This window comes from Terrapene carolina, unplaced genomic scaffold, assembly GCF_002925995.2.
Source record: "Terrapene carolina triunguis isolate 2854851 unplaced genomic scaffold, T_m_triunguis-2.0 Scaffold21, whole genome shotgun sequence".
Lineage (NCBI taxonomy): Eukaryota > Metazoa > Chordata > Testudines > Emydidae > Terrapene > Terrapene triunguis.
Genome location: NW_020664372.1, coordinates 40,411,683 through 40,483,771, shown reverse-complemented (window position 1 = coordinate 40,483,771; position 72,089 = coordinate 40,411,683). Strand labels below are relative to the sequence as shown.

The window sequence follows — 72,089 nt, the reverse complement described above, 5'->3', positions numbered from 1 at the left end:
ACTTAACTGCATTAGAAACAGCAGTAGCTGGAACACTGCAGGTCACACCCCTGGCTCATAATGGACTAGGAATCATCCAGAAGGGGGCAGTGGTACATGACTGCAATAGCACATGGCTACAAGAGAACAGAGTATTTTTAAGTGCTCATTAAGCTAGATATATTTTCACCAAAGGGACAAGGCCTTTTTCCTTTTGTAAAATGTCACAAAACCCTGCTAATTCTGCTAAAATGAGATTCTAAAAGTGGTGAATACTATGCAGTCCCCTTGGCAATATTTTCCATAAGCCAGGTTTGTTTTCCTTGTATTCTTTGTCAATGAACTTCAGTTAACACTGAAATTTTTTCAAGTGATCCTTTCAAATCTCTCTATAGAGAGATATTATACTAGTGGAGCAAGTACTCTGACTTTTCCTGTTGCTTTCTAAGTGTTCTAGCATCAAAGCAGAACAAAGGGCATGGTGTCTCTCTTCATCTCAGAACTTAAAAGGAAAAAGAAGGGGAGGGTTCTATTTCAGGAACTTAAATGTCTGCAAAATGTGCTATGCTACTTCAGTAGCTCAGCCAGCAATACTAGAACAGCAGCATGTCTTTCCCAAACAGTTCCCCCAAGTTGCGGTTTCCTCCATCTTGCTCTTATGAAGTGCCATGTCATAGAAAACCATTCTCATGGGTGTAATTCTCACAGGACAAAATGTGGCCTATATAGCCAAAGTGAGCTATATAGCCAAATCTTCTCAGTCTTGGATAAAATGGGACCCAAAGTCAAGTCACTGTTGCCTTTGGTTTTGGAAACAAAGTCTTTCCATGTTCGCAGAGCCATTTTCTGTTAATCTCCTCTAGCACTGCCTATTTTCACCTTCTCCTTTCTCTGACATTTGTCTCTTTGTAACCAACATCTCTCACCTATTTGAAGTAAATGTTCTTTGCTAACATTAGATGGCAGCATCTCCCTCTCTCCCTTCTAATTAAACTGGAGTGTGCCATCACAAACTTCTCACCAAGGATTATGTATTTGCTTACTGGTCTCCCTCTCACTTTTCCTATGTTATCTGCAGTTATATGGATGGCTTCTGGCAGAACAGATCCAGATCTCTCTTAGGAAGCTTTAGAGACCATACTTTTCAGGATACCCGGGAACTGTTACACCTCTGGGATTTGCTCAACAGTCAGGGCAACTTGAGAAATGGGGAACTGAGCTAAACCCTGCAATATTACTCAACCTGGAGCAGTATATAGGAACTTGACATTATTATATGTTTCTATAGATGAAGAGCAACCATGTACTTTTGGTCTGGATGCTGGTTGGTTCATGTTAAAGAAAAGAAACTAACAATACAGTTTCAATGTGAGAGCACAGTGTATGTGACTCAATTTCTAACAGCAGCCATCCTGAACTAACTCTCAGTGAGTGCTCTTGTGACAGGCTTGGGGAAGCAATTAAGGCTACTACATAGATAATAGCCTTACAATTGCATAGCACACAGTCAGTATCACTTATTTAGTGTGAGCCAGGAGATTCTACATCATAAAACCTTGAAGTTGGCAGTGGACTTCTGGCTCACTTATTCAAAATAGAATAGGTAGAAAACTGATCAGGGTCATGTATATATTAACCAATGTCGTGATCTGCAGAGATGCTAAATGTGACACACTGCATCTTCACGCAGTGACTTAGGGGGAAACATATTAATTTTATGAATCATTGTGGGCCAGAGATTGTATACAACTATGCGGGGTAGGGGGAGTTACCACAGTTCCTCGAGGCATTTAACAGTGCGGGATGATTAAGAATAATTGCTGAGAAGTACCAGAGAAGTACCACCCCCGGCAGTGGGTTACATATACTGGTTCAGAGACCAGAACACACTGAAGGGTGTTCAGTTTAAAAAAGCTGAGTTTAACTGACGCAGGCCCTTCTTTTGATTCAGCAAACAGGCAGGACCTTCTGTCAAGCAGGCCTCAACTCTTGAGGAAGGGTTGGAAAGACTTTGGCTTCCTAGGGCTCCATCAGACTAATGGGTGATTGCTGGTAAGCTTTTAGCATGCATTTAGGAACCTGTTTTTTTTTATGTTTTATCTGTAATGCTTTTACCTGAGACTAAATGTATTTTGCTTTGTGAAGTCTGGTTGGCAACTGGCATACACTGTCATAGCCCCTAGAGAAAGTTTAACCACAGGTGCTGGATGCTGATCAGACTTGCTAGGGAAATCACAGTGAGGTACAGAGAGATTGCAAGCAGGGCCGGATTAACTTTTTGTGGCCCCGGCGCCAAACATATTTGTGGGCCCCCATTGGGGAAATAGGGCATGTGATGAGGGGCAGTCTGCAGAACGAGGGGGCAGTTGGGGGCAATGAGGCGCAGTGCAGTGGAAGTGGTCCCACTCAGCCCAGCACAAGGGCACTGTTTACAAACCCACAACTGCTAGACACACACTGGTCCACCCAGCCCTGTGCTGCCAGCGTGCCCCTACCACACTGCCCCCCTGCCCAGTGCCCTGTCCTTATGCCAGTGCACCCTCACCCAGAGACTTCCCCCACAGATCCCTATGCCCAGCACCCCCTGCCTAGAGACCCCTCCCGTTGACATCCCACCACAACCTGCACACCATACCCCCTGCCCTGCCCAGCTCCCCCACCGACAGATCTCCTACTATCCAGCACCCCCTTCACAGTCCCACCATCACAGCTGTACAGCGCCCCATATTCCTAAGGGAATTCTGCATCAAATTCTATGCATAATATTTTAAAATTCTGCAATTTTTTTTTATAATAAATAAATGTGGAAGCTCCAGCATGGCAGGGGGAGCACAGGCCACTGGCTGCATGGAGGTGGGAGATCACCCTGCAGCCTCCCCTACCCCCCTGGGACAGGGACTTGGCAGTGAGGCTGAACCTGACCCTGACCCAGCACAAGGGCCATGCCTGCCACAGAAACACCCTGGGGCCCTGCCCCTTTTGCGCCAGGCGCACCAGATGTGGGCAGGGAGGCTCAGCCTGGCAGCAGGATCCAAGTGCAGAGGGACTTAGTGTGGGGGGATCCAGATGAGGGTAAGAGGGTTCTGTGGGGGGGAGGGTAAGAGGGTTCTGTGAGGGGCAGTCGGTGCAGGCAGCTCAGTGGGGGATCTGGATGCACAGGGAGGTGCAGGGGCAATGGGAGTCTGCAGGGGGGACCAAGTGAAAGTGGTTGGAGCTCGCGGGAGGGAGGGGAGTCTGGGTGCAGGGGAGGTGGGGTTGTTGTACTTAAAGTACTGCACAGGATCTTTTCAGGGGGAATAAGGCAAACACCACATTCATTGGTAATCCATGCATCAATCAACACTGTATCATATGCATATGATCTATAGTACACTCATGCACTCACTCACACACACACAAACACACTGTCTTGTTGTTACCAACTAGTTGCTCCCCTTAATGTCACTGGACAGGTGAGTTAGACAGGGGAGGGGTGGAGCCGGGCTTCTGCCGATCCGGATCAATGCTCTGATGTTGACAAGACGAGACCTGTGGTCCTCTGCAAGACACCTCACATTTATAGCAGCTTCCCTCTCATGCAAATCTGTACCAGATTCAAAATCGGTGTCTGTGGCCATTGGTCCTTTGTGCTGCTTCCTACTGGTTGTTGTCCCAATGCTGTTCAAAGAGGGTGTTTCCAAAAGAAGGTGCTTGCTTCTAACCACCCCCACCCCCCGAGGCCGTCAATATGTCTGCTCTTCTTTAGTGAGCCCACCTGACAAGTTTGATTGTTCTTGGGTCTGGCTTCCATCCTCTCTCCAACTAGCTGTCTGGAGGTGCTTGCCTTCCACGCCTTGCTCATTCACACCTCATTCATTCAACACGGCAATTGATTAAGGGGGGGGGGGAGAGATCTTATTCTACTCCTAGCAAAAAGACATATTTCTTCTACTTTAACTATCCTTAGGGGCTATAACATTATACCAAGGCTTAACACAAAGTTTTCTATAAGTTTTTCTACATAGGGATCTGATACAAAGTTCCTATATCAAAGGACTCGATACAAAGTTGTATGAAAATAGCTTAATACAGGGTTATATGAAGAGGCATAATACAAAGTCATATGAAAGTTATGTGAAGATGCTTAATACAGAGATTTATCTACAGGGTTCATTTGGGTGGGGGTCTAGGTGTAGGTGGTTGGGGCTCAGTGGGGGCTCATCGGGGTGGTACAGATGCAGGGGAGGGGGGCTTGTCAGGGTGAGGGTTTGATGGGCCTGCTTAACAGGGGAGCCCCAGCTGCTGCCAAGGGGATCTGCATGCTGGGCCCCCGTTTCTCCTATGCCAGGGATCGGCAACCTTCGGCACGCGGCCCACCAGGGTAAGCCCCCTGGCGGGCCGGGCCGGTTTGTTTACTTGCCGTATCAGCAGGTTCAGCCGATTGCGGCTCCCACTGGCCATGGTTTGCCGCTCCAGGCCAATGGGGGTTGCGAGAAGCTGCGGCCAGCACATCCCTCATCGGCCTGGAGCAGCGAACTGCGGCCAGTGGGAGCCGCGATCGGCCGAGCCTGCAGACGCGGCAGGTAAACAAACCGGCCCGGCCTGCCAGGGGGCTTACCCTGGCGTGCCGCGTGCCGAAGGTTGCCGATCTTTGCCCTATCCCCTTCTTTTCCCCATCCCATGCCCCTTCCCCACCACTCCATCTCCTCCCCATCCCACCCCCTTCCTTCCCCACTGCCTCTGTCCCCCTGCCCTGCCTGCCCCACCACGGGCATTCACTGTTGTACAAGATGAAGGCTGGCTCCCAGCACACAGAAGGGAGCTCAACCAGCACTAGGACCCAGAAGGTGGTGTCCAGCTGCAAAGTCCTCAGAGCTGAGCAGCACCTTCTTTTTTCAGCCTGGCTGTGCAGCTCTGCAGTCAGAGTAGGTATGCTCATTCCACCCCCTTCCCCAAGGTCCCACCCCCGCCTCTTCTCTGCCTCCTCTCCCCAGGTGAGCATTCTGCGGCCCGCCCTCCTGCCCGCAAACAACTGATCGGCGGCAGGGAGGGGGAGGGTGGGATGGAGCAAGCTGTGAGAGGAGGCAGGGGAGGGGGAGTTTGGCTGCCCTACTGCAGCAGGAGCCTCAGTGCCAGGAGCACCAAGCTTCTGCCCCCCGCAGGAGAGAGTGGGGGATGGAGAAGAGTGGCCCTGGCCGGGGCTCCCCTGGAGTGTGGGCCCGGTGCCATGGCGCCAGTGGCTTCATGGCAAATCCACTACTGATTGCAAGTCTAAACCTTCAGTCAGGAGGAAGAGAGAGAGGGTCTCAGCTCAAGAGACGTGGTAACTAGGAAGCCTGAAACTTTTAAATTGGTGCTTTGGAGGAAGAACGGGGGTGGGAGGTGCAGTTAGCCCTGAAACTGTGACACTGAGCACCTTCAATTCCCTTTGAAGCCACCTGATTTGTTTTCTGAGAAGGCTCTGTCCCAGTATCCTCCACAATCTGAAATTATTTGGACTGGCAAGAATGCAGAGCCACTTGGGGAATCAGTTTGCCAAAATCTGGCTTCAGTTTTAAAAAGACATTTGCCTCCCTGGTCTCTGTTTGTATCCCTGTTTGTTTAGTCAGAGGTCATGAAATTAAAATAACCCTGCACGGTGGTGTTATAATATGCAGTCCCCACCAGCGTGCCTTGTCATGTCAGGATGCGACATTGCAGGAACTCTTCTTCTCTAGTGCCTCCCATGTCCTGATTCTGCAATGGTCTGCTGTCTTTGAGGCCCACCCCCTGGCCAGGTTAACTCTCAGGCCAGTCCCCTTCCAGAGGAAACAAAGTACATCTCAACTCAAAATATCTCATAATGCCCTAATTGGGCATTAAAGACCATAATATAAACACTGTTCCTTCACAGAGACCCAAGGCCAATGTTGTCAATGTTGACAATTTCCTAATAAAAAAAAAAATGTTGCAACCAACACGGGGGAATTCTTGATTAGACCTTGTCTTAACAGATAAAGAGGAACTGCACACAGAGCTAAAAATTAGTGGTCGCTTAGGTACAAGTGATCATGTATTGATCAGAATTATAACATAGAAACGGAATAGAGTACAGACCAGTACTCTCTCTCTATATTCTGTTGGTGTTTTGATAGAGCTAATTTCACAAAGCAGAAAACAATTATGAGCCAAATCATTTGGGAGGAAGAATTTAATCAGAAAAGCATGAATGATAATTGGGAATCATTTAAGAACACCTTACTAGAGGCCCCAAAAGCCACAATTGAGGAAGAAGGCCATGCTGATTAAGAAACTGACCTAATTTAGAAGGGAAGTAAAGGCAGCTATAAAAAAATAAAATAAAATATATAAGAAATGGAAGAAAGGGAAAGGTGATGATAATAAATCAGAAGTTAGGTATTATAGAAAATTGATAAGGAAAGCAAGGAGACACAAGGAGAACTCTATGGCCAGCAGAGTTGTTAATTTTGTTCCCAATATTTAAAAGAAAAAAACAATCCTGACAATAGTATTGATCCATTGCTAGATGGGAATAGTAGAATTATCAATAATAATGCAGAAAAGGCAGAAGTATTCAATAAATATTGCAATTCTGTATTTGGGGAAAACCAAAACTATAGGCTCAGCATATGGTGATGATAATATTCTATTTCACTAGTATTTCAGGAGCACATTAAACAGAAGCTACTAAAGTTAGACATTTTTAAATCAGCAGGTCCAGGTATTTTGCATCCAAGAGTTTTTAAAAAGTTGCCTGAGGAGCTTGTTGGACCATTTATGCTGATTTTCACTGAGTCTCGGAGCACTGGGGAAGTTCCAGAAGTCTGGAATAAAGCTAGTGTTGTACCAATTTTTAAAAAGGGTAAATGGGATGACCTGGGTAATTATAGGCCTGTCAGCCTGACACTGATCCCAGGCAAGATAAAGGAGTGGCTGAAATGGGACTATTAATAAAGAATTAAAGAAGGGTAATGTAATTAATACGAATCAACATGGGTTTAGGGAAATAGTTCCTGTCAAAATAACTTCTCTTTTTATGATGAGATTACAAATTTGGTTGATAATAGTAATAGTGGTGACAAAATATACTTAGATTTCAGTAAGGCATTTGATTTGGTACTGCATGACATTTTGGTTCAAAAACTAGAATAATATAAAATTAACATGACACACATTAAATGGATTAAAAATTGGCTAACTGACAGGTCCCAAAATGTAACTGTAATTAAGGAATTATCATTAGGTAGGTGTGTTTCCTGTGGGGTCCAGCAGGATTTGCTTTTTGGTCCTACACTATTTAATATTTTTATCAATAACCAGGAAAAAACCAAAATCACTGAAAGTTTGTAGATGACACAAAATTGGGGGAGTCATAAGAAATGAAGAGGCTAGGTCATTGATTCACAGTGATCTGGATGGCTTGGTAAACTGGGGTGCAAGCAAGCCACATTAAAATACATGTTAAGTGTAAATGTATATATCTAGGAACAAAGAATGTCAGCCATATTTACACAATGGGAGACTCTATTCTGGGAAGTTGTGACTTTGTAAAAGATGTGGGTGTGGATAATCAGCTGAACATGAGCTCCCAGTGTGACACATAGCCAGAAGAGCTAGTGCAATCCTGGGATGCATAAATGGGAATCTGGTGTAGGAGTACAGAGATTTTTTACATCTATATTTGACACTGGTTCAACCACTACTGGAATGCTGCGTCCAGTTCTGGTGCCCAAAGTTCAAGAAATATGTTGATAAATTGGTGATGATTCAGAGAAGAGCCATGGGAATGATTGCAGGATTAAAAAAACATGCCTTATAATGATATACTCAAAGAGCTCCAACTATTTAGCTTAACAAAGAGAAGTTTAAGGGATGAGTGGATTACAATCTATAAGTATCTATATGGGGAACAAATATTTAATAATGGGCTCTTCATTTGAGCAGGGAAAAAAGGTGTAGCATGAAGCTAGACAATTTCATACTGGAAATATGGTGTACATTTTTACTAGGGAGAGTCATTTAACCCTGGGAACAATTTACCAAGGGTCATGGTAGATTTTCCATAACTGACATTTTTTAAATCAAGAGTGGATGTTTTTTCTTATTTTTTCTTGGAATTATTTTGGAGAAGTTCTGTGGCCCAAGTTATGCAGGAGGACAGATTGGATGGTCACAATGATCCCTTCTGGCCTTGGAACATATGAAGGTTAGGCCCCTGACTGGGCCAGGTTACTTGATTAGGGCAGGAAGAGCCTTCCTTCCCTACCCTAGCTGTACCCAGAATTGGCCCCCAGTAAAAGCAGCCAGCCCCTTTTATCTGGCTTGCTGGTCTCTGATTGGCCTCTGCCTGGTCCTGGCTCTTCTAGTTGCCAGAGGACCAACTCTTGCTGGTTCTGCTTACCAACAGATCATGGGAGGCCTCTCTAGGCAAACCCTAGTGGTCTGAACTTGCTGCTCTTTCCTTCCATGAGGACACCTTCTTAGGGTGGACTGTGCCAATATGATGGGGCGTCTGGTAGGGAGCATCGAATACCTGGTGTGCACCATCATAGCTGTCTTAACAACACTAGCTGTCCTTATTAAAACAAATTGCTTCCCTATGCTACGATAATGATTCCCAAATCCTCTTCACTTTAATGAGTTTATTTTTATTCATTTTTAAAAAATATGCTCATCAAAATAGCTCAGAGTGCACAAACACACTGAAATTAACACAGCAGAAAATCAAAGAATAAACAAACGTAGCCTTCATTGCAAGCAAACACGGGATCTTGCACATTTGTCATTATTATTGCAGCATTTTGGATCCTTATTTTAGAATGTGATGGCATTTCTTTCCTAGGGTGTAATGGAAGATATTAGAATTTATCCTTTTCATTCACAGCTGATTCAGTTTCGTCTGCTTTCTATTTTCTTATGTGCAAAAGCGAATCTTTTTCCCTCTAGAAATGATCCATATGTGATACTGCTCCTTCTCTGACTCACCTCACGTCACTCTGATGTTGCCTGCCCTGGTTGCCTCCCCCACGTTTGACTTAAGTCCATTATTCTAAATCCCGCCTGTGGTGCTCAGGGAAGTGAAAGTTCTCATGGAAACTGTAGACTCAGCCCTAATAGGTTCTGTATTTGGCTAAAACTTTTGTCAGCTGGAATGGAACAGACTTTTGAGGAAAACCAAAAGATTGAGGAATCTACCACATGTGACTACTGGGACCCCGGCATGTAAAACACCAGGCAATAACAAATAAATAAAACTGTAAGCATCTAGCCTGGGCTCTAGTCCTTCCACTGCTCCCACTTTAAGGCCTTGGTCCTTAACTTCAAAGCAATCAATGGATCAAGTCCAATAGACGTTAGATACTTCATTTCAATCTATGAACCACCACGACGGTTGTGCTGCTCTGGGCCAATGCAGATCAGAAAGTTCAGACAGAGTGATATTAAAGACAGAGACAAAGCTCTGTCAGGGGAAGGACTCCTGCTGTGGAACAAATTTCCAGAGAGATTAGACAAATCTGGAGTCTGATCATGGTTAGGAAGTGTTTCCTCTTTGATAAAGCTTTTCCACCAAAACCGGAATGACATTTATAACACCAACCAGGTCTCATTCTCCTTTCCTCACAAAATAAAAAAACAAAGATTTGCAAGCAGAGTTTCTATAACTGGAAAAGGGGCACAGGCAGAGAGACTCAATGCTGTCAATTAGGAACTGCACTATAGCCTACTTTGCGTGGAAAGGTTTCAAATACTCTGGTGATGGGCAGCAGTGCAAAACCCTTAGATAGACCAAGTGTGCATCTAGTCTGGTCTCTGGTTTCTAGCAATGACCTATATACAAAATACAGAAATGTCTTATAATACACCTGGCTAATTGTGGCATATTTTATCATGGACTTGGGGAGATTTCTCCTTGACTCCAGCTGCTGTTCCATGGGCATAGCAATATGTTTAATAATGGTAGCATACAAGGGAGTAATGATTTCATCATTTTGTTTGACTATATAAAAAGTAAATATTACTAGAGCTGTAAATCCTGCAAATTAGTAGGGCTATAATTCCAATAAGAAAATATGTTCCTATAGTGATGCTTACTTTCATAGAAATCTGTCATAGATTCATAGAGTTTAAGGCCAGAAGGGACTATTAGACCATCTAGTCTCACCTGTATAACATAGGTCACATAATTTCACCCAGTTATCCCTATACTGATTGTGTTGGACTAAAGCATATCTTCCAGAAAGGCATCAAATTTGATTTGAAGACATCAAGAGATGGAGAATCTATCACTTCCCTTGGTAGTTTGTTCCAATTGATAATCACTGCCATGGTTAAAAATTTGTACCTGATTTCAAATTTGAAGTTGTTTGGCTTCAGTTACTAATCCTTGATTCTTATTCTGCTTTTCTTCACCAGATAAAGAGCCCTTTGGTACCCAGTATATTCTCCCTATAAAGGATATACTGTAATCAAGTTACCGCTCAATCTTCTTTTCTCTCACTGTAAGGTATTTTCTCCAGCTCTCAAATAATTTTTCTGGCTCTTTTCTGCACCCGCTCTAGTTTTTCAACATCCTTTTTAAAATGTGGGCTCTAGAACTGGACTCGGTATTCTAATACCAGTCTCACCAATGCCATTTACAGAAGTAAAATCACCACCCTACTTCTGTTTACTGCACCCATTTATACATCCAAGGATTTCTTTAGTCCTTTTTGCCACAGTGTCACACTGGTACTTCATGTTCAGTTGCTTGTCTGCTATAATCCCTACATCCTTTTGAGAGGCACTGCTTTCCAGCATTCAGTCCCCCATTCTGTAGGCACAGCCTGCGTTCCCTTTTTCTAGATGTAGAACTTGCATTTAGCTGCATTTAAAAAAGCATTTTGTATGAATGGGATCATCTTAGCAAACAATCCAGATTGCTCTGTGTGACTGCCCTGTCCTCATTATTAGTTACTATTTCATGTCTTTGTGTCATCCGCAAATTCTCAGCAGTGATTTTATATTTCCTTACAGATCACTGATGAAAATGTAGAATAGCCTCAGGTCCTCGTACCAATCCTTGCAGAACCCACTAGACACCCCCCCAGTTCAGTGATGATTCCCCATTAAGGAGTACTCTTAAATGTCAGTTAGCCAGTCCTTAATCCATTTAATATGGGCATTTTTGATATTGTATAGTGCTAATTTGTAATCAAAATATTGTGCGTTACTAATTCAAACACCTTGCAGAATATTACATTTATCAACCAGACTTGGAATCGGGGATGCTGGAACAATTTGTGTAGTGGGGGAGCCATTGAACCAAACTGTAAACCCTGTATATGACGGAAACAACTTCAAGCCAGGGGGTGTGGCAGCACCCCAGTACCCGTAGTTCTAGCACCTATGTTTGGAATCTCCTCAAAGAATGAAAGCAGGTTTGTTTGACAAAACCTATTTTCCATAAAACCATGTTGACGGCCATTTAATTATATTCCTATCCTTTAGTTCTTTATTGACTGAATCCCTTATCAGCTTTTCCATTATTTTGCCTGGGATCGATGTCAGGTTAATTGGCCTATAATTTCCCAGGTCATCCTGCTTGCCCTTTCTGAATATTAGCATAACATTAGGACTCTTCAAGTCTTCTGGAATTTCCCTGGTATTTTAGGATTTATTAAAAAAGGAACATCAGCAGGCCAGCAATATCCTCAGCCAGCTCTTTAAGAACATTCAGGTACAAATTATCCAGGCTGTTGATTTAAAAATCTTTATCACTACTAAAAGTTGTTTAACATTGCCTTTGGTTACTAATGGACTGGAAAATATTTCATCATCCTCATGTGACATGAGTACTAATAGACTTTAAGGCTGGAAGGGACAATCTTGGTAGTCTAGTCTGACCTTCTGCATATTGCAGGCCACAGAACCTCACCCACTCACTCCAGCATTAGGCACATAACCTCTGGCTGAGTTACTGAAGTCTTCAAATCTTGATGTAAAAAAATTCAAGTTACAGAGACTCCACCATTTACACTAGTTCAAACCCCAAGTGGCCCAATGCCTCATGCTGCAGAGGAGGGTGAAAAACATTCATGGTCTCTGCCAATTTGACCTGGGGGGAAATTCCTTCCTGACCCCAAATACGGCTATCAGTAAGACCCTGAGCATGTGGGTGAGACCCACCAGCCAGACACCCGGGAAAGAATTCTCTGTGATAACTCAGAGACCTCCGCATCTAGTGTTTCATCTCTGTCTGTTGGAGAAATTTGCTATAGCAGACACACACATGGGCTATATGCCATTGTAGGCAACCTTATTGTACCATCCTTTCCATAAACTTATCATGCTCAGCAGGGCCGGCTCTAGGATTTTTGCCGCCCAACGCAAAAACAATTTTGCCCCCCCCCCAGTTTTTAATTACCCCCACCCCCGGCCCCGCCTCAACTCCGCCCCTTCCCCAAATCCCCAGCCCTGCCTCCTCCCCCCAGGCTCTCAAGCCTGGGAGGGAGGGGGAGCAGCGGCGCGCGAAACGGCTGTTTCGCGCGCCGCGGCCGCTCGGGATCTCCCCCTCCCTCCCAGACAGCAGCAGCGGAGGTGAGCTAGGGCGGCTGGGGCACATTTTTAGGGGCAGCATTCTGGCGCCGGCCATGCCGCCCCTAAAAATGTGCCGCCCCAAGCACCAGCTTGTTTTGCTGGTGCCTAGAGCCGGCCCTGATGCTCAGTCTTGAAACAAGTTAGGGTTTTTTTGCCTCCACTGCTCCCCTTGGAAGGCTATTCCAGAACTTCACTCTTCTGATGGTTAGAAACCTTTGCCTAATTTCAAGCCTAAACTTATTAAGGGCCAGTTTATATCCATTTCTTCTTGTGCCAAAATTGGCCCTTGCCTTAAATAACTCCGCTTCCTCCCTGGTATTTATCCCACTGATGTATTTATAGACAGCAATCATGTCTCCCCTCAGTCTTCATTTGGTTAGGCTAAATAAGCCATGCTCCTCGAGTCTCTTCTTGTAAGGCACATTCTCCATTCTTCTGATCATCCTTTTACCCCTTCTCTGCACCTATTCAGGTTTAAATTAATATTTCTTAAACATGGGAGACCAGAACTTCACACAGTATTCCATGCCTTGTACAATGGTACTAACACTTCTGTCTCTACTGGAAATACCTTGCCTGATGCCTCTTAGGACTGCATCAGCCTTTTTTTACAGCTGCATCATATTAGTGGTGGCTCATAGTCATCCTGTGATGGACCAATACAGCCAAGTCTTTCTCCTCCTTTGTCACATCTGTCGTTTCCTTAAGTGCATGACCTTGCACTTTGCATTATTTAATTTCATCCCATTTTTATTACTCCAGTTTTTAAGGTTGTCCAAATCTTGTGGGATATTCTGGTTGTCCTTTGTATTGGCAGAACCTCCCAACTTTGTGTCATCCACAAATTTTATTAGCCCACTCCCACTTTTTGTCCCCTTCATTATTTAAAATGTTAAATAAGATTGGCCCCAAGATGGATCCTTGAGGAACTCCACTAGTAACCTCCCTCCAGCCTGACAGTTCATCTTTCAGTATGACCTGTTGTAGTCTCCCCTTTAATCAGTTCCTTACCCACCTTTAAATTCTCATATCATTCCCTGTCTTGTCCAATTTAACTAATTATTTCCCATGAGGAAGTGTATCAAATATTTCATTGAAATCCAGATAGATTAGGTCAACTGCATTTCCTTTGTCTAGAAAAATCAGTTAGCTTCATAAAGAAAGATCAGGTTGGTCTGACACGAGCTACCTTTTGTAAATGCATGTTGTATTTTATCCCAATTACCGTTTACCTTTATGTCTTTAATTACTCTCTCTTTCTCTCTCTCTCTCTCTCTCAAAATTTGTTTTAAGATCTTGCATACAACTGAGGGCAAACTAACAGGACTGTAGTTTCCTGGATTACTTTTTTCCTTTCTTAAAAATAGATACTGTATTAGTAATTCTCTAGTCATAGGGTACAAACCCTGAGTTATTGGATTCATTAAAAGTCCTGGCTATTTTCAATTTCATGTGCCGGTTCCTTTAATATTCTTGGATGGAGATTGTCTGGGCCCCTGACGTGATTCTCATTAAGATGTTAAATTTGGCTTCCAGCTTGAATGTGGTAATTTCTATTTCCATATCCTTGTTCTCATTAGCCACTGTGCCACCGCCCTCAAGTTCCTCATTACCCTTATTAAAAACGGAGGCAAAATATTTGTTTAGGTGTTGGGACATACCTAGATTATCTTTAAGCTCCACCCCATCCTCAGTGTTTAGTGGTCCCACTTTTTCTTTTCTTGTTTTCTTCTTCTTCTTCTTTTTTTTTTAATATGGCTAACGACCCATTTACTATTGGTTTTAATTTCTTCCGCAAGGTCCATCTCTGGATGGTTTCTGGTAGGTCTCACTTTATCCCTGCACTTTCTGACCTCCAAGAGGTAGCTTTCCTGGATGAGCCATCCCTTCTTCCATTCCTTGTAGGCTTTCTGCTTTCTCTTAATAACCTATTTAAGATGCTTGTTCATCCAGTTTGGTCTGCAACTCATCCCTATGATTTTTTTCCCCTTCCTTGGGATGCAGGCTCCATATAGTTTCTGCAACTTTGACAAAGTAATTCCAAGCCTCCTCCACATTCAAATAATTGAGTTCTTCAGTACAGTCAGTGTCCCTAACTAATTCCCTTAATGTTATCAAAAGTTTGTCCTGTTGAAATCAAGGACCCTAGTTGCAGACCTATTTTTGTTTATCCTTTCTTTTAGTTTAAACTGAATTAAACTTATCATTAAGTTTAAACTTATGATTAAACTTATCATTATTAGTAGCATTTGTCCTCCAATCTATAGCTGGGAAATTAAAGTCTCCTACAATCACAGAATTCTCAGTAGCATTTATTTCATTAAAAATATTAGCGAACTCTATCCATATGTAAATCAGGTCCGGTGGGGGGGGGGGGGTCTGTAGCAGGCCCCAAGCATTATTCTCGTGCAGTCTCTGTTAGCTTTCTTCCCCAAAGTGATTTTGACCAAACAGATTCTGTTTTATCCATTCCATCACTTCTTACTTCTTTACTGTCTACCTCATCATTAATATGCAATGCTACTCCACCATGTTTCCCTTTATTTCTGTCTTTCCTGAACAGCACATACCCTTCAACCTATATGCCAGTCATGACTAATATTCCTCCATATTTCCATTATCCCTATAATATCTGGTTTCACTTCCTGCACCAGTAGTTCCACTTCCTCCATTTTGTTACCCAGGCTCCTTGCATGGTGTACAGACTTCTTAGTTGTTTTCACTTGGCCTCACCCAGATTCCGTGCCAGACAAGGTACAGTCATTTTACTGCCGTATTGCCTACCTGGCTATTACTGGTATTTTTTCCTACCCTCTGTTGTTCCTTTCCCCAGTATCGTCTTTTACTTGTTTATCTCCTGCTCAGTATTAGAATCAGGCATGGAGATTGCATGAGCATCTCCCAGCTGTCTTCCCTGAATTCCTAGGTAAAAGCTGCATCATTATTAACAGTTTACCATCTCCCTCTAGTAATGGGACTATACGATTGCTTTCTAGTAATGGGACTATACCATTGCTAGGATTTCACTTGTTGCTAATATAATAAAAAAAACCCCTCCTCCATCAATGTCTATTAGCCAGGATGGTCAGGGATACAACCCTATGCTGTAAGTATCCGTAGCCTCTGTTTGCAAGAAGCTGGGAATGGGCAACAGGGGATGGATCACTTGATGATTACTTGTTCTGTTCATTCCCTCTGGAGCACCTGGTATTGGCCACTGTCAGAAGACAGGATATTGGGCTAGATGGACCATTGGTCTGGGCCACTATCGCCACTCTTATGATCTCCTTATTGTAATTAGCTATGCCGGCCCAGGATTTTTCCTTGTCTTTAGCTTCCCTTATCAAATTTCTATACTTCATAACTTCTAATTTCTACAGATTGATATTTCCCCTTTTCCCATTCATTATATATCATTTTTTATTTCTAATTGCTGCCTTCACTTTGCCACTGAACCAGGATGGGCTTTTAGCCAAATTTGTTCTCTTTCTTGATCATGGAATCATGGCTTTTTGGCCATCTAATAAACTCTTCTTAAAGAACTCCCAATTTTTATTCACATTTTTCCACCTAAATTTTTCCCCTCAATGAGTTTCACTCATAATTTTCCTCAGCTTTGGGAAATAAGCCCTTTTGAAGCACCAGATATGTACATTACTGGTTTAACTGTCCTCTGTTTGCCGATATTGAATGTAATCAAAGCATGATCACTGCTCCCTAGGTAACCACTAACGTCTAGTCCTGTGATTAATTCATCTTTATCCATCATAACGAGTTTCAAAATAGTGTTACTTCATGTTGGGTGCAATACCTTTGCTGGTAGAAATTTTTTAGAAATTCTAATGATGTTTTGCTACTGGCTGCATAAGGGCTTTAGCATAAGTACCCCAAATTAACATTCCCTATAACACAATTGTTCTTTCCACACATTCCAGACAGGTGCTTAAGGAGTCAGTCCTGTGATTGTTGTATTTATCTGACTTTTCCTTTACACAGTGGAGGGAAAAACCACAGCCCTGATAGAGGGGGAAACAAAACAAAACAACCCACACATTTTAGTAAATGAGAACATAAGAATGGCCATACTGGATCAGAGCAATGGCCCATCTATCCCAGCATCCTGTCTTCTGACAGTAGCCAATGCCAGATTCTTCAGAGGGAGTGAACAGAACATGGCAATTGTTGAGTGATCCATCTCCTGTCTTCCAGTGCCAGCTTCTGGAAGTCAGAGGTTTAGGGACACCCAGAGCATGGGGTTGTATCCCTGACCATCTTGGCTAATAGCTTTTGATGGACCTATCCTCCAGAACTTAATTAGTTCTTTTTTCAAGCCACTTATACTTTTGGCCTTCACGTCATCCCCTGGCAACAAGTTCTACAGGTTAACTGTATTGTGTAAAGAAGTACTTCCTCGTATTTGTTTTAAATTTGCTGCCTATTAATTTCCTCTGGTTCTTGTGTTATGAGAAGGGGAAAACAACACTTCCTTATTTACTTTTTCCACACAATTCATGATTATATAGACCTGTAATATATCCCCCTTTTGTCATCTTTTTTTTTTCAAACTGAACAGCCCAAGTCTTTTTAACCTCTCCTCACATGGAAGCTGTTCCATATCCTAATAATTTTTGTTGCCCTTCTCTGTACTTTTTCCAATTCCGAAGTATCTTTTTTTGAGATAGGATGACCAGAACTGCACACAGTATTCAAGGTGTGGGCGTACCATGGATTTATATAGTGGCATTATGATAAGACAGAAATTATCTATCCCTTTCCTACTAGTTCCTAGTTTTTGTTAGTTTTTTTTTTACTGCTGTTGCACACTGAGCAGATGCTTTCTCAGACTCCGTCTCTTTCTTGAATGGTAAAAACTAATTTTTACCATTATTTTGTATGTACAGTTGGGATTAAGTCTTCCAGTGTGCATTATTTTGCATTTATCAACACTGAATTTCAGCTTTCATTTTGTTGCCCAGTCACCTGTTTTGTAACTCTTCAGTCAGCTTTGGACTTAACAGCCTTGAATAATGTAGTATTATCTACAAATTTTTCCACCTCAGCTTTCACCACCTTTTCCAGATTATTTATGAATTTATTGAATAGCACTCATCCTGATGTAGATCCTTAGGGGATCCCACTATTTACCACTTTCCATTGTGAAAACTGACCATTTATTCCCATACTTTGTTTCCTATCTTTTAACCAGTTACCGATCTATGAGAGAACCTACCCTCTTATCCCATGGCTGCTTACTTTCCTTAATAGCCTTCGGTGAGGCACCCTTTCTGAAAGTCCAAGTACACTATATCCACTGACTCACCCTTGTCCACATGCTTGCTGACACCCTCAAAGAATTCCAATAGATTGGCAAGGCATGATTTCCCTTTACAAAAGTTGTGTTGTCTCTCCCCCAACATGTGGTGTTAATCTATGTCCGATAATTCTGTTCTTTACTATAGTTTCAACCAATTTGCCTGGTACTCAAGTTAGATTTACCAGGCTATAATTGCTAGGACTGCCTCTGGAGCCATTTAAAAGAAAACAGTGTTACATTAGCTATCCTCCAGTCATCTGGTACAGAGTACGAAAAGTATACCACAGTTAGTAGTTCTGCATTTTCACATTCACTTGGGTGAATAGCATCTGGTCCTGGTAACTTATTGCTGTTTAATTTAGCAGTTTGTTCCAAAACCTCCTCTACTGACACCTCAATCCGGGACAGTTCCTCAGATTGTCACCTAAAGAGAATAGCTCAGGTGTGGGAATCTCTCTCACATCCTTTGCAGTGAAGACTGATGCAAGGATTGTAAGAATGGAGGAAATATTAGCAGATTTAGAGGTGGGTTGTTGTTTTTTTTTAGTTTTTTACCAGGATGAACCCATTAAATAATTAGGAATCAATTTAATTGATTCCCACAGTTCTTGTAAATGGGTAGTTGATTGTTTACATTGTAGCGTGTCCTTTCTTCTTGGTCTTCTCTCTCTCATGATTGTTTTGCATATAATCGGTTACATCTATTCCACCATTTTGAATTTGTTTAGCAACTTGCATTTGAGAATCTTAAGGTACTTTCCAAACATTAATGAATGAACCCGCACAACACTCTGTTTAGTCTAACTTATGGGAATTGTGGGTGATCGATATATCTGAAAAATTAAGCCATAAATGACTCACCCAACGTCACACAGAGAAGGTCTTTGCTGCAGGATTAACTCAGATGATCAACACCAGGGTTAGCCTAGATTGGGTCTGATCCTCCACACTGCAAAGCCCCACCCAAGTTACTGGATCCTTATTGCTGCTGCACCCACCAATGTGAGTCATTAGGACTTATGGGCACACATCCCATTGGTCTTTTGTTCTGCACTAAGCTGAGCTGTTCTGATTCTTTCCCAGTGAATTGTGGGAAAACTCGTCAATCCTTCACTCAGGTTTTAGCAGCCATCCCAGACAAGCCATCTAGCCCAGAATAGAAGCACCACTAACCTCAGCTAAGAGAATTGCGCGTATTGGCAAGAGCAGTAGTTAGCGGCAACACCCACAGAAGAGCTGGAGTTAACTGTAAAGTGAAGACAAAACCGCAGTGCTGTAAACAGAGCCCTAGACTCCTGATCCCCTTTGCTTTAATAACTAGATAACATTCCTTCTTGATAACATTTAGCTTGTTAGAAAAATGGGTCCTTTCCTAGATATGGAGCCTTTGTTTTTTCTCCACTGAGCTGTGCGTCTGTGTGGTACTAGAATGCCTCAGCATTCTTAGAAGATGCTGACACTCCCTTAGAGTCTTCAAAGATGACAAACATTGTACAGAGCAGCTTTGAGTTGCCTTTTGCCTCACATAACTGGCACACTGCACAGCAACAAAGCAGTTGATTTTTGATGCAATATGTTCTTTGTTCATCCACTGCAAAATTTCCCTTACAAAAAAACCCCTAGGCTTTCACCAGGGTACAGGACGTGTTAACCAACGTGTTCTCCTGCTCATTGTACAATTTCCTGATGGGTTGCTCTCTCTAACACATTTTCTCTTGTGCTTGTTCCTTTCCTTTTGCACTCTTCTCAAAGCGATAGAAGAGATTCACTAGAAAATCTGGGGGGGGGGGGGCAAATCTGATGAAGGGGCTGTATTCATTTGATTGACATCTGGGCAGGTGAGACAAGTAAAGCCTCTGCTAAAAATGCCGCCAATCGCTGTGTGCGTTTCCTGCAGTGGTATGAGAATGCCTTTGTTCCCAGCCTATCACGATGACTGGATTGTATAATACAAGAGCTACACAGTTACTTGGACTGTTACTTGGATTAGGTAGCTTTTTTTCCTAGTGTTTTGGTAATATTTTGGGCAGTGGCATAGTTGACTGTGAATGTGTCCAGGAATCAAATCTCAATTAGCTATTTGGACCCTTCACAGGTGTCATGGATCCACAGGATCTGTGCTACACCCCATTTTTTAAACAATCTCTTGGAGGAGCCCCTTTAGTGTGCCACATCCCCCTACACCCCCAGGCGTCTCAGTCTTCCTTCAGGGTCGGCTATGCAGCCTCACTGTCTCCTAGACTGAACTACTAGGCTCCAGCACTCCTGCTTCACACCGAGCGCTCTGCTTGGGGAGTCCAACTGAGAGAGACTCCTAGGAAAGACTTGACCACTCTTTAGAGACTAATGCACCCCAGGCAGTATTTGCAGTGATACCCCAAACACCGTTTTCAGAAGAGTAGGATTTATTAGACAAGTGGAACACCGCATTGGAAGTCTTTAGATTAGCACTGAGAAATAAAGGTTAAAGCACAGTCCTTTCTGGTCAAGCCACATTTCACCAGCCAAGCTGTAGTGAACTCCATTTTCGGGCTCTGTCTCTCTCTCTGACTTCATTCCTTAGGCCTGGGCTACACTACAGAGTTAGGTTGATGCAAGGCAGCTTACGTCGACCTAACTGTGTAAGCATCTACACTAAAATGTTGCTCCCACTGATGTAACTCGCCCACTACGCCGACTTAATAACTCCACCTCTGCGAGAGGCGTAGTTAGGTCGACGGAGTGTCAGTGTGAACACTGTGTTACTTACGTTAACTGTAGTAGCCTCCAGGCGGCATCCCACCATGCCTCATTTTGAACCATTTTGAACTCCACTGCCTGGCGGCCAGGTACACAGGTTTACGCCCCTCTCCTTTTAAAGCCCCGTGAATTTTTGAAATTCCATTTCCTGTTTGCTCAGTGTGGAGAGCTCACCTAGCAACTGCCCATCTGACCATGCCAGCTACACGCTTCAGATGTGCCCCTGCCTGGAGTAGGCAAGAGATGTTGGATTTCCTGGATCTGCGTGGAGAAGAGGCTTAATTTTGTAGTGTAGCTGATCCAGCATAGAAATGTCAATATCTGCAAGCAGATCACTTGGGGCATGGAGGAGAAGGACTACAAGAGGGACCTGCAGCAGTGCTACATGAAAGCCAAGGAGCTGCGACAGGCATACCAGAAGGCCAGGGAACCTAACAGTCGTTCTGGTGGGAGCTGCAGACATGCTGATTTTACAAAGAGTTGCATGCCATCCTCAGCATAGACCCCAGCACCATCCCAAGAGCCCTGGGGATACTTTGGGGGAGTAGGCGGTCACAGGCCCCAGCTGTGAACAGTGACAAGAAGGAGGACTATGGGGGACAGGTGACAAGGGTATCCAGTGGTGCAGCAAGCCAGGTCCTGTGTTTGTTTGCAGTGAAGGTTGCGTATGTTTATTCTTTGTTTTCCTGCTGTATTAATTTCAATGTGTTTGTGCACTCGGAGCTATTTTGATGAGCACATTTTTAAAAAAACTGAATAAAAATAAGCTAATGAAAGTGAAAAGGATTTGGGAATCATTATCGTAGCATAGGGAAGTAATTTGTTTTAATAAGGACAGCTAGTGTTGTTAAGACACCTGTGATGGTGTGTACCAGGTATTCGATGCTCCCTGCCAGAAGTCCCATCATATTGCCCATTATATTGGCACAGTCCACCCTAAGAAGGTGTCCTCATAGTCCAGGGTGGCCTGGGGAGTTAGCAGAGGGCCTGGTGCCGGCAGTAGCGAGTGACCCGTCCCCATTCCCGTCCTCCCAAGCTTCCACCCCGTTTCTCTTATCATATTCTATATAGCGTACACTGGCTGCTACTGCTTATGAAAATAACTAGTATTGTCAACAATTATATTTACCTTTAATTAAAAAACCAGTAATCAAAAGCTGGGCTTTTTTTCCAGCAGTTCTTTCTTTTGAAATACTTTTTTTTGTTTAAGCCATCTGCTAAACTTGTTTATTTAAAAAAAATCAAATTTTGTTATCATTGTTCCAATCCACGTAATTACATGCTCTCTACATAATTTACTGTCTCCCTGTAGTTTCAACTGGATATTGTAGTCTTCCTTTCATGTATTGTGTTTGCTGTATGCTATAAGTACTGTTGTGTTTTAACACAAAGATGCTTGCATTTCAGTGATGGCTAAATAGGATGACCATATTTCCCAAAGGGAAAATGGGACACGGCGTGGGGCTAGCCCAAGCCGTTTGCCCAAGCCCCTCCCTCCCCTCTTACGGGGCTGGCCAGAACCCATCCTCCCCTCCCCGCCTGGGGCTGGCATCGCTACTCGTCCAAGCCCGGCCTGCCCCCCAAACGGGGCTGGTATTGCTGCTCGCTTGAGCCCTGCCTGCCCCCCCCCCCCCCCGAGCCCTGCCTCCCCCCATGTTCCTCTGCACCCCACTTTTGCCAAAAAAAAGTCAGGACGGCTGGGACAAGTCTTAAAATTGTTGACAATATCAGTTATTTTCATAGGCAGTAAAAGTCAGTGTACAATTTATGGAATATAAATGGATACCACACAATTGAGGCAATATAAGTTATGAGTTACTGTAAATATAAATGCTATTATAAAGATAATACCAACTATTTATTTTTATCACATGGATCTCAGTGCAGTCATTCCTGAATCATTCAACTTCTCTTGAAAAAGCTGACTCAACTTAATACAGGCTGTGCGTCTTATGGTTTTACCCACAGGGAAGGGAGGGAGGCAAATGCGAGAAATTGTTCGGTTTCCTTTCAATATTTGGGCAGCACTCAAATACTGTGATGATGAGAGCCATACTAGTAGCTAAAAGTTAGATAAATAGTAGGGTGACCAGATGTCCCGATTTTCTAGGGACAGTCCTGATATTTGGGGCTTTGTCTTATATAGGCTCCTATTACCCCCCACCTCCTGTCCCGATTTTTCACACTTGCTGTCTGGTCACCCTAGATAAATAGTCTCTTTGGTTTAGTGTACAAGAACTGAGTTAACACTTTGTCATCTTTACTACTAGACAATCTGGGCTTTATATTGCATAAAGAAGAGCACAAAATGCCTAGCCCTAAATCACACTGGTCCACATTGCCACCCTATTTCTCAAATTCAGTGCTTTGGATTATCTTCTCCTTTAAAAACCAAAAACAACCATCACCAACCCCCTTTTTTATTCATTATTTCTTCATTGTATTAATCCAAGGCTGGATTGGAAAGGCCATGGTCAGCTGCTAGCTGCATGGATGTAACACTAGAGGACAGAACACAGAACTGTCTACGTCAAAACCACAAGCTTCCATCAGTGGAATTCATATAGGCAAACTAAGACTTGGTCTATACTAGGAAAATGACCCACAGCTGACAATGCGCTCACTTGCCCCAAGTCCCTCAACTCATATTGAAAACAGAGTAAGGGTTAGTGTAGATGGGACAAACCTATTTGTTACAGAAAGTGTGATAGACACTTGTCACTAAGGCCTTTCTATTTTAGCTCATTTTAGTAAAACTTCCCACTAATTAGCTACATTGTTGGTCACTCTATGGCAGACAAGGTTCCTGTTAACAAAATTAAACCTGTTTCTCTTTACATCTACTGTGGTGGTTCTGTCTTAATAGTTGCAGGCCTGGGATTCTTGAACTGTTGCCTTTGCATCACTTAATCTGGTGACTTTTGGGACTGGGATATTTTTCTTTTCCAGCTACTGTCAACTTAATCAACCTGGAGGACTGAGCAATTGTTTTCACAGACCTATTCCTGAAACATGGATTCTTATACAGAGGTGCTGATATGTACTGTGCCTATTCTGAAAAACTGTGGAAGATGGCGACAAGGGTTTATCAAAACCCAACAAAATTGGTATCTACTGCAGCATATAGAAAAGGGAAAGTGGGATAATATCATTCTTCTTTCCCCATAGCCACTCTAGAAAGAAAGAAGGGATAGAAGTGGAGAACGTAAAATATTATTATGAAAGATGAAGGAAAGTCTCCATGCTATGGGTTGTGAAACAGTTTTGTTGGCTAAGATGTGACCATGTATAGCCAATTTCCAGCCAGGCAGCAGCTTTTTGACTCCCAGATGAACAAAAGGCTAGTAGAACTTCGCTGATATGCACTTCTCTATTCTTCACTGTGATGGGGTGTCCACTGCACACAAGAGTGAAAGGGGTTAAGGTGGCCAGACAGGCTAATTAACTCCACAGGGTGCACCTGGAAGAGGAGCCAGGGAGCAGGGAGTGAAAGCCGGCTCAGCTGGGCAGGAAAAGGTGGGGCCTGTATAATGCCAGGTAGCTGGCAACAGAAGGGGGGCAGCTGGAAAAGACTGTAGACAGACTGCAGTCACTACCTGAGTGGATGGAGTTTGTAGGCTAGCAAACCCAGAGGGGGGAAGCTAGATACATGGGAAGTGGTCCAGGGAATAGCAGCAATGGAGTTAAAGGAAGCAGAATGGCACTGCTATTTGTAGGTCCCTGGATTAGGATCTGGAGTAGTGGGTGGGCCTGGGTCCTCCTCACAGGCAGAGTGGCCAAAGCCCTGGGAACTGAGCCCAGAAACAGGGCTGCAGATAGGCCCTGTTGGACCTTTTACCCCAGAAGAGGAAACACTGAGTGACCTAGCTGGAGGACTGAGTCACGAAGGAGCCACTGCGGGTCTTGGAATGAGAAGAGCTGCAGACCAGAGACAGAATGACAGTGTGCAAGCTGCAGACAGGGGTGTTGGCTTTGAGCTAATCCCCAGAGTGACCAGGAGGAGGTGCCATGCTATGGGTTGTGAACCAGCGGTGAGTGGTACACCCCATTACATGTACACTTTATAATTAACCCCAAAAAGGCAAAGATTTAAAGCAGTGATGTAGTGGTGCCACCCATTACTGAGCCATCACTACTTTAACAAAATATGCTACATATCTTAACCAAGAGCGTCTCATCATTCATCTCCCTCTATTCGTGATCACATGGAGCAATGCTTCTCCCCAGTCAAGACCACACACTATCTGTGGCAATTACAGCAACTGCTGAGGTTGCAAAGCAATACCAGGCAAGTATTTATGTATTTATAGCCTTCTTTAGTTCAATACAGCTAATCACACTATCTACTTCTGCTCTTTATTTCATCTCTCCTTCCCATCTGTTCAGTTTCTGTTAGAGCTGATTAGCCTCTTTTCCCCCAGCCCTCTGTGGACCACTAGTGATGTAGTACTCCTCACTAATACACTGTAAATAATTAAAACTAAACGAGGGTTGCCAAAATCAATAAACAAAGAACATTTTGTGATGCCTTGATTTACTTTGTGTGTATTTACTCAATATCTTGCCAAATTCATTAATTCACAATGGCTTTCCCAGTCAAGGAAATTCTGTTCTGTATTTGATCACATGAGGCTGTCTCAGCAAAATGGATTGCATTTGAAAGTTGAATGGCATAATAAATAGAAATGTCCATCTAAATGGAGTTCCTTGTTGATTCATTCAGCACTAATCTCCAAGCCAGTGAGGAAGCCATGGAACTGAGAGGCAGGAGAAATGGATTCAGTCTCTGACTGCCTCTTAGTCAATAGTTGCTCAACCTCCCTGGTGCCTGCGCTTCAATTTCTCCATCTGTAAACGGGATAATGATACTTTTCCTACTCTGTAAGCACTTGAAGTCCCTCAAACGTAAAGAACTGCACAAATGCTACATAGTACTCGATGCTTATGTTGTTTCTTGGTTGATTGTGATGTTTTAGTGAAGGGAAAAAATCGTTCTTAATGTAACTGTCAGTGTGGTTGAAAGAGGCATAACACTGCACACTGCCAAGAGGGGGAAAAACAGAAATCTTTGCGGAGAAGTGGGGGGAGAGAGAGAGACATGGGGAATAAGTAAACCTTTATTCTTATATCAGAACCAGGAATTGTACAGCTGTGTTCTGGCATATTGGTTTCTGTGAAATAAATTTAATGTATAACCAAACCACAAAACTACACAGGCTTCCTTAAATATGGTCTATGAGTGTGAATCAGGATTGCATCAATTTCTGTTTTTAGAGGGTGGTATCAGTAACAGCTCATCAGAAAATGGCATCGTTTTCAGAGCACCAGGCTGCCAAAAACACTTGGTTTATCTTTCATTTCCTCCTGAGCTATATTAAACAGGACTTTTAGCCTTTGTAGACATCATATTTGAATGTAGTGCCTCATCATAAGAGCATGAGTTTAGTCAGTCATTCTCCACTGACATTTAGGGAAAAAAAGAACTATGAAAGGAGGCAAAGAGTATTAGATCATAGTCCACCCTTTGCCATTGCACCACATAGGTTCTCTAGCTAGATGCTGTAAAAATGATATAACAATTTTAGAGTAGCTCCAAGTTTGGGTTTATATTATATGACCATCTTCCCTCGCAAATAACAATGGTAGGAGTCTCTTCTTGGAATATTATAGGAGGATTTCACCCAGTTCAGAATGGGGCTGATTGAACCTGATGTTTTTCTTGAAAATGTATGAAAGTAGCATATAGTTTTTGGGGTGCCCCCATTCCTCGGGCGGGGGGGGAGGGTGTTCACTAAATGGAATATATGTGTCTGCGCGATTCGGCAGGCTCACACCCTTATGTTCAAATCAACTATCTTTTCCTATTGAGCTTGTTCTTTCAACACTTGGTGAAAACTGGGTAAAATCCTCTTATCGGATTTCAAGAAGAAACTCCAACCTGTATTGTTTGTGAGGGAAAATGGTCATATAATAGGTTTCAGATTGGTAGCCGTGTTAGTCTGTATCAGCAGAAAGAACGAGGAGTACTTGTGGCACCTTAGAGACTAACAAATTTATTTGGGCATAAGCTTTCGTGGGCTAAAGCCCACTTCATCAGATGCATGCAGTGGAAAATACAGTAGGAAGATATACATACATAGAGAACATGAAAAAATTGGTGTTGCCATACCAACTCTAACGAGACTAATCAATTAAGGTGGGATATTATCAGCAGGAGGAAAAAAACTTTTGTAGTTATAATCAGGATGGCCCATTTCAAACAGTTGACAAGAAGGTGTGAGTAACAGTAGGGGGAAAATTAGCATGGGGAAATAGTTTTTACTCTGTGTAATGAACCATCCACTCCCAGTCTTTATTCAAGCCTAATTTAATGGTGTCCAGTTTGCAAATTTATTCCAATTCTGCAGTTTCTCGTTGGAGTCTGTTTTTGAAGTTTTTTTGTTGAAAAATTGCAACTTTGAGGTCTGTAATTGAATGACCAGGGAGGCTGAAGTTTCTCCAACTGGTTTTTGAATGTTATAATTCTTGACGTCTGATTTATTTATTGGCCATTTATTCTTTTGCATAGAGACTGTCCGGTTTGGCCAATGTACATGGCAGAGGGGCATTGCTGGCACATGCTGGCATATATCACATTGGTAGATGTGCAGGTGAATGAGCCTCTGATGGTGTGGCTGAGACTCCAACAAGAAACTGCAGAACTGGAATTAATTTGCATACTGGACACCATTAAATTAGGCTTGAATAAAGACTGGAAGTGGATGAGTCATTACACAGAGTAAAAACTATTTCCCCATGCTAATTTTCCCCTTACTGTTACTCACACCTTCTTGTCAACTGTTTGAAATGGGCCATCCTGATATATATATTATATATTATATAATATATATCTACTGTATTTTCCACAGCATGCATCTGATTAAGTGGGCTTTAGCCCATGAAAGCTTATGCCCAGATAAATTTGTTAGTCTCTAAGGTGCCACAAGAACTCCTCATTCTTTTTGGTCATATAATATAAACCCAAACTTTGACCTACATTAAAATTATATAATTTTTAATAGCACTTAGATAGAGGACCTATGTGCTGCAATGGCAAAGGATGGACTATGATCTAATGCTCTCTTCATAATTCTGTGATTTATGGGGTCAGATTCTCTGCTTTAAACAGTGGTGGAAAGGGGCCATAAAACTAATGGATATGTCCCCTGAATGGATCAGGAAGCCTTAACTGACTCCTTTGCCATGTTCATGCTTAATAAATAATAGATCTAGACAATAACCTACATTTTGTAGAGTGCCCTTTATAATTGTGTGGAGTGTTCTTGGTCATTTGTTTCTATTGTAAGTTAAATTAATGCTGGTGAGAGGTGTCTAGTTGTGGGGCCGGCAGACTTAAGTCCTCTCTCTATCCACAGAAGCAGTTTCCCCCAGTGATTAAAGCCAGCCAGTGTAGGAAAGATTTCACCAAGGATGTTTTTCCTACTCTGTTTACCAAGTAGCAGGGTGACCATAATATCAGTCAAATGCCTAGTTCTCTTGCATGTGAAAATATACAATGCACTGAGAACTGATAAACAAAATGGTCACAGTTTATATTTAGGTTCAATTTATAACTGATTTATAAAGGGTTAATAAATGATTGTTGTCTTAAATAGTTAATTGTGATATGATTTTTATTTATTATTTGTCTTGTGGCATCCTAGGCACCCCAGTTTTGGAACAGAATCTTATTGACCTGATCTGACCTGACCTGACCTGCTTGGAGGGCCTAGAACAATATCAACATAGCTTATTAACCCTCTAAACATCTTCTGCTGATATGCTTATTACACATCTGGAACATGTTTATGAAATCCATTCATCATTTGTTAACCCTTTATATACCATTTATAACTAGAACTTTGGCATAAAGTGTGACAAACAAAATCCACTGTCAATGTTGTGGACTAAATAGGCAAAGAAAAAAATGACCCATTTTTGATTCACAAATTTCAAGCCGCACAAATAGCAGAAAAACTCAGAGCTTGGAATAATGTCCATTAGGGTTCCATAACAAAACTTACTGAAGACAAAGAAGCAAAGATTATCAACTCTTTGGTTGTTAAATACGTTGTGTATTTTTGTGGTGAATTAGGAAGTAAAACTGTCAGCTGAACTCACCATCAACAGGACATAAGTAAATTATTGTTCGTTACAAAAAGGGAAACGTAGTAACATATTTAGCAGCAGTCATTTCCCCTGTTGGGAAATCTCCCCTCTTTTTCCCTGCCCTCTTTTCTCTCTCATTCTCACTCTTTGGAATGAGAAAGGTGTGTCTAAAAACGTTTTTGGTTCTGACACATAGCTCATTGCACAATGTGAAAGCATTTCCGTTGTGTATTGAGTTGCATATAAAGCCATCTATTAGGACCCTTCCAATGCTACATGAAAGCCTTGCCTACAGCTCCACAGGAGAAGCCACTGGGCAAAAGAATGCAGAATCAGAGGTAAGTAAATGGGAGGGAAATGTCATCTGGAAAAAACAAGTTGTCTACTGGTTTGTGGAGACTGCTGGACAGCAAAATAGAGGGACCTTAAATAGGTGAACAAAGCAGCAAAATCTTTTCATCATGCAAATAATCAAAAGGCGAGAGAGAGAACTTTGCTGTAGGATGTCATGTGTATCTTAGGAACTGTTAATTCAACAACTCCCTGGTCCCTTCCAAAAAACCGGGGGAGATGTTAAGAGATGTTTGCAATAATACAGTATTTCTTCATGGAATTTTGTTTTTGTCAACCCTGTGAAGAAGGCAAATAACCCTACCTTCAAAATGCATGATTATAGTCAAACCAGCAGTCATTAGCTAAACTGAGCTAGTAGAAAGGAGAAAGTCTGAATAAACAGATTGGCAACATAAATAGAAGAAGCCTATTTATATCTGTGTCTGAATATGATGTGTGTACCAGGAAAAGTATGTCTTTTTTTTCTTTTGGAGAGAATGCAAGGTGATTCTCCTTGGTATCCAGGGCAGTAACACTGTTAAGTGTATGTGTGTGTAAGTGTATCTGTGTATATAGCATATGTGTGTGTGTGTAGCACATTTCTATTTAAACACAGAATGGATGTGAATTGTATACTATATGTATATTATGTGTCTATCCTATTGTGTGTGCACAGTGTTAATCAAGAAGAACCCTACTGAAATAATGGAGTTACACCAGTTTAAAACTGGTGTGAGAGAAGAAACAGTCCTGTAGCATTAGCATATATGCACAGAGAGACTACACCTTTCCCTTGCTAAGTCAGCATGTATGGTGGCTAATGAATGATTGGCAGTGGAGCATATCCATTCTATTTTAAATTCCTTCTTCTGTCTCTGGCTCAGATTTTTAAAATAGTTTCTATTTGTGGGAGTGGAACTTTGTATGTGGGTTTTGCTCACGATTACTTGTATGCATCAATGATGATTTTCATGCTGAAAACCCATTGGCACACAAATTGAACACCCAACAACTTGGATGTGCATGTGATTTGGCGGCCAAGTTTTATGTCCCAAATAAAGACTAGGATAAAGCCCCCTAAAATGTTGACTCATCATTTTCATGTTTGCTGTTATGAGAGGTTGTTCCATCAAAGCTGTAGGGGCTGCAGAATTCTGTGGCAGGTTGTATGGGTCTTATGAAATTAAAAGAATGACAAAGCTGATGTATCTATGTGATATTTCAGCCAGACTCTATCATGGCACAAGTCAGAGGAGGGAAGTAGTGAGGGCAAAAAAACTAACTTGTTTTAAGATTGAGCTTGATAAATTTATGGAAGGGATGGTATGATGAGATTGCCTGCAATGGCATATGGCCCATCTGTGACGTCTATTAGCAAATCTCTCCAACAGCCAGAGATGGGACACTAGATATGGAGGACTCTGAGTTACTACTGAAAATTTGTTCCCAGGTGTCTGTCTAATGGGTCTTGCCCACATGCCTAGAGTGTAACTGATTATCATATTTGGGGTCAGGAAGGAGTCTTCCCCCAGGTCACATTGGCAGAGACCCTGAGGGTTTTTCACCTTCCTCTGCAGTGTGGGGCATGGGTCACTTGCTGATTTGAACTAGAGTAAATGGTGGATTCTCTGTGTCTTGAAGTCTTTAAACCATGATTTGAGGACTTCAGTAACTCAGCCAGAGGTTAGGGGTCTATTACAGGAGTTGGTGGGTGAGGTTCTATGGTCTGCCATGTGCAGGAAGTCAGACAAGATGATCATGATGATCCCTTCTGACCTTAAAGTCTGAGAGTCTAAGACCTGCTTTAAGGTCATTGGATTATCGCTTGGGTGGACTCTCTGAAACCCTGGCAGGGGTGGACTAAAGTGTGTCCTGGTTGGAGGGGCAAGTTGCAGGAAGAGAGACCACTGCAGTGATGGAGCCACCGTTGGCCACAAGGAGCTGCAGCTGCGGTGAGTGAACCCCTTTCTAGGTCCTGACACAGATAATAGTAGGTTGTATGGGAGCAATAATAAGTCAAGCAAGTCTGTATTTGCATGAATGTGTGGCACAGACTGCAGAACTTTGTTAGCATTGTAATAAAGCTCATTCACCATATGGGATTTCTCTGGTGACAAATGGGTCTAAGTGCGTGCACAATTTTGATATCAAGTGTGCTGGCCAACCAATTGGATTTGAAGCTTTACATTCTGAATGTTTGTCTCCCAGACTTCCATTTGGCTGAGTTGTATTTATCTACTGTAGTGACTGCTAGGGAGATACAATTGTTTTCCACATTCTTACAATATATGCAGCATTTGACTTTTCCTGTTTCATAGTGAAGGGACAATTCAATTTTTTTTTTTTTTTTTTTTTTTTTTTTTTTTTGATTGGATAATTTTATTTTTTTTTTTTTTTTTTAGTTGAACCAGTGCAGGTTAGAGGTTTCTGTTTACTAAGGGTGGACTGGATTAAAGCTAGCCAGGTCCCAGATGTACCTAAAGTTTAAGCATGCAGACCTTTGCCCAAATAAATTTGTTAGTCTCTAAGGTGCCACAAGGACTACACATTCTTTTTGCTGATACAGACTAACACGGCTACCACTCTGAAACCTGTCAAGAAAGTCTGTTATTCATACTTCACTTTCCCCTAAGAGACTTTTCCTCTTTGCCTGTTTGGCTAACCCTAAACTTTTTCTAAATGTATTTTTGACCACTACTCACTCCTGCCCTCTGTCTGGTGCCAGTGATATCCTTGCTAATTCATGTGTTGTGTGCACTCGTGCAAGTTAGGTGTGTAAATCATACAGAGTTGCATGCCTTGCAGCGGCCGTGCTGCAGAACTTCTATTGCAGTGTAGACTTACCCTAACACTCCCTCTTGAGATGCTATTTTTCTCTCTACAGTGTGTTGAGACCTGCTAGCACTTTTCTATGCAGAGAGGATCCTCCCAAACAGTTAGACTTAACAGGAGATGTTTTCCCATTCAAAAGATTTTGAATGTCTCTCTCCACTGGCATCCCAATAATCTCCATTTATGCAAAGCGGTTTGGTTTTTAGTATTTACCCTCTCCTCTCTGCAGCAGTATTACTTTTAATCAGGATTTTTGTTTTGTTTTTCTCTCTATTAACGGTCTCTTATGAGAGTTTACAGTGATGGGAGTTATACAAGGTAAACACAGCCATCCTCCTCCTGCACAACATGGTACATGGTCCTGTCAACTCTCCCATTGGTGTTAATTATAGAATCATAGAATATCAGGGTTGGAAGAAACCTCAGGACGTCATCTAGTCCAATCCCCTGCTCAAAGCAGGACCAACCCTGACCAAATCATCCCAGTCAGGGTTTTGTCAAGCTGGGCCTTAAACACCTCTAAGGATGGAGATTCCACCACCTCCCAAGGTAACCCATTCCAGTGCTTCACCCCCCCCCCCAGTGAAACAGTTTTTCCTAATATCCAACCTAGACCTCCCCCACTGAAACCTGAGACCATTGCTTCTTGTTCTGTCATCTGCCACCACTGAGAACAGCCGAGCTCCAGCCTCTTTGGAACCCCCCTGCAGGTAGTTGAAGGCTGCTATCAAATCCCCCCCCCCACTCTTCTCTTCTGCAGACTAAATAACCCCAGTTCCTTCAGCCTCTCCTCATAAGTCATGTGCACCAGCCCTCTAATAATTTTCCTTGCCCTCCGCTGGACTCTCTCCAACTTCTCCACATCCTTTCTGTAGTGGGGGGCCCAAAACTGGACACAATACTCAAGATGTGGCCTCACCAGTGCCGAATAGAGGGGAATAATCACTTCCCTCGATCTACTGGCAATGCTCCTACTAATGCAGCCCCATATGCCGTTAGCCTTCTTGGCAACAAGCAGGGCCAGCTCCAGGCACCAGCTGAGCAAGCAGGTGCTTGGGGCGGCCAAGGGGAAGGGGCGGCACGTTGGGCTCTTCGGTGGCAATTTGGCGGAGGGTCCCTGTCCCTCTTGGAGGGAAGGACCTGCCGCTGAATTGCCGCCGAAGAAGAAAGAGGCTCGGTGGAGCTGCCGCCGATCGCGGGTTTTTTTTTCCCCCCGCCGCTTGGGGCGGCAAAAACCCTGGAGCCGGCCCTGGCAACAAGGGCACACTGTTGACTCATATCCAGCTTCTCATGCACTGTAATCCCCAGGTCCTTTTCTGCAGAACTGCCGCTGAGCCAGTCAGGCCCCAGCCTGTAGCAGGGCATTAGCTAAGAAGCCATGCATCATCATCATCCCCTTGCAGGGATGACAGAGGCTCACGAAGCATCAGTTCCTGCCAGTATTTGCAGTATGTGTCACTTGAGTCTCCTGAAGCCCATTGCTTAAAACAATCTTATTTTGGGTCTTCTGCAGTTTCAGATGCTCTTCAGGATAGTTTCTGTGTAACTGGGATGGGGCCTTTATTTCTGGTCATCAATTGATATAACCGGAGATATTTGAGAACCAGTCTGAATCCATCCTGGAGGTCAGGATTCAACCCCAACTGAAGGGTACCCTGCTACTGGTCCAGATTCCAAAAGAAATTGAATACAAAGAAAAGCTGCTGAGTTGTTGTTCTCATTAGTCCACACAGTCCAATGACCACTATCTCCAAAACAGTATTGGAATAGATTTTATGTAGGCTGGGTACTACAAGGGGGCAAAGAGTGATAGGGCAAGAGCAGCTAGCCATTAAAATATATTATACGATGTGAGGTGATGCAGAGCACTTATATTATCTTGTGTATTGTTATACATGTGATCTTCTTGCCTGCAGGCTTCAAGATGCTGTTCCCCATTTTTCTCTTTCCTGTTTCCCCTGGAAGAAGATGGCTGGGCTCCTGTTTATCTGTACATACATAGTGGATGCCTCTGCCTTCAGAACCCAGCATGTGGAAAGCACAGGTAATGGCAAAGATTTGAGCTACAGCATTTGTTTTCCTACCTTTTTTTTTTTTTTTTTTTTTAAGTGAGACACTAATGAAACAATTTCTCTCATTTATGTAGAAAACTGCCAGGATCACACCATGTATTTGAAACACTACTTTGCACTGAAAGGAGAACCTGTGATCCTGAAATGCCCTTCCTTCAAATACAAACACTTGGACTTTTCCAACCATCCATGTAATCTGACATGGTCTAAAAATGATTCAAAAACGATGAACCAAGGAGGAGATGAGGAACCAAGAATTTGGGCACAAGGCGATGCTCTTTGGTTTTTACCAGCATCGTTAGAGGACTCTGGACAATATATCTGCACTCGAAGGTAGGCATTTAAATAAAAATCCAGTCCATTAAACTACTTGACTGTGCCTAAAAGATGTTATTAGCTTGATCCAAAGCTCAGTGAAGTTCATGAAAGACTCCCACTATCTTCAGTGGGCTTTGGATCCCTGTAGTAAAGTTTATGAAGTAAATATATATTGGTAATTTTGATTATACCATAGAGAGGGCTTCAGAATTATTTCCCCTATTTTTTTCTGCTCTGATTTACATTAAAATATTAAGTCTTGATCTCCTTGATTTTGCAGGAAGACCCTTTATAGGACTGGACTGCTAGAGTAAAATAATTACATCAAACTAGGCTGAAACTTGAGCTGTGACTTTTCCAACCTTCAGGGAAGACCAAGGCACAAAGGGACTTGGGCAGCTAACTGCATCTCCCCCGCCCCCAGTCTTCTTGCAAGAGGCCCCCTATCTCCAAGACATGGATCACACATGAGAATCCCAAGCAGAGATAGGTGCCTCCCTCCAGGCCAGATTTAGGCAGTGAACTCCCTGAGGGGGGTGGGGCTTAGGATGCAAACCTCTCCTTGGCATCTCCATTGGCTAGCTTTAGGCAGAGAGTTGCCTAGCATGCTGGTGAATCCTGTTCTTGGGCACCTGTCTCCCTGCATTCATTGTACAGGAAGCCTGAGAGCTGAACTCAGGCTTTTGAATCCCAGCGATTTCTAGGCGCCTAAAAGTTAGGGGTGGTGATGCTGAATGTCCCAGGGCTAAAATCCCTTTGTGACTCTAGCCCCTTGCCACAGTCACACTTGGAAGGTTTACAAATTTGAAAGAAACTTTCACGTTCAAGGAAGGATCCAGAATCTGGTGCTGCTGCTTGAATGTCTGGAGCAAAGAGGGATAATGACATCACAGTAGGCTGAATCTTGATTCTTTCTGACTCTTAAAGGTTATACCCGTCACCATCCTGAACCAGTTCTCCTATCCTACATTCAGCCCTCTACTACAAAGCTAGCACCTGTAAGAAACAGACAGAATTTAAAAATGTAAATATTTGAAGCTGTCTTTATAAAAGAGCGGTAAAGCACAAACAAGCAAACATAATTTTCCTCTTGCAAATCACCATTAAGGAATTTACCATATGTTTCAGTACACTGTGAAATGAGGATATTTGCAAACTATTACAGATCTCCACCTCCGCCTGATTAGCAATTATTTTGCTACTGACTGGCAATTTCATACTGATTAGCAATTATTATGGATTAGAGCTATATGTGCAACACTGTAATGACGTTATAACAATGTTAGCAGTTCTGTATGCAGCAACAGACAGCAGTGGGTGAATGTGAGAGCCTGAACATTGCAAAAGAATAGGCCCCAGTCTTGCAAGCATATGCAGACCTTTTTTATCAATGGCACTAATCCCTGCATAAAGTTAAAGCAAATTCATTTAAGTGTTTTGCAAGATTAGGGTCTCAGAGGTAAACTTGCTGGGGTTGTGAACTTACGGAACAATACTTGACAAGTAGTTTATGATAAAGCAATTCTGCTTAAAGCAACAATAGGCAAATAGCTCTTTTGTTCAGTCTTCTGGGTTGGAAGCAAACCGCCACTATGCAATTGTTACAACGGATGTAAGACTGGGAACTAAAATGAACAATTCCATCAGAGGGTGGACAGAGAGAATCCCTATCTATCTTTCCAGTACATATAGTCTGTCTGGAAAGTCCTGCTTTGAAACTTACATAAACAAAAGCCACATTGGGTCAAATGGGAAGGAGATACTAAATACTGTAAACACTTCAAAGCAGAGAAGGTGTCTTTTTTTCTAGGTTTTGTAAAGTACTATGTACACCTGTCACTCTATAAATGCCCATCAATAATAAAACAGCAGCGGCCAAATTTTTAATAAGTGCTCTGACTTAGATGTCATAATTGTTTCTTAGATTGCCACTGATAGGCACAAACACCTGCACTGTACAATTAAGATCTTATTGAAGCGAATGGGTGCAGAAGCACACAGTTCACATCAGAGCTGCTGCTGTTCAGCAGGATACATTCTTTCTTTTTTCCCTGCAAAGCAGGGCTAGCAGGGAAAGATTGCCTCAGGGAATGCAACAAACTCAGTGTTCCAAAGGAAAAGCTTGAATTTTAAAATAAACAACCCACCACCAAAAAGCTTCCAAAAACAACACTGGTAACTTCCCAGAATCCCTGCTCGTGACCTAGTATTGACTCAGATTTGACTTACCAGAAACCGGCTACTGAGAGAAAGCAAGGTACAAAGAGGTTAACTGACCCGTCCAAGGTCACCGAGTAGAGATTAGAACCTACCAGTCCTGACTACCAGCCCCCTACTTTAAGCACTGACAATGCTACCTTTGTGCTGACTGAGGTATTCCCAGATGTAATCTGAAACTGTTGATGGCAAGAAAGACATAACATGTTCAAACTATCCCTGCAGTCACGGTGCTACCAAAATTTAATACAATCTGTCTGACCCTAGTGGAAAGTAATAATAGGTGAAGTCTGACCTTGGAGTTCTGGCTGAATGACTTCTGATCATTATGAAGAGAAATGAGACTGTTCTCTGTATTTTGACAGGATTATTTATAACATTAGAATAGAGGCTAAAGATTGAAGGCACATGGCAGCTGAAGTGGCCTCTCTCATCTCAGAATTGAGTCCTGGCAGCAGGACAGTATGAGAAAGCTTGTATTGCCCATGCTGTGTTGGTTCTGTTAGTAAGCAGAGGACTTCAGTGTCTAGGGCTGTCGATCAAGCACCTTGCACAAGCATTAAATGCATGCCATTCCCCCGCCCCTTCTGTGTGGTGCACACCTGTTAACATCTGTCCTTCATATGCTTGCAGGAATTCCTCTTACTGTGCTGATGTCTCCATTCACCTAACAGTTATTGAGAAAACTGCTGTTCATGAGATTTCCTATCATCAAATTCTCTTCACGTTCACTTCTGGAAAACTTGTTTGCCCTGATCTGGGGGATTTCATACAAAAGGAAACAGACTTGGAGCTAAAATGGTACAAGGTAGAACTTTCACCTCTTCTAAAGAGTCAGAGTCATAGGGTATGTCTACACCCAGCCGCTAGTTCGGCGGCTGGGAATCGAAGTTCTGGGTTCGACTTATCGCGTCTTGTCTGGACGCGATAAGTCGAACCAGGAAGTGATCACCGTCGACTGCGGTACTCCAGCTAGACGAGAGGAGTACCGCGGAGTCGACGGGGGAGCCTGCCTGCCGCGTGTGGACCGAGGTAAGTTCGAACTAAGGTACTTCGACTTCAGCTACGTTATTCACGTAGCTGAAGTTGTGTACCTTAGTTCGAATTGGGGGGTAAGTGTAGACCAGGCCATAGAGTTTAATGCCAGAAGGGACCACCCGATCAACTAGTCTGGCCTCTGTCACAGGCACCACCATCACTCAGCACCTGCACAATAAACCCAACAACTGAAATTAGACTAAAGTATTACCGTCCACAGGAGACTAGATGATAATGTGCCACAGGCAGAGAATAGGTGGGAACAAGGTGCACCCAATGCCTAAGACTCCTGCAGTGGCAGAGAATTGAAAACTCAAGGTCCCTACTAATCTGACCTGGGGGAATATTTCTTCCTCATTCAGCATAGGGCGATCAGGTAGAGGCTGAGCATGTGAGCATGAACCAGTCAGCCAAGCACCTGAGAGAGAGAATACTTGGTACCGCCTCAGAGCATCAACCCACCCTGTCCAGTGTCCCAGCCCTAGCTGTGGCCCCCTCTCAGGCTTCAGAGGAAGGAGACAGAAAAAAAAAATCCCAGAATAATGTATGTGTGTGTGTGTGTGTGTGTGTGGAGGGAGGGAGGGAGGAGAGGAAGGGAGGGAACATCCCTTCCTGGCCCCTGCAGGTGACTGACTGAAGCCCTGAATGGTGAACTTTTAGGAACATGAAACATGAACTAGAAGCTGAGCTGTTTCAGAGTTTGCCTAACCCAGGCACTGCCTCACCTTCTCTCTGTCTTCTTTTATGTGAGAAGTTCCTGTGGTTTGCTAGTTGCATGCTGCGACTGTGCAAAATGCATTACTTATTTACCATGCTCTTGTTTTAATGCGTCACAAATCAATAGCGATAATCATTTCATCCAGAAGTCCCTTCTGTACAGTTTGAAATTCTGCAGTACCTAGTTGTACAGGAAATAAAGAGCATAGGTCATTAGGCTGGTTTTACAAGGCATTGTTTTTACTGGGGTTGAAATCATTCTAGCAAAGTTTCCCTGTCCAGCTTTTATCTGAGAAACATGCTATAGTTTATTTGCCTAGGTAACATAAAGTTCAGCTCTACAGCTTGATTAATAATATGGCTGTCAGGAAAAAACAGGCCTGTCCACAGTGGGAAAGAACACACTTGTTGCTAGCAAAGCTCAACAGAGTATCAGTGATAACAGCTTGGCAACATGTCACATCTTACAAGACTTGGCAGGGGAAAATAATATGGTGCCATGGGAAGATGTATGATTGCTAAGATGTTCTTGTATCTCATATAAGATCATACTTAGGGAGATTCTGGAAAGAAGCTCATTATATATTCTCTTTAGCCAACATGCATAATTTAAGATAACAGCATTTGAAAATATATGTTAATAATAACAATGCATCACACTTCACATAGGGCCTCACATTGGAGGGTTGCAAAGCGTTTTACAATTATTGATTAATTCAGCCTTGCAACGCTCACCCTTAAAGTAGCACAAGTGTTATTCTGTCTATTTTACAGGTAGGGAAATGGAGGTGCTCAGATACTGTAATCATAAATGTGATATAAAATCTTAGATAAGAGAATAAGTAACCTCCCCAAGCATTACAAAGAAAGTCAGATCCAGGTCTCTTCACACCCTGGCCTATTTTAACCATTTGATTGTTGTTATTTCTCTAGGATTCTGTACCTTTGGATGAAGACAATAAAAAATTCAAAAGCTTGAAAGGCACAAACTTTCTCTACATCAGCTCTGTGTCATCAAAAGATTCTGGCTATTACACCTGTGAAATGACTTTTCTCAACGGACGCACACAGTATAACATCACCAGAACTATTCAGCTACAGACTTTGGGTAAATACTTCCCACTTGAGATGGTACAGTACTTAACAAAACATTTGGCCAGAATGGTCTTTGTCAATGAAATGTACAGAAGGGAACTCACATTAAGTCTCTCACTGTTGCTGCTGGCTAGCTGCCAGGGAAACTGGGATATCAGAGCAGCATGCATGCTGCTTACTTGTAATAATGGTCCAAAACAGTTTCACAGAAAACCCCAGGCACTGCTCAGCTCAGCTCTTTGTTTGGCTAGCAGTTGAGCCAGCACTGAGATTAAGCAGCACATTTCTGGGCGGTAGAACCATATGTTGAAAGTGCCTGTAGTTATTAAACTGAATAAGTTGTCACAAGAGTCAATGCAAATGTCTTCAGAGGGCTTAGGAAATCTAATATTTAGTTTAACTAATAGGGAATGGTGGGAAAAGACATTCATTTCACTTTCTCTTTTGTAAAATGGTACAGTAATTGCTTTGCCTGCTGCACTAAGAAACACACATGATGACTGTCAGTACACAACACAAACAACAGAGGGCAGGAGTGTTGCATGTACGTTGTTCAGAAAATGCGAAGACCAAGAAACATGACTCTGTATTTATTTTATTGACCCTGCAAATGGCTCAGATCCTTCAACCCTTCCTTGCTGGAGTAGTGCCCGTCAGACTGCGGTCTGCAATTTAATCTCTCATACCTGACTGCAGAATGGTCTGGGTAATCTGCATAGAAGCAGTTCTTCAGTAAGTGCCTTCTTATTGTAGTAAGCAACAGAGGGTCCTGTGGCGCCTTTAAGACTAACAGAAGTATTGGGAGTATAAGTTTTCGTGGGTAAGAACCTCAGCTACCCTGTGGACAGAGCCGATGCAGTGTGTGGTGCAGATAGGCACAATGTTAAAACGGACAAGCAGGACAAGTTGTGCAGAAGAAACAGTGCATTAACGAAAATGGTGCTTCAGGGCTGCCAGAAAACTGCTACCTAATAGCAGGAGCAAAGTTTAAAAGGGAAGTACACTGCTAAGGGTTTCATTTGGATGCGGAGGATCATTCTTGACCTCTTGACTCCTCAAATGCTTGCATCCTCCGCTCACAACTCATGCATTTTTCACTCTGTGCTCTTCTGAGTTTGGGAGTGGATGTGCTGGGAGCTTGAGACTTATTGCTCAGTAGAAAGGACTGTATGTCTGGTGCCTAATCTTGCAGGTATTTCCCACTTGCTCACATCTACCTTTAAGCTCCCCCCCGTGCGCCACTACTTTTGGGATCAAGACCTGAGCCTAAGCACATCTGTAACAAAGTTCCCTAACCTGTGTCCCTTCCCTTGAAACCACAATTCTGCTTTGTGAAGGTATCACAAAATGCTTTACAGCGGAATAAAAGCAATAAAAATGGCAAACTTCTCTTTGTGGTTCTTGTAAGTCTATTCAATTGTCTATTGCACTCACCATGCCTATTGTTCTCTCAATCCTGGCAGACCAAGAAAAGATATTCAGTCCAGTGATGGTCTATCCAGATCAGAAGACTACATTAGCTGCTCTTGGTAAGGCCAATAATTATTCACTTGTTTCCAACAGCAAGAGACTGTAGGGTGTATTCAGCTCCACTAACTTTGATTTATACCAGCTGAGGATCTGCCCTGTGGCGATTTTCATTTGTTCTCTGTAAAAGTATCACAAATTGTTTTCCAGTAGACGTTACTAAAGAAAAATGACAATATGTTTTAATAGTTAGTAAAGCAATTTCAGGATCCTTAGAATTTTGGACGAGTTTATCCTTTCCATCAGTAACTTTCCCTGCTCTGCATTCTGTAAAAAGGAGCTAGGGTAGGTGGTAGCTTTGACGGGCCCGCGTGGCTTTTTTTGGGGGAAGAAATGATTTCCTTGCCCATGATGTTTGAACTGTAACTTTTCAGCCACTCTGCTCACTAATTACAGCGCAGATTGGTATGGTCTTAGTGTCATTTCCTTATAGATTATTTTATGACATGAACGTTAAGCACTCTTTCCTCTACCGTCCCCGTCCCCCCCAATCCAGCATATATTTGAATAGGCTATCTTACTCTATATTATACATGAAGTTGTGCTCTATGAGTTTGATTATTCACTGCCTGGCACCTTCTATTGCCTAAAACTAATAGCAAATGGGAATTCTTCCCTTGTCTACCTCAGGGTTTTGCACTCACTTTGCAATCACTCCACACAAGTATAAATGATTAAACTAGGTGTTTCATTGGGCTCTATATTTTTAATATAAAGTAAGTGCATCCTGGTGAAGGTACATTGTGTTAAGTCCATATTACAATTATTCTTGCAAAGGTTCTAATTTTTGCACAGTGGTGTTTGCCTATCTTTCGAGGCCCCTCTTTGTATTTGATGTCCGGTTTTAACAGGCTTGCCTCAAGCAGACATTCCAGCTGCGAATGATGTTACACTGCTGGCTAGTCAGGTTTTTCTTGAGCTGTAAATCATTCCCTTGACACACAGTAACTGCAGTGTCTCAAAGCTTCGTGCCACGGGAATGTGGACTTGTCTTCTGAGTAATGTGGTTAGAGCAAATGTTACCAACTAATGTATGGAAAAAAATAGATAATCAGTTAGTCTCTTAATATTGGGGATAGTTGCCAAGAAGCAGAGGATGGGCTAATTGGACAAAAATTCTCTACTTTTCAAGGCTACGTACAAGGTCAAAAGAGAAACCCATGCTCAGTGTATGTAGGGAGTTTACCAACTCTTTCAGTGGGAGTTTTCAGTATGTGAAACAGTACTTGCTAATACAGCTGTGAATGTTTTCTTTTTCTTATTTCTTTTTAAATAGGCTCCAAACTGATCCTTCCATGTAAAGTATTTATTGGATCGAGTAAACATTTTCACACGGTCGTGGTGTGGCTAGCAAATGACACTTACGTTGATATAACTTACAAACAGGGCAGAGTTACAGAGGGAGAGCGTCTGTAAGTATTAAGGAAATGTCACACTCTTTGTTTCTTTGTTTTCCGCCCAGAAGTGTTATAGGGACATACCATGCTGTGTTACAGGGACATACCATGCTATTGAATGTCAGGGAGTGAAGTGGGAAATGTTCTGCTGAAAATGGTAGAGCTGAAAAAAAAATGGAAACAACCAAATTAAACTGAACCCAAAATACCACAACTATTTGTTTCTGAATAAAATCAATGAGTTTATTTAACTTTATCATTTAAGCCCTGATCTTACAAACACACAAGCAAGTGAGGAATCTTATGACATAAATAGTCCAATTGACTCCCAATGAAACTATTCACATCTATAAAATTATTCACCTGCACAAATGATCAGGCCTTTATAACAATGGCTGTGTGACAGAAAATGTGCTGAGGGAGAGGTACAATTTCTATAGGCTTTAAAAGAACATTGCAGCTATGGTATCTTGTTAATATTGTGTAAGTTTGAGATAATCATGATAAGAAAAGGAGTCATTCTAACTGGGGGTGAAGTTCATTGCTGTGGAAAGGGCCAGCACAAGGTCTATGCACCTCTTAAATCCTTCTTAAGACCTCAAAATAGACACTTAAGTGGGATTTTACTGGCACATAGGCCTCTGCACCGGGGTTAATTTCTTTCAAGGACAGGGGTATAGGCAGTCTGGCCTGGCAGTCACAGCTGGACTGGTGTTCACAAGTTGATAGCAAGTGGGGATCAGAGTAACTGCTAGAACTGGGATTGATAGGCAAGCGTTGGGGTCAGAGACAGGAGATCAGAGGTGGTTACTGAGCTGGAATCAGGTAGCAGGAGTCAGGAAAGCAAGGTGTGGTCAGGAGTCATAGCAGATCAGAAGTCTGTGTGTTTGCCCAGACAACTTCCCAGGGCACCCAGGGTTAAATAGGGAGCATGGGTCAACCAGAAGGCTGAAGGGAGCTGTTGTTCTGGATCAGGGATCAGCAACCTTTGGCATGCGGCCCGCCAGGTTCGGCCGATCACGGCTCCCACTGCTCCAGGCCAATGGGGGCTGCGGGAAGTGGCGCAGGCCCAGGGATGTGCTTGCTGCCGCTTCCCGCAGCCCCCATTGGCCTGGAACGGGGAACCGCGGCCAGTGGGAGCTGCGATCAGCCAAACCTGCGGACGCGGCAGGTAAACAAACTGGCCTGGCCCACCAGGGGGCTTACCCTGGCGGGCCGTGTGTCAAAGGTTGCTGATCCCTGCTCTGGACCCTTTGGGCAGTACTTCCTGTGGCACCTAATCTCCTCAGTGCTTCTTAGATGGGGTTCTGCATAGCCTCCTGGTGGTGATGTGGGACTCTCAGCTGTCCCAGCCTCTACAGATTTGGGTTCTAGTCCCCTGGATCCTATAATTTCGTTAGACAGTCAAAATTCATACCAGAAGCCTCCAGCCCCACAGAATGACTCCAGCTCTACTGTACAGAGGGAAGGCACCAGGGGGCTATAAACCCCCATTGTACAACAGATTTATGATTGTTAAATCATTTGCCATCAGTTCAATAATGATTCAATCATAAAAAGAACTCTGAGGAAAATGTTTAATTTGAGATATTCCTTTCCCTCTCCATTTAAGCCATTATTAAAGCAGGCTGGAAATTTTTTGATAGTCTTTTCCACTCAACTTTCAATTTGGGCACAAGCCTAATCCCCTTACATGTGAGCAGTCCTTACTCAGGTGAGTGGTTTCAAATGGCATTCTAACTTGAGTAAGCATGAACAGGATTGGGCCCTCCTTGGTCACTATCCCAGGTGACATCAAGAACTAGTCTCAGAAATTCTGTCTGTGATGTCAAATGAGAAGGTGACTTGCAGAGGAAAAACAGTTGGACCTGTGTCTGTTTTGCTGCTTTTATGATGCACAAAGACGACCTGGAAGGCTTTAACAAAAAATTCTGCTTGCATTTTGTTTAACAAGAAATTTGGATCTTGTCTACCCTGTTTTTCCTAGAAGACTCTATGAATAAAAAAATAAACAGAGTACTGAAAAATCAGGCCATTAAACAACCAGGCTAAGCAAAATGGATGTAATGAATGAACTGTAATCTGAACAGTGTGGTTTAGAATGCGTCCCACAGTGATTTTGGAAATAAATCAATATACAATAGACTTTAGTGTTAGAAACTGGCAACTGAATGTATCACAATCACCAAAATTATTATATTCTGGAAAATTCAGGTATAAAAAATGTGACAAATGCATTATTTTTGTTCCAGGGAAATTGTAGAAAATGATGAGAACTATGTTGAGGTGCCACTAATTTTTGATCCAGTCAGAGAAATGGATTTTTATACAGATTTTAAGTGTGAAGCCCAGAATAGTCACGGACGCCTAGAGCTGCCAATACGGGTCAAACAAGAAGGTATTTATCTTAACTGCATGCTAGGGGGAAAGCACACTGTATTCGTTACTGGCTGTGAAATCCAACTAAGCCACATTCGAATAGCTAGGGCTGTGTTTGAGTTATTGCTCGGCACATAATGGCTTCTTCATTTACCTAGCATGAAAGGCACTGTCCACTGTCTCTATAGAAACTGCCTGTAGGTGACTTCAGTGACATTCTGCCCATCTTTAAGGGCTTCATGTGAGGGATCCTGTTGCTGGAGGGGCCTAAGTTTTTAAAGATAATGAGTGACATTTTGGCCCCAATGAAGTCAATGACAAACTTCCATTGACTTCAAAGAGCGAGGATTTCACCCAGCACCTCGGGTGAGGGAAATGGCAGAACAAGGATACCCTTAATGTCCCAGTTTGTCACACACAGACTGGATCCGAAATAACAAAAGGTGAGAATTACAACTGGCTTAGTTATTTTGGTTCAAGTTTGTGTGGAGACTAGCCCTTAGTTTAGTGCAACTGTGTTATGATGTAAAAGACCATTGGACACGTGAACTGAGAAACAGCTGTGAAAACAGTATGAAATAATACAGATTTTTCTTTTTTCTTTGCATGATGTTGGTGAGTGACTAAAGCTTGCTCATTTGGCACTGGAAAGGCACAGTAACATTTACTGCCTTCATCATAGTCACAATTCACTCATGTCTACTGTGATTTGGGGTTTACTCTTTTGGGTTGTTTTGTTATGTAACCCTCCTGCCCATCTAAGTTGGCAGCAACAAGGGCCGGGTTCTGTATCTAGGGGTTCCGTTTCAATAACGCAATGCAAAACCGGCTCGAGCCCCCACCCAGTGACCTGGGACAATTACATACCACCCCCTGGGCGCCTCTAAGAGGCAATACTTCCCCTCTCGCAAGCACGGAGTCTGAGTGTAGCAGAAAATGTTTAATAACATGAGGTAAACGACATCAGCATTAAATTGGAAAAAACACCACAACCAGGATTCATAACACAAACCATGAGCAAAAGACCCACCCCAGCAAATTGGGCCGTGTCCTTTCCCTTTGGTTCTTGAATCCAGCAACCCAAAAATCACCCAGAGTTCCCAAAGTCCAACACCCCCAAAGTCTCGTGGGTCCAGCAACCACCCAAAGTCCCAAAAGTCCAACAACCCCCAAAGTCTCTGTCCCTGGTCAGTGCAGCCCCAGAGTAAAAAGGGGGCACGCAGGGTGTTAAGGGGCACCTTACGTGATCCAAGGCCGACCGGCCGTCCCTCCGTGGGGTTCCGCCGCAGCCTTCACCACGAGCCAGTCCACTTCCTGCCGTGCCATGAACTGCTCTGCTGTACAAGCTGCTCCGCTTACCGACCTTTGAGCCGCTCCAGCCGTCCCCGCAAACTGCTCCGCCAGCCGCTTAGCAATATAGCTTCAGGCCCCCCCCACTAGTTAACACAGCACTCAGTGATCTCAGCTCTTAGTGATTTCAGCTTATAGTAGGGGAGCCCCAGTGCTGGTGCACCATTGGTCCAAAGTGAATTCAGCTCAGCAGCCTGTAACTAGACTCCTAATGGAATCAAAGTTAGCTCTGACATTCAACAGTGGAGAGAGAAGGTGGTGCTATTGGTGTTTCAGGCTCTCAAAGGGAAAGGCGGGGGGGCATGCCATTGGGTACAAATACCTGTTCCCATCCTCTCTCAATTCACTAGGTTTTCTAACCCATGCCCCTTGTCAAGCAAGTGCTACTTAGTTAATGGTGAGTCCTTCTGTCATACAACAGTTCCACTGGCCTTGATTCACATAATCAGGATAACAAAACTTTATTCTTCCTGCCCCAATAACAGAGAAACTGGGGATCCCACATCAGCCAAAGTAACCACTTTCAGTTGCTGTTGTCTCATGCCAGGCGGGTGGGTGTGCCTATGCAAACAAGATCAGCCCCTGGAGTTCTTTTCCACCCTCACCATAATTCACCACCAGATGTCAGGGTAGAGCTCGTCCTGACTCTGCTTACAGTTATATTGATCACAGCTTCCCTGAGTTGTTTAGGTACCTAGATATTACTCAGGTGAAGGAAATTACATGGATGGAGACTGATCTTTCTGCTAGTTTTTTGTTCTTATGTGAAAGATAAATGGTATAATCCAAAATGAGCTGCATTATAATTTTTCCATTGGAAAATATTTACTCTTGGAAATCAGTCCAACTTACTTTAATAAAAATTTCAGCTTCAATCAGTTTTGTTCATAGTAATTTAAGGTTCTGATCCTGCAGTCTTCATTCTACACTATTCTTCTCACCCCTAAAGTTAACCCCATTAAAACCAATTGGATTATTTTTGTAAGAAAGGGCTGTAGGATCAGACACCGATTTTTCTTGGGAGGCTTTTCTGAATTTAGGTAATTGTCTTTTTAAAATATACATAACATTTTTCTCTGGATTTTTACAGCATCCAGTTTCCCCTGGCATATTGCAGCAATTCCGGTAGCCCTGACCTGCCTGATTTTGGGGGGATTATGCATGCACAAATGCTGGAAGCGGAGAGCTGGTAACGGATATGCTATAGCCAAGTTGTAACTGGGAAAACCTGTGTTAGTCTTCAACCATCAACCAAAACGTTTTCATCCAGCCTATACCTTAAATGAAACAAGGCAAAATATCTCTGGCCAGCCACATTATTTTCTAGGAGAGTGGATATTAGATACTTTCTCTTATCTAAAGTTGTTTGACTTGGTTAAACTGTAAATATGGTGTTTTTTGTATGAACGACTGTGTACAGAAAAAAGGTGTGCCATTATTTTGCAATTGGAGAGCTTTTTGTCGTGTCATGAATGTGTCTGCGTATCTCTGGTCTGTCTCCTGGTTATGTGAGGAGGCGGAGGAAAGGCGTTGTTTCTGGTCCTTGTAATTACTATAATCTTATCATTAAGAAAATAATAATTAAAAGAGTGACTTAAGCATGCTAGGTCCCAGAAGTACAGTTCCAGTGGGGGCAAAGGTATTGCTTGTTTGCACTGCCTACCTTATCTTTTCTCAGACTGAAAAAGAACCAGGCTCCTTTCCACTGCCAAATACAGCTATCATAACACGAGGAATTATTTTCATGTCTGCTTACTGCCTATTCCACAGAAATCTCAAGTTTTGTTGGGATCATGTTCTATTTGGGATCTTATTCACTTATATGTGCTTTCCAAAAGAAACAAACAGCTCTTCATCAGTATAATAGCTACAGTAAATATAATGGAGAATTCCATTTCATTTAGTCAGCAGAAGTCTGGTAGCTAGAGATTCATAGGCAAATGTAACATGGTTTTTATCTTTGCTATGAAAACAATCTGGAGGGACATTACTGTTGTCTTGGAACTGTAAATGCATTTTCCATAAATCGTTTGACTAATCCTTGCTTTGATTCCTGGAAGTGATTTGACACCCCACCAGTAAAAATAACATAACCTTGTCTCAGAGCATTTACTTATTTTACGTACCACTGTTACATATAGTGGGCCTGATTCATCAGTACAATTACTTCCCTAAAATCAATGAAATTACACAAGTATAAAACTGCTGTGAGATCAGAATCAGGCTCAATGTGTTGTACTTTAAAATTGAAATATACAAAGGGTCAAATGGGGGAAGGGATAGCTCAGTGGTTTGAGCATTGACCTACTAACCCCGGGGTTATGAGTTCAATCCTTGAGGGGGCCATGTAGGGATCTGCGGCAAAAATCAGCACTTGGTCCTGCTAGTGAAGGCAGGGGGCTGGACTCAATGACTTTTCAGGGTTCCTTCCAGTTCTATGAGATAGGTATATCTCCATATATGAAATCAAATACACAAGGAACAAATCACAGCCCCATTAGACCAGTTAGATTAATCTAATGCTACTCATTTGCTGACACACAACAGAGAGAGACAAATATGCTATGTCTTGGACTGGTAGAATCTCGGTGATTAAAATGAACATAGTGTCTAGATAATTCTTTCTTTTGCAAGCAATAATATATATGAAAGTAGAAGAACAGTAACGTGATATGCCATGGCTATTCTCTCCATATGCATGGGAAAGGAGGAGAGCTAAAGTTAAGACTTCAGATTTATATAGGTTCCCAAAATTAGCAGGCCTCATGAAATTATATGTTCAGGTATTTCAGCTGAGAGGAATTCTAAACTGGCTGGGACAGAATCAAGCCAAGCCTTGATTCCAGATAAAGGAATCATAATACACTGACATAGACCAGGGAGTATAGTCCCCTGCATTTCAAGAACGTATAGAAACTACACTGTTAACAGCGATCCATTTACACTATAAATGTCCCTAGATATCTGGGACAAAACTTCAAACAAGCTACTTAATTTCCACTACCCATTATAGGTAGCTCAGAGTTTAACCCAAACAATGTATGGGGGTGTGACAGGAGAAAATCCCTCTCCTGCTCTGTCTACACAGATTATTCAGACTCCTTCCCTTGTTAAACAGCTGCTCTTCCCACCACCTTTACTAACCAGACACCACACTATTTACGCTATCAGTTCTTCCCAGGTCCTCCACCCAGGAGGGACAAGATCTCTCCACCCAACAATCATCCTGACTCTGCAACTTCTCCCCCCAGCCCCCCAGCACTTCTTTCCTAGGCCCTTTTTCTACCTTCTGCATTAATGGCTAATTAACTCTTTAGTTCTCCCCAGCCATTCTCATCCACTAATTGGGCACAGTCAGGTCCACCCCAGGGGAGTTAATTGGTGTTTAAGTAGTCAGAGTGCTGTCTCAGTTTATTCCCTGCTCTCTGTCCTCCCTTGCCTGATGGATGGATTTTTTTTCTTCCCTGGAGCTCTTTCATCCTTGCTGGAGATGTTATTTCCCCCTGAGTCTCAATTTTCCCGCAGTTGGGACATCTAGGGTCAGCTCATCGGGTCCACCCATTCTCTACCCATGCCCCCAAACTGAAGGGACAGTGGTAGGAAGTAGCCCAGGGCAGTAGATGTAGACTTCCCACTGGGAGACTCTCTATTCAGGGGTTGACTCACACAGGGCCCTGGTGGAGTGGAGTGCCTGGGTCCCCCTACCCCATTTCTTTAAAGATTGAGGCACCTCAACCAGGGAAGCAAGGGGCCAGAAGTCAAGCATGCCAACCAGTAGCTGCCTGATCCGCCAAGCTCCCTGTTACAGGTGGATTATGGGAGAATTGGTCTAACTGGCAATGAAGATGTCCCCCCTCCACCCACCTGTGCCTTTAAAGTACACCAGTGTATTTGTATGAAGTCAGTGCCTGGGAGTTGTTCTGAAGGAACCAGGTTCTCCAAGATCATTGGCATTTTCTGCCACTTTGCTACTCTGTAGCCTTCCACAGTGGTATTTTTAGAGTAAGGGATTTTCAGAAGCAAAGCTCTTTCTGGACTTCAATTTCTTAGGTGGAGGAATGTGTCTCTACAGTGGATGTCTTGGATCATTCATCTGTTTTTGTCTCCACTTTTTAATGAAGGTATCCCTCTTCACTGATGGTGGGGTAACCCTTGTGAGGCAGTATAGTCACAGTGTGGAAGTAGGTTTCAAAGTCCCTGTAATGGGTCTGATTGGCTGAGTTCAGTATCAATTCTGTGTGTGGCTTGAATATGACCAGACTGTGACACAGTACTCCACAGTTGAGTGACACAGGGCGAGACTGGCTGATGGAAGTATTTTGGGATCAACTCCACATTTTGTGTTGGCCAGCTTGGGGCAATCCATTCTGTTGAATACACCATTGACTTTTCTGACCATCTATCTCGACACAGAAATGTTGATTCTCAAACAGGGAGGAGATGACCTGGACCATGTTGTTGTTTCTCACAATTCTTGCCCATTTCAACAGAAGTGCACAATGCTTCACAGTGTCGTAAGCAGCCAAGAGATCAACAAACATAGCCTCTGTAATTCTGCAGGTTTTGAAACCAGGTACTTCTGCGCTCTCATCCTAAAGTGTAGTAATAGTTCATTAGGAATACCATCGAGTCCAGCTTTCTTTCCACATTTCAGGATTTTCATGGCTGTTGTCATGTCATCAGTATTGGACTTTGGTGCCTCTGAGGTGTGAGCACAGTTTCTGTTTGACTTGTTTCGTTTTGTGCTTTGCGTTGTGGGCTGGCTTACCGGGATGAGTTGGTGTGTGACACACAAAGCTGTGCTGGCAAAACCCCTGGTGTAGATGAAACTATGTGGACAAAAGAGTGTTTGTCAGCATAGCTTTGAATTTGAAGTCATTCTTTGAACTGGGCCCTAGTTTTGAATCATGCCAATTGACATATCTGAACAGGGGCGTGCGCAGGAATTTAAATGTGACTGCTTTTCCAGGGGCACATTAAACACACACATATTATATACGTTAAACCATATCAACACACACACATACATCATATGCATGTGTAACCCTTCTGCCCGTCTAAGTTGGCAGCAACAAGGGCCAGGTTCTGTATCTAGGGGTTCCGTTTCAATAACACAATGCAAAACCGGCTTGAGCCCCCCACCCAGTGACCTGGGACAATTACATACCACCCCCCTGGGTACCTCTAAGAGGCAATACTTCCCCTCTCGCAAGCACGGAGTCTGAGCGTAGCAGAAAATGTTTAATAACATGAGGTAAACGGCATCAGCATAAAATTGGAAAAACACCACAACCAGGATTCATAACACAAACCATGAGCAAAACCCATCCCAGCAAATTGGGCTGTGTCCTTTCCCTTTGGCTCTTGAATCCAGCAACCCAAAAATCACCCAGAGTCCCCAAAGTCCAACACCCCCAAAGTCTCTTGGGTCCAGCAACCACCCAAAGTCCCAAAAGTCCAACAACCCCCAAAGTCTCTGTCCCTGGTCAGTGCAGCCCCAGAGTAAAAGGGGGTGGGGCACGCAGGGTGTTAAGGGGCACCTTACGTGATCCGAGGCTGGCCAGCCGTCTGTTTCTCCGTGGGGGTTCCGCCGCAGCCTTCACCACGAGCCAGTCCACTTTCCTGCCATCCCACGAACTGCTCCGCTCTACAAGCTGCTCCGCTTCGCTCACCGACCTGTGAGCCGTTCCAGCCGTCCCCGCAAACAGCTCCTCTCGTCGTTCCTTGGGCCACTCCAACCGGCCCCACAAGGCTCCGCGCCGCTCGCTGCTCCTCCAGTCGTCCCCACAAATTGCTCCGCCAGCTGCTGAGCAATATAGCTTCAGGCTCCCCCACTAGTTAACACAGGACTCAGTTCTTAGTAACTTTAGCTCTTAGTGATTTCAGCTCATAGTAGGGGAGCCCCAGTGCTGGTGCACCATTGGCCTAAAGTGAATTCAGCTCAGCAGACTGTAACTAGACTCCTAATGGAATCAAAGTTAGCTCTGACATTCAACAGTGGAGAGAGAAGGTGGTGCAATTGGTGTTTCAAACCCTCAGGGGGCCCCCATACCATCAAGTACAAATAACTGTCCACATCCTCTCTCAATTCACTGGGTTTTGTAACCCATGCCCCTTGTCAAGCAAGTGCTACTTAGGTAATGGTGAAGGACTCACTCAGTCCTTCTGTCATACAACAGTTCCACTGGCCTTGATTCACAGAATCAGGGTAACAAAACTTTATTCTTCCTGCCCCAATAATAGAGAAACTGGGGATCCCACACCAGCCAAAGTAACCACTTTCAGTTGCTGTTGTTTCATGCCAGGCGAGTGGGTGTGCCTATGCAAACAGGATCAGCCCCTGGAGTTCTTTTCCACACTCGCCATAATTCACCACCAGATGTCAGGGTAGAGCTCATCCTGACTCTGCTTACACATGGATATAAACAACAGTACACTCACTGTTTCAACAACTATCTCGGGGATGCAGCGGGGAGAGCGAAGGAGCTCCTTTGGCCCCAGGAGTTCTCTGCCCTCACTGCAGCCCTGGAGAAACGCTGTGCCCCCACTGCGGCCTGGGGCCAGAGGAGCTGTCAGCTCCCCCTGTGGGGCTGGAGGAGCTCTGTGCCCCAGCAGATGACTGGGGTGTGTGCACACCCCTGCCACTGAAGGAGCTGGTCCTGAGGAGCCAAACAGCTTGGCTAACTTTTTTTTCCCTTCATAACCTTACATTTTCTTGTTCCACTTGTGGCTGGAAACGAATGTGCCAAAACATCACAAGAGAGGCTGGGTTTGCAGTATTGCCTGCGCTCCCCTACAACAAGAAGCATTAGTGATCTTGTGGATCTGTGCTTGGGAAATTTCCAGCTTAGTTTTGCAGATCAGATAAACATATTCAGTGTTTCACGTGCATACTTTAACTGAGGCTTTGTATATTTTGTGGTTACCCACCATTAGTCTCAATGCACCCCAACCCTGAATTATAGGAAAAACTAACCTCTAGACTGATTTATATTCAGATGCGAAGAGGAATAAAATACCAAAGAGAGGCATTTTTACATCACAGGCTCACACTTTGAATGTTCTCCTCTCCATAATCGTGCCACTTTCCAGACCATATGGTTGCTATAAAACCATAACTTTAAATGTCCTTATTTGTATGTATTCAGAAAGTAATGAAGTAAGAATGGTATTACCTTATTAAAGAGATCTGTTTCTGTGTCATCCTATAGCACTGGCCAACATAACTCACCTATCTGTGACACTTCAGCTCACTGAGCCCTGGTCTACACTATGAGTTTAGGTTGAATTTAGCAGTATTAGATTGATTTAACCCTGCACCCGTCCACACAACGAAGCCATTTTTGTCGACTTAAAGGGCTCTTAAAATCGATTTCTGTACTCCTCCTCAACGAGAGGATTAGCGCTGAAATCGACATCACCGGGTCGAATTTGGGGTAGTGTGGATGCAATTTGACGGTATTGGCCTCTGGGAGCTATCCCAGCGTGCTCCATTGTGACCACTCTGGACAGCGCTCTCAACTCAGATGCACTGGCCAGGTAGAAAGGAAAAGCCCAGCGAACTTTTGAATTTCATTTCCAGGTGACTGTGCAGAGCTCATCAGCAGAGGTGACCATGGAGTCCCAGAATCGCAAAAGAGCTCCAGCATGGACCGAACGGGAGGTACTGGATCTGATCACTGTATGGGGAGATGAATCCGTGCTATCAGAACTCTGTTCCAAAAGACTAAATGCCAAAATATTTGAAAAAAATCTCCAAGGGCATGAAGGACAGAGGCTATAACAGGGACTCGCAGCAGTGCTGCGTGAAACTTAAGGAGCTCAGGCAAGCCTACCAAAAAACCAAAGAGGCAAATGGCCGCTCCGGGTCAGACCCCCAGACATGCCGCTTCTATGATGAGCCCACCACTACCCAATCCCTGTTCGTGGACTCCTGCAAGGGGGGAGTCTCACACAACAGGGATGAGGATTTTGGGAATGCGGAAGATGATGATGAGGAGGAGGGTAGCACACAGCAGGCAAGTGGAGAAACCATTCTCCCTGACAGCCAGGAACTGTTTATCACCCTGGAGCCAATACCCTCCCAACCCTCACAAGGCAGGCTCACGGACCTTGAAGGCAGAGAAGGCACCTCTGGTGAGTGTACCTTTGTAAATATAATACATGGTTTAAAAGCAAGCGTGTTTAATGATTAATTTGCCCTGAAAACTTGGGATGCATTCGCGGCCAGTACAGCTATTGGAATGCATTCAAGCAACATCCAGTTCTTTATCTCTCTCTGTTGTCCTCAGGAGAGTGATATCATTCATGGTCACCTGGTTGAAATAGAGGAATTTTATTAAGGGGACATTCAGAGGTGGCCGTTCCTGCTGGGCTGTTTGCCAGTGGCTGAAAAGAAATCATCCCCGCTGTTAGCCACGCGGTGGGGGGGGGGACGGGTGAAGTGATCATCCCAGAGAATTGGGTGTGTGTGGGGAGTTTAGTTGGGTTTGTGCTGCACGTTAACCCGAAAACCGCAGCCGCCCCGAAAACCGGCAGGCCCTCAATATAAGAGGCAAAATGCGACCTTGTACCGAAAGCACATGTGCTATGTAATGTTAACAGCTTGGTTCACCGTGAAAGAGTCTACCTATTGTTCTTTAAAATGTGTCTTTTTAAAGAATACTCTCCCTTTTTTTCCTCTTGCAGCTGCAAATGTTTCAACGCTCTCTCTATCATCTCCGTCCCAGAGGCTAGCGCAGATAAGAAGGCAAAAAAACCGCACTCACGATGAAATGTTCTCTGAGCTTATGCAGTCCTTCTGCACTGAAAGAGCTCAGCAGAATGCGTGAAGGCAAACAATGGCAGAGTCCAGGAAAGCAGAAAATGAATGCAAGGACAGGAGGGACGAGCAAGAGGAAAGGTGGCGGGAGCAAGAGGAGAAGTGGCGGCAGCGTGATGAGAGGAGGCAGGATGCAATGCTGAGGCTACTGGAGGATCAAACTGCTATTCTCTGGCGTATGGTTGAGCTGCAGGAAAGGCAGCAGGAGCACAGACCACCACTGCAGCCCCTGTGTAACTGCTCGCCCTCCTCCCCAAGTTCCATAGCCTCCTCCAGATGCCCAAGAACATGGGGGTGGAGGGCTCTGGACACCTAACCACTCCACCCCAGAGGACTGCCCAAGCAACAGAAGGCTGGCATTCAATAAGTTTTGAAATGCAGTGTGGCCTTGTCCTTCCCTCCTCCCCTCCTCCATCACCCCACCCAGTGCTTCCCTCCTCCCTCACCTCTCCTGGGCTACCTTGGCAGTTATCCCCCTATTTGTGTGAGGAATTAATAAAGAATGCATGAATTTGAAACAACAATGACTTTATTGCCTCTGCAAGTGGAGATCAAAGGGGGGATGGGAGGGCGGTTGGCTTACAGGGAAGTAGAGTGAACCAAGGAAGCGGGTTTTCATCAAGGAGAAACAATCAGAACTGTCACACCGTAGCCTGGCCAGTCATGAAACTGGTTTTCAAAGCTTCTCTGATGCACAGCATGCCCTGCTGTGCTCCTCTAACCACCCTGGTGTTTGGCTGCGTGTAATCAGTGGCCAGGCAATTTGCCTCAACCTCCTACCCCACCATAAACGTCTCCCCCTTACTCTCACAAATATTGTGGAGCACACAGCAAGCAGCAATAACAATGGGAAAATTGGTTTCGCTGAGGTCTAACTGAGTCAGTAAACTGCGCCAGCGAGCTTTTAAACGTCCAAATGCACATTCTACCACCATTCTCACTTGCTCAGCCTATAGTTGAACTGCTCCTTACAACTGTCCAGGGTGCCTGTGTATGGCTTCATGAGCCATGGCATTAAGGGGTAGGTTGGGTCCCCAAGGATAACTATAGGCATTTCAACATTCCCAATGGTTATTTTCTGGTCTGGGAAGTAAGTCCCTTCCTGCAGCTGTTCAAACAGCTGTTGAAACAGAGTTCCTGAAGATGTGAGCAATCTGTACCTTTCCCGGCCATCCCACATTGATGTCGGTGAAACGTCCTTTGTGATCCACCAGTGCTTGCAGCACCATTGAAAAGTACCCTTTGCGGTTTATGTACTGGCTGCCAAGGTGCTCCGGTCCCAAGATAGGGATATGTGTTCCGTCTATCACCCCACCACAGTTAGGGAACCCCATTGCAGCAAAGCCATCCACTATGACCTGCACATTTCCCAGAGTCACTACCCTTGATGGCAGCAGCTCAGTGATTGCGTTGGCTACTTGGATCACAGCAGCCCCCACAGTAGATTTACCCATTTCAAATTGATTCCCAACTGACTGGTAGCTGTCTGGCATTGCAAGCTTCCAGAGGGCTATCGCCACTCGCTTCTCAACTGTGAGGGCTGCTCTCATCTTGGTATTCTGGTGCTTCAGGGCAGGGGAAAGCAAGTCACAAAGTTCCATGAAAATGCCCTTATGCATGTGAAAGTTTGGGAATCATCCCAGACCTGCAACACTATGCGGTCCCACCAGTCTGTGCTTGTTTCCCGGGCCCAGAATCGGCATTCCACGGCATAAGCCTGCCCCATTGCCACCAGGATGTCCAAATTGCTGGGGCCCGTACTTTGAGAGACATCTGTGGCCATGTCCTCACACTCTCGTCACCGCACTGCTGTTGCCTGCTTGCCTGCTTTTGCAGGTTCTGGTTCTGAACATACTGCAGGATAATGCGCGAGGTGTTTACAGTACTCATAACTGCCGCGGTGATCTGAGTGGGCTCCATGCTTGCCATGGTATGGCGTCTGCAGGAGAGCAGAGTTTCAGCGGAAGCAGTGGCTGACAACAGATGGCACGAGAATAGATATTTATAGAGAACAATGAGAGGACCTGTGAGGTGGATTCATGAGAGCAGAGTTGCAGCGGAAGCGGGAGCCCATGACAGCCAACATGGAGAAATTCCCTATCAATCAAAACAAGAACAGGAGAGCAGAGTGGCAGCGGAAGCAGTGGAAGACCAGTTTTGCAGACCTATTGCACCGTCTGCTGCCAGCAGCACCAGGACACAACAGAGGCGGTGTCCGTTAGCTGAGCTGAGCAGGCTGCATGCTTGCCGTGGTATGGTGTCTGCAGGAGAGCAGAGTTGCAGCGGAAGCGGTGGCTGACGATAGATGCCTCGAGAATAGATATTTATAGAGAACGATGAGAGGACCTGCGAGGTAGATTCATGAGAGCAGAGTTGCAGCAGAAGTGGTCGTTTGATGACGACGGTTAGCAGTCCTACTGCACTGTCTGCTGAAAGCAGTATGGCGTCCACACGGAAAAAAGACGCGAAATGATTGTCTGCTGTTATTTTCACGGAGGGAGGGGCGACTGACGACATGTACCCAAAACCACCCGCAACAATGTTTTTGCCCCATCAGGCATTGGGAGCTTAACCCAGACGGCGGGAACTGTGAGATAGCTACCCACAGTGCAACGCTCGGAAAGTCGACGCTAGCCACAGTACTGTGGACACACTCCGCCGACTTAATGCGTTTAGTGGGGACACACACAATTGACTGTATAAAATCGCTCCCTAAAAAATCGACTTCTATAAATTCAACCTAATTTTGAAGTGTAGATATACCCTGAGATGCAAAATAGTGATTTTACTTGTCTGGCATAACTTAGTACTAAGTTTTCAAAGCACTGAGTGTGAAGGACTCTGACTGGAGTGTGCTGCAGTCCAGGTCAGGGTAACAGCTTTCTAAAAGGCTGTTACAGGCCAAAGCAGTTCTAAGGCTGCTCTAAGCTGTGCCCTAGGGCAAACCAGCCCATGCAGCCCTTGGGATCTGAGGGTGTGGGTGGAAATGTGGCAGAAAGCCACTCCTTCCCTAGGTGTGCTGTTCCAGCACACCTGAAGATTCGGCCTGACATAGGTGTTGCACTCTTTAAAAAAAAAAAAAGCATACCTCTGCAAATATATTGGTGAATGTCAGACTGTGACAGGCTATTGGGTTTTTTAATATTTAAATTGCTTTATTGTCTCCCTCGATTTAGGCTTTAATGATCATAGAATCTAAATACAGTTCTATGCATTAATAAGTAAACTCCTTTGTAATCTGAACAGCAAAGAACGTAACTATCTCAAAAGTGAGAGCACCCTTTTTATACACATGCAGCATAACTTACTGAGAAGCATTCCTTGAGATTCACTTATAAATATGCTTTTAAATTTAATAGAAATACAAGACTCAAGCTATGTAATTTGCAGCTGATGTGCCTTTCTACTGTTTTTCTAGTCCATGGTACTTTCATCGTATATAATGTTTCATTTAAAATGTGAGTGGGCCTATTCTGCCTTGGATACAGTCCGAGCTGGAGATGTGGAGATAGAGGAGGCATCCTGTTTGTTGGCTTTGGCTTCTGCAGATGCTTAGTTATATACGTCTGCAATGCTGGGAATGGGTGACTGAGAGGCGGAAGAGCTGATATGTATTTATTTATGTGCAAAAAAATTTCTCAGATGACTTGGAACCCTCAAGTTGTGCACATAGCTAACCGAAGCAATGGTGTGTTTTTATTACAGTTATCCTCGCTGTGCCTCCACCACACCTTTCCATTATGACTATTATTTTTATTATTTATTTGTGTTACCGTAGCCTGTAGGAGCCCGAGTCCTCACTGGGGATCCCGTTGCGCTAGGCGCTGTACAAACACAGAGCAAAAAGACAGTCCCTGCCCCAAAGAGCTGACAGTCTATGTTTATGTCTTGCCCTAACTTGTTGTAACTTGTCTTTAACTAGATTGGAAGCATTTTGGGAAAGCGACTGCATTTTCCTACAGCTCCTAACACAATGGGGCCTCATCTTGAATGGAATCTTCGGGTGCTATAGCCATCTCTTTTAGCACGGTGTAACGCAGTGCCAGTATGTATTGTGATGATTTCCATTCAGAACCTTGGGCCAGAGCCTTAATTGGTGTCCATTGTCACTGCTCCATTGGCTTCAATAGAACTATGACAATTTGCACTAGTTGAGGATCTGGCCCCTTCTCTTTAGTGTATCTGTAATACCGTGCTAACTTTCCTCTCACATAGCAGGTTATCTGATCACTAATATCACATGTCCAGTGAAGTACCGGATGCTCAGCTAAGGTTTGGCATTCACAGGGCCAAATTGTACACTCCTCTCTCAGCCGGTACATAGATTGATTGAATTGGGAAGTTGGTCTGAGTGAGAAGGGATAGCAGGATCTGTTTCACAGTCAGTAAATGTTGCCATTTCATTGATTTTACATGACAAATTGGTGGCAACGGTAAATTTTATCCTCCTTTTTTTAAACACAGTTTTTGCATATGAGGCTCAGTGTTCCATGCTGCAGGCTGTTTTGTTAGTCACAAATTGAAAATGAGCTAGGCAGTTAAATGGTTGATGCGCTACAGGGCAGATACTACACTATGCTGCTGTGACTCCAGTCTGGGTTGTAAACATTGTTAAGGAATTTATTATCATCTCTCTTTCCACAGTTAAACTTTCAGCGCCCTTATTTGCAGTCCTTTCCTGAGTGAAGAGATTTGGCAGATCAAGAGACGTAAATATTGAACACAATTGCTGGATATGCCTGCTAAGCTGCAAAGCTTTGTAATCCTGTCCAAAGCCCTAATGCATTCTAGCTGATGAACAGAGCTGCCAGTTGCCTCAGGACAATAGTCTGTATTGGAGTCTGGATCTTGCGCTGGGGTGTGCGTTCCAACTCTAATTACGGTACATTGTAACAGACAAGTTATCTGTCTTTATGACCCGAGTGTCTTATGTTAAGCAGGATGGAGGAGGATCTTCTCATACTGGTATTTCCTTTCCCACACTGCTTTATGAATACCACTCTTGCTTTGTTTGTTTAGTTGCTTAACATACTTTCCTGAATACAGAGGGCTAGAATTGTGGCTTCTAGCTGCAATCCCAGACTGGGGGCATTGTGGAGCAATGCTGCCCCAGAGGGAGCACCAGTAGGCTTTGGGACTTAGGGAACAAAAAGTCCTCTTGGAGACTAGAAGTGAGCAGAGGGAGTGTACCCACTGCTCTGCCCCAGAAAGGACATTTACCTCGCAGGCAGCTCAGTAGTGAGAACCTGCTAAAAGCACAGCAGTGGTATGGCACAGTAGAGTCCAATGTACATCAGCAGAAAATTGTTGTAGAACAACGATGGTGTCCAGTTGCTGAAACATAATCAATAGAGGTGTGCCGGTAATCCTTTAGAACAGGCGGGGCAAACTCTTTGCAATGGCAGGCCTGAGCTGATACCCTGCCACTTGGCGTGGGCCACATTCAGCAAAAGTGATTAAAACAGAAATAGATTGGGGCTTGGTCTACACTAGAGTTAGGTCAACATAAGGGAGCTTACTTTGACCAAATTATGTCAGTGTGCACATTACAGCCTTGCTCCCACCAGTGTAAGTGCCCTACTACACTGACATCATAAAGCCATCTCCACAAGAAGCGTAGGGCTTATGTTGGTGTAGTTAGGGCGACACAGTGTCTCTATAGATGCTGGTTACTTACATGGGCTGCTAGCTGTCATTCTGGTCAATTTCACAGCTCCAGGCTGGAGCTGTGAAATTGACAAGAAAGCCATGGGTGGGTGGGGAGCTCCAACTGGATCCCAGCTGCTGTGGGGCTTCCCGCTCTCAACCAGGCTGTGCCCACCCTACTCCCTGCGGGGAGCCTGGCTGCCCCCGGACTCCCTGCTGCTGCCTGGGCTTCCCACGCCCTGCTCTGAGCCAGGCTGTGCCCACCAGGCTCTCTGCTGCCAGCTGGGCTGCTGACTGGAGGCTTCCAGCTCCCTGCGGGGAGCCCTGGTGCTGCCCTGCTGCCCCCCTGGGCTCTCAGCTCCCCAGTCTCCACCATGGAAGCCCGGCTGCCTCTCGGGCTTTTGGCTCCTCACTGCAACCGGGCACCTGACAGGGAGCAGGGAGCCCGGGGTGCAGCCTGAGTGGGAGTGGGGAGCAGGGAGCCTGGTGGGCACAGTCCAGCAGCTGCTTGGAGGCCCCCATCTCCTCTCTCACTCGGGGGAGCCCGGCGGCTGCTCCGAGGCTCCCTGCTCCTTGCTGGGAGCCTGGAAGCTGTCCAGACTCTGTGTGTGGAGTTCACAGCCGGGGTCCTGGCTGCAGTGGGGAGCCGAGAGCTGGGAGGGGTGGGCAGCTGGGCTACCAGCGGCGGGGAGCCAAGAGCCAGGGGAGGGAACAGCTGGGCTCCCGGTGGAGAGCTGCGTGTGGAGCTGAGAACCTCGGCTATCACCCCAACCCCTACTGCCCCCTTAAGTCAGTGGAAGTGCTCCTGGTGAGGACGCGGACCATTGACAGAAGGAGGGTAGTGTGGACATGAATTACTGTGAATTACTTACCTTTCTAGTGTAGACATGCCCAAAGATCAACCATGCTGATAATATATTCATGCTTTGACTATTTGAAGTTTCCTTTTCTTTGACTTGCCAGGTTGGGGCATCTGTTCTTCAGTTGGCAAGTAAGCATTTTTCAGTGCCATTTCCCCTCGCCCGGACACGTAGCAGCTTTTGCCTTTCCAGCACCTCTAAAACTGACCAAGTAGTTCTATGCTTGTAGATGAGGTTTTTCTGGATTGCTGCACCTGTGTCTGGATTCCAGGGGTGTGATTTGTTGAGTGCACCAGTGTGTTGAGCTCAAACTCCACTGTATAGACTGTACAGAGTGTATTGCACTCAACAAATCTCACCCCTATTGTGTAGACTCTGGGGTCATGCAGACAAGTTCAAAGGTTTATGGGAAGTCCATGGGCCAGATGAAACTGTTGTGTGGGCTGGATCCGGCCCATGGGTTTTACCTTTGACATCTCTGCATTTATAAAAACACTCTGCAGAATTATTGCTGCTCTGTAGAGCTGGCTTTCTGCTTCAACTAGAAAAATAGAATGTTGATTTATGGGGATGAAAAGCTACTTTTTCCTAAACCACTGATCTAATCTTTCAGTCATCCTTCTATTTAATAAAGGCAAGGTCCACATATGTAGCATTATGTGTGTACATCAGTCACCAAATCTGTAACTGAATTTTCCTGTTGTGAGCATTTAACTTTGACATCAATTGTTTTTTCTACCAGATAAGAAAACACTGTGGTGAATTGGGTCGGGGCGAAACATTGTTATGGGTTGGGTTAATACACTGTTGAGGTTGATAGTTGATTCACAACTCATAACTGTAAACATAAGCCCCGCCTAAGACAAATGTTGTGTGAGAATATGCCCCGGAGCTTTTGGACTGGGTATTGTTTTGGGTAGGTGTGCGTGGGAGTGTGAGAGAACACACAGATCCTGAGGTCACAGACAGGAACACAGAGAGAGAGAGAGAGAGAGAGAGAGAGAGAGAGTAAGAGAGGCAAGAAAAGGCCAGCAGGGGCCTGTTAAGCACAGCGTGACCCTGGAAAAAGCTAGAGAGAGCGCTTTTGGGTCTGGTGTTGGCTAAAGAAGTTTGGGGACTGTAAGCTAAACACCTGCTCCATTTGTTCTTGGTTCCTTCTGCATTCAGAGACATAGGACTTTGTACCTTCTTTGTAAACAAACAAAACAGCTGCAAAGAAATACCTGATTTTCATCAATTTCTACTTCCAAATGGAACATTCCCAGGGCCACAGACTTTGACTAGCTGCTTGGGTCAAAAGGGCAAAAATACATTCAATTCTCCTTGGGCAAAAATTAAAAACAAAATCAAAAAAGCTGATGGATTAGTTTTGGAGGAATTTTAATCTCCTTCACTCTCAAAAAAAGCAAGCAATGAAAGGAATGCAGTAACGATGTGATGAAATATGCATGTTGCCTCTTGTTTGCACAGAGAAAGCATAACTTAAGTAGAATAAGTTTGGTTCTGGTTCATTCTGGGCAAATGGCCAAGCCAGTCAGTTTCAGCAGTTACATGTCTGTGCCCTCTTAGCTTTCACCTGTAGTGTGTTTTCATAAAAGCACTTGTGAGGATGCAGAAATTGGACCAGATATGGAAGGGGGTTGCTGCAGAAGGTGCTATATGTTCACACTCTTCCGCCTTAGACCCTTGGGGAATGTTTAATAACAGTGGGATGAATGGGAAGGACAAAACCATAGTTCCATGTAAAAGTTACATGAGAAGGGCATGTTGTGTTTAATGGACGTACACAAATAGGGTACATTGTGTCAGGTATGAGGGCCTGCAGCTGTGCCGGCCCAGTCATCAGGCAGCCAGTGAGTGCAACTGGGCCACAGCAGAACCATCTGATTGGCTAAGGCAAAGCAGCTTTTAAGCCCAGAAGCCACAGCGGATCAGTGGCTACTCAACACATATGTCTGTGGATTCTTTGCTTTCCTGTACTTGCCTGATTCCAAGCCCTGCTCCTGCACTGCTCCACCCTAGCAACTGCCCTGCACCCCGCCTTGTTCCAGTCCTGTCCCTGCCTTGCTCCTTCCTTAGAATGAGCCCTGCTCCTGCCTTCCCTGACTCCAGGTATTCTGCTTCTGACCCTTGGCTTTGAGTCCTGGCTCCAACTCTCTCTTGACCCTTGGCTTTAGCATTTGAACTCTGGCTTTGGTTCTGACCTTTGTCTCCCATCCTGGCTCTGACTGCTTTGACTTTGGTCACTAGCATTTGGATTCAGACTACTAGGCCTGACTCCTGCTCTAACCATCAGGCCTGACTGCCTACGACCTAGTCTCCTGGGACATGGATACTGGAGACTTTTGAGACCTTGAACACAATGAGGGGAAGGTCCTGGCCTCCATAGCCCCTGTCCAGAGCTGGGTGGTATAATTGTGGAACAGTTATGATAGAGGCCACATTTGAATGATTAGCAGTGTGACCTCGTGCTTGCGGTTGGGGGGGGGGGGGAACTTTTCTGCAGTTCTTCTGGCACCTCTGATAGGGTAGGACAATTGCACCAGCTTGTTTCCCTGGGTCCCTCAAGCCTTCCCTTTACAGGGTGGATACACCTACCAGCCAACCTTTGCAAACAAAAAACAGGTAGTCTATTTTACAGAAATTTGCATAAATTCAAACATGCTGCCCATTTGTCCTCATAATGCCCACATCAGACATCTCAACTAGCATTCATTCCACAACTGCTTTCGCTCCATCCTATCTTCCACCCACACATTCATTACACACACATTCCCAAGACACAACTTGCTCCACCATGTACCTCCATGTATTCCAGCCTCCCCATAACACACATTAAATGCACACCCTGAATCCAAATAGCCTCTCACTCTGTGCACCCAGTCACACACTCCACACCCACATGGGGAGGCAGAAGGCACTAGATGGCCCGTGGGGGCAGAGGGCACATAGGGATGATAGGGAGGAATATGGGGATATTGGGGGGCGGGGGGGGTAAATGCTTCTAATATGACGTTATCTAGGACTGTACATTCAAGCTCTTGCATTTCTGGTGTCAATAATTAATTCTAATAAACAGTGCGTACACCAAGTTCATGGGGGTGAGAATTAAAGGTTGTGTAAAAAAAAATTATGTCCTCATGTGCTGACCAATAGAATTGCTGCTGTTTACAACACGTCTGAATTTGATCACTTATGACAGTGTGTCAGTCTGGGCACAGGAGTTGTTTACGTTTTAATTGAAGGAAGCACTACTTTTTTTTTAAATCACCAAAATAATTTTTTGTTACATGTGGCTTTTTAAATGCAACTCAGAGATTATTTTTACTTCCCTGCACACAAACAGCTATAATTCAAGCTGTTTAATTTAAAAAAATCACTGATCTCTGCTTTAATGTCAATATCTGCACAGGGGAATTTTGCTAATTCCCGGTATATACCTATCTCATAGAACTAGAAGGGACCTCAAAAGGTCATTGAGTCCAGCCCCCTGCCTTCACTAGCAGGACCAAGTACTGATTTTCCCCCAGATCCTTAAGTGGCCCCCTCAAGGATTGAGCTCACAACCCTGGGTTTAGGAGGCCAATGCTCAAATCACTGAGCTATCCCACTCATTTTTAGATTCAAACCATCACGGTTAAACTGAAGATGGTTGTGGAACTATTATCCTCTCAACTGCCTTCAAGGTTATGGGTGATGCTATTTTAGACTTTTTGGACAAGTTGCTCAAAGGTCTTTAGGTGCCTCACCCCTAGCTTTAAGGATCGGGGCCTTTGTGATTTATTTGATATAGTCTAGCCCAAAAGTTTAACTCAACACTTAATGTTCAGTTAATTGTTTCAATTTTATGCAGTTCACACACATTCCAGCAGCAATACAGCTGCTTATGCCTCCTGGACAGCTTTTTCTGTAGAATCGTCAGCCCTTCCTATGATTTAAAACTAGGGTTTCAGACCGTGATCTGTATCAAATCGGTCTCTGTGTTCTGCTTTGAAGACTGGATTACTTTTAGTGAATTATTTTGGAGAAGAGAAAGAAAAAAATAATCTTAGAACTCTCAAGGTATTCAGAACCCATTATTATTCACAGTAGTCATTATACTTACATAGGATATTAACAACTAGAGATCTGCTTGGTAATGAATACACCCAATTGTGTGCCGCCAAAGGAGTTTCTATGTTACACAAACATACTTTGGGTGAAATTCTGGTCTCATTGAAGTAAATGGCAAAACTCTGGTTGGCTTCAACGGGGCCAGGATTTCACCCTTTTATGTATAAGGTGTGCAAAGTTACTTTAGGATCCAGAAATAGAGTTTCCATCTCACCCTGTCTTCTGCAAATGATGGCATATTTGATTCTCTCTGTCTTTTTTGATGCACATAAGAGAGCTGAATTAAGGTAGCACAGGCAATCTTAATTCTGGCATTTCCTACTTTTGAGTGCTTGACTTTGCAGCCCTAATACTGTTCTTTTAATATGCTTTTCTGAGAAAACAACACCCACTTGAGTCATCAGCTGGGTTGGAACCTTTATATCCACTGCACAGACCTCTGCTGCTTAAGCTAATGGAGTAAGCTTAAAGGGGAAGGCTAGCTCAGTGGTTTGAGCATTGGCCTGCTAAACCCAGGGTTGTGAGTTCAATCCTTATGGAGGCCATTTAGGGATCTGGGGCAAAAATCTGTCTGGGGATTGGTCCTGCTTTGAGCGGGGGGTTGGACTAGATGACCTCCTGAGGTCCCTTCCAACCCTGATATTCTATGATCATTTAACTGATGGCAGTATTGGTTGTAATCCTCTGTGTGGACCAGCACTAGAGGAGGATGAGACATACAATCTGCCATGAGTTTCACAGGTATTTCCTGACAGCCAGGGCCGGCTCCAGGGTTTTGGCCGCCCCAAGCAGCCAAAACCAAAAAAAAAAAAGCCGCAATCGCGATCTGCGGCGGCAATTCGGCGGGAGGTCCTTCACTCCCAGGCGGAGTGAGGGACCGTCCGCCGAATTGCCGCCGAATACCTGGAACTGCCGCCCCTGTCCGGAACGGCCGCCCCAAGCACCTGCTTGAGAAGCTGGTGCCTGGAGCCGGCCCTGCTGACAGCAAATGAATGGCAAGACTCAGAAATTCCAGGTTCTGTAGGGGAGTGTGTTCTAGTGGCCTGTTCCTCTAAGCTTGACCCCTTCTGCTTCATCCACGCCAACCTGTCCCTGTCCCAACCTGAGCTCTTCCCTATCCCAGCTCCTTGTCCCAGTCCTGTTCTCCTTGATTACCCATTCCCACTCCTCAGGTTTATCTGTGACACATTTTTATCTCTCTTCCCTGTTCTCAGGCTGTTGATCTCCTGCAATTTGGCTAGAAAAATATTAAGTGTGAAATCACGTCATGCTTGCCCTCAGCATCGCTGTGCTGTTTGCTTAGCTCTACTGAAGAAGATAAAGATTTCCTTGAACTTCTGCCAACTGATGACAACCTTAACTGGAATCAAGCTTGTTGATTACAGTAAAAGGATCATGTGATTTCTGTCACCCCAAAATTTACAAACAGAGACATCTCTCTACATTTTTGGAATGAATTAGTTCGCTAGAAAAGTGTAATTGAATTTCAAAGGGCAATCAGTTCCTGAAGTATTTTGCTCAGTAGTCATTAGGTGATAAACTTATTGCATCTTAAATTACATGCTTCATTTTTGATATTCCAGTTCAAGGTTTTGCCTCTGTGCAGCTCTCTTTCAGGATACATTAGAGCCTTAGATATGTTTGTGTAATGAAGTTGCATCCTTTCCCCCTGCTATCTACTTTGATTTCTTGAACTCTGAGACTGTAACACAGCTCCCAATGGGCCAAACCAGTTTCCTCTCAGCGGGTGAAAACCTCTAGCTCTAAAAGTCTGAGACCAGTGAGTCATGACAATTTGTCACTAACGCCCTTGATTACAGTTCCTTGCTAACATCCAAAATAGAATCTGTTCCAGCTCCTATTGAAGTCAATGAAATGGCTTCTGAAATTTGTAAATCAGTAAATTTGTCATTTCATAGAAAAATGGAAAGGATTGTCCCAGTGGAAGGAGAAATGGGAGATGACTAGCAATGTGGGCTGGGTAGAGAACACTGTAACAGGGAGGAGGCAGGCGAGATGTGAGATTGTTTTTCTCTCCCTCGCCTGTTGCTTCTGCAGTGGGTAAGAGTAGTCCTCTGGAATGGTAGCCGAAGCATGAAGGCACATACGAATGTTTAGCATATCTGGCACATAAATATCTTGCAACGCTGGCTATAAAAGTGCCATGCAAATGCCTGTTCTCACTTTCAGGTGATATGGTAAATAAGAAGCAGGCAGCAGTATCTTCCGTCAATGTAAACAAACTTGTTTGTCTTAGCGATTGGCAGAATAAGAAGTAGGACTGAGTGGACTTGTAGGCTATAAAGCAGGGGTCAGCAACCTCTGGCACGCGGCTCGCCAGGATAAGCACCCTGGCGGGCCGGGCCAGTTTGTTTACCTGCCGCATCAGCAGGTTCGGCCGATCGCGGCTCCCACTGGCGGCGGTTTGCCGCTCCAGGCCAATGGGGGCTGCGGGAAGATGCGGCCAGCACATCCCTCGGCCTGCACCGCTTCCCGCAGCCCCCATTGGCCTGTAGCGGTTGCCGACCCCTGCTCTAAAGTTTTACACTGTTTTGTTTTTGAGTGCAGTTATGTAACCAAAAAAAAATCTGCATTTGTAAGTCACACTTTCACAATAGAGATTGCACTATAGTACTTGTATGAGGTGAATTGAAAAATACTATTTCTTTTATCATTTTTACAGTGCAAATATTTGTAATAAAAATAATAATATAAAGTGAGCACTGTGCACATTGTAGTCTGTGTTGTAATTGAAATCAATATTGAAAATGCAGAAAAACATCCAAAAATATTTAATAAATTTCAATTGGTATTCTATTGTTATAAGTGTGATTAATCATGATTAATTTTTTTAATCAAGATTAAATTTTTGAGTTAATCATGTGAGTTAACTGCGATTAATTGACAGCCCTAATTTAAATCCATGGATTTTGAAGCCCCTATATAGTTTTTTGTCCCAGGCTATTAGGACACACACAAACCTGTAGTTCTAGAGAGGTCATCGTAACTATGAGAGTAAACTCAAGTAAAGTAATCAGAACCTAGAGATGTTTTCTTGTATCTATTCATGGACCACTAAAGATTTTAACCAGACAAAAACTCTGTCTGTCTTTCGATATATTGATTCTCTTTTATTGCAGGCTCACAGGTAAAATAATAGCATGGTTGCATAATAAAGCTGTCAGACATCACATTAAAAAAAGTGATATAAACTTTCCTTTTTATATTTTTGTCCTAAGTTTCCGTCTGTCTTGTCTTCTGTAAGTTTCCATTCTGAGTTATTTGCTTTTACCAGAAAGACACTTCAAATGTTATTTGCCCTTCACTGTTTGTTTTCGAGTGACTTACGCAATGGCTATTTTGGCAGCTGAGAATTGGACGTCAGAAGCAAGTCAGCAAGTGGTTCACATTAGTGTTTGATGTTCACAACCCTATTGATTATAATGTTGCAAAAGTTATTTGAGGATTTTCTTATGCTGAACTTGGCTTCTGATTTGGCTCTGATAATTTTATACCTGCAAATAACAGTGGCCTCAAATAGGTGCACTTATATTTTATTGCAATTACAAACCTAACTGCCTGATTTGAGGGTGCTATAAAATGCACTAAGAACTATTTGCCTACATAAGGACATGGGTGTTAAATTGAAGGTTGCTTCTGAAAAAAATATTCCAGAGATCATAGTTCATGACTATAACATCAGAGCCAACAGATTTAGTCATCTGATGATGACAGCCATGAGAAGTAACTTTTTTTTTTTAGAGGGTGCAGGGATTTTTCCATAATCATTCCATTTAAAATGAGAGAAGAAAAACATGCTAAAGGTTGTTTCTCCCTTCCCCATTAGAGAAAGTGCCTGTTTACACCTGCAGCTGATTCACAGAACACTTAGATGCCAGTTCTACAACCCTCAAAATGTTTAAAGAAACTCAAGGTGTGATGCGACTGTGGGTATAGTGCATGCAATTACAGTACCTTGGCAGCAAGATGGCATAAATTATCATACAGCTGAACTACCTGAAAGGACATGGCAATGTCTTGGTGAGTTTCCCAATTACTAACAGCTTTACAAATCTTGGGCTTGGTGTAAAAGGCTTCCTGTCAGCAACTATGCTTGACGCGCATAGGAGGTTAGGACATAGGGTAGCTTCTAACCACTATGTACTGGACAGTGTTGCCATTAGTGAAATGACATCCTGGAGGAAGATCAGAGTTTGCATCAACCGGTGCCTTAGAAAATTGAAACATGACATAGCGTGAAGTGCAGCTTCAGCTCAGCGGCACTGGAGAACCAATATACTAGCTACGTAGTCTTAAAAAGTCAGTATATATCCAATTCTGTGGAGCATTGTATATTGTTTAGCCCCTGGGTCGTGCAGACAATAACATTAACTCTCAAAGTCTTGATCCTGCCATTCCTACTCTCATTGACTACAGTGGGAATTCTGCATGAGTAAGGATTGTTGGCCCCAAATGTGTACTGAGCCCTGATTTCTCATCTCAGACTGCTTGCATCTATTCCTATGAAGTGCAAGCAAATGCCTTTAAAATTCACCACAGTCACAGGATGACACTGGCCCTTTAAGAGGGAGCAGGGTCATTGCACCTGTGCCTTATCAGCTGACCCACTTAAGCTTAAAAGAGGGCACCTGGGTGCTACAAGAGAGACCCAGGGAATCAAGGTTTCCTTAGAGTACAATGGTGAAGATAGTCTCCCAGCCAAGATGCTGTGGGGGTTTGCACTAGGAAGAGCAGGGTTGCACTTCAGTTGGAAAGGCTGAGGTGGCTGTCTTGGTAGAGTGACTGAAGAGGATTGTTAGTGCCAGAAGGGGTGGAAGATCCCAGAATGTGATATGTGGGGCATCATGTCATGGGTCTTTAAGGACAACATAAGCTGGTGTGATATATGGATGATGTTGGGGGCTTTTGTTATGGGCTATGTTTTGATGATAACCTGTCCCCAAGGAAGGGTATTACTTAGTCAACAAAGCTCATGTGAAGTTACTGGGGACTCTGAAGGGGGAAACTGAGGTAGGTGAACCTGGCTTGCTGTAGGGCACTCTAAGTGGGGTAGCCTATGACAGCTACCTATTCCACTAATTATCCATGGCCAAAATGTGCTAGTCTCTAAGGCATTGCGCTTCTTTCTAATGACTTCCCAGCAGTCCTCAGGATTCAGGCTGCATAACTAGGGAGGGAACTGAAATGAGGGATGACCATTTCCACAGCACTGTGAGTAGATCTGTATTGAATATTTAGATTGCAGTAGTGCCCCAAGCCCGTGCTATGCACTTTCCAAACACAAATAAAAGCACAGACTCGGTGCTCTTTAGGATAAAGATTTTAAAAAACAGGGAAAAGCTGGGGGAAAAGGATTGTAACACATAAGCAGCGCAGTGAGGGTGATGAGAGGTCTCTGTCTTATTAGTCAGACATTTCCTTCTTTTTATTTAGAAGACTCTCCCGTTTTCTCCATCATTCAAACCTCTTGTCTTCTCTTTACAGCAACCCCTCCCTCCATAGTGATGAGCAGCTCACTCATGAGAATTATCAGTTCAACAGCTAAATAGATAGCTTAATTTCTTGTGTGCATCACAGAAGAAGTGGAAGGGTTTAAATGAAGAGAAGGGGGGAGTCTTTGTGGGCCAGCTCAGGAGCGGATTTACCATGAAACAAACTGTGTGGTGGCAGGGGGCCCCCAATGATGAGGCCCCCAAAATGCAGGAAAAATCTTACCTGACAACCTGCCCGAGTCCTGGCTGGCGGCGCAGCAGGGCTCAGGCAGGCAGGCTGCCTGCCTGCCATGGCTGGTGGCCCCCCACCACTCCCAGAAGCGGCCGGCATGTCCCTGCGGCCCCAGGGGCGGGGGGGTCTCCATGCACGGCCCCAGGGGCGGGGGGAGTCTCCATGTACTGCCCGAGCGCCGACTCTACAGCTCCCATTGGCCACATTGGAACTGTGGCCAATGGGAGCTGTGGGGGAGGGGGCACCTGCAGGCAGTGGCATATGGAAACCTCCTGCCCCCTGGTCTAGGAGCTGCTGCCAGAGGGGTGTGTGTGCCAGTCGCTTTGGGAGCCATGCCACCCCCTCCCAACTCCCTGCCCCAGCCCAGAGCCTGACCTCTGCACTCCCTCCTGCACCCCGATCCCCTGCCCCAATCAAGGCACCTCACTTTATCTTCATTTACTTCTCATTATTTATAATATAGGAGGAGGGTGAAGGAAAAAAAGAATGAAAAATGGGGAGGGGATATAAGAGAGTGTTCTTTTTCTTGGCTAAACACTTCGTGCATAGGAGAGGTTTAAAGGCTTGTTTGAGTAGCTACAAGGAACCAAGTCAGTTCTATTGTGTGGGTCAGTCATTGAAATGAAATATGTGTATACACAACATCATATTTACATTAAATCCTGATAACTTAGTCACTTTATCGGATGTACATTGACTTCAGTGGAGCAAGGATTTCACCCTGTACACCTCCCCTGAAAGACTTACAGTGTGGGTAAATATGTGAATTTGCATATGGTGTTTGGCATAAAAATGGAGAGAGGAAAGCTTTCACTCAAATTATCCTCAAATGATGTGGTTTTGGCAGCTTCCAAAGCTTTATTACCATGACTCAGAATAATTAACTGTTAAGTT

At 44.0% G+C, this 72,089-nt stretch overlaps 1 protein-coding gene across 1 annotated transcript; it reads left to right on the top strand.

Moving 5' to 3' along the window:
- Positions 1-29,011: 29,011 nt before the first annotated feature.
- On the top strand, positions 29,012-47,968 carry IL1R2 (interleukin 1 receptor type 2). Its single transcript, XM_026647844.1, has 9 exons — positions 29,012-29,073; positions 33,817-33,944; positions 34,047-34,305; positions 37,141-37,315; positions 39,196-39,370; positions 40,821-40,886; positions 42,161-42,296; positions 44,534-44,679; positions 47,101-47,968. Exons 1-9 carry the CDS (start codon positions 29,012-29,014, stop codon positions 47,226-47,228), a joined length of 1,275 nt encoding a protein of 424 aa, XP_026503629.1. The 3' UTR covers positions 47,229-47,968.
- Positions 47,969-72,089: the final 24,121 nt, after the last annotated feature.

Bases quoted from the DNA above. Each gene is read 5' to 3' on its own strand.
- IL1R2 (XM_026647844.1), top strand. From the start codon at position 29,012: ATGAAAGCCTTGCCTACAGCTCCACAGGAGAAGCCACTGGGCAAAAGA. The intron at 29,074-33,816 runs GTAAGTAAATGG...TCTTGCCTGCAG, and splicing joins AAAAGAATGCAGAATCAGAG to GCTTCAAGATGCTGTTCCCC. The intron at 34,306-37,140 runs GTAGGCATTTAA...ATATGCTTGCAG, and splicing joins CAATATATCTGCACTCGAAG to GAATTCCTCTTACTGTGCTG.